Source organism: Tiliqua scincoides, chromosome 1 (assembly GCF_035046505.1).
Source record: "Tiliqua scincoides isolate rTilSci1 chromosome 1, rTilSci1.hap2, whole genome shotgun sequence".
NCBI classification, from domain to species: domain Eukaryota; kingdom Metazoa; phylum Chordata; class Lepidosauria; order Squamata; family Scincidae; genus Tiliqua; species Tiliqua scincoides.
Window position 1 is genome coordinate 224,125,743 of NC_089821.1, and position 59,772 is coordinate 224,185,514.

General features: G+C 42.9%; 1 protein-coding gene and 2 pseudogenes across 1 annotated transcript; all 3 read left to right on the forward strand.

Moving 5' to 3' along the window:
- The first annotated feature begins 23,020 nt into the window (after positions 1-23,020).
- LOC136637390 (5S ribosomal RNA) lies at positions 23,021-23,140 on the forward strand (annotated as a pseudogene).
- Positions 23,141-23,443: 303 nt separating this feature from the next.
- Positions 23,444-56,073, forward strand: LOC136647389 (centromere protein J-like). The gene is made up of 16 exons (XM_066622909.1): positions 23,444-23,569; positions 25,036-25,132; positions 27,520-27,615; positions 28,649-28,790; positions 29,423-29,522; positions 31,451-32,861; positions 34,359-34,485; positions 35,010-35,166; positions 36,657-36,872; positions 37,231-37,371; positions 41,446-41,595; positions 42,882-42,983; positions 48,005-48,145; positions 50,994-51,078; positions 53,251-53,371; positions 55,884-56,073. The coding sequence occupies exons 1-16, from the start codon at positions 23,444-23,446 to the stop codon at positions 56,071-56,073; spliced, it is 3,402 nt and encodes a 1,133-aa protein (XP_066479006.1).
- LOC136637963 (5S ribosomal RNA) lies at positions 40,505-40,621 on the forward strand (annotated as a pseudogene).
- Positions 56,074-59,772: the final 3,699 nt, after the last annotated feature.

A 59,772-nucleotide genomic window follows, 5' to 3' on the forward strand; every position in this document is an offset into this window, starting at 1 on the left:
GGATGCCTTCTGCTGAAATTGCTTCTTGTGTTATTTACTGTTAAAAATACAGGAGCCCTCCCTTCCTGAACCTGGTCATTCCACTTCACAAACAAGTCCATTTTTGTGTTAATGTTTCATAAGGGCCCAATCCTATCTAACTTTCCAGTGCTGATGCAGCCATGCCACTGGGGTGTGCACTGCATCCTGAAGTGGAGGGGGCAGTCATGAAGCCCTCCTCAAGGTAAAAGGAACATTTGTTCCCTTACCTTGGGGCTGCTTAGGATTGAGTCCTAAGTAATATTGATTCAGAATTGTCCATATGATGCACAAGTAACTGTTGAGTGAGGGTGAAATTGCATTACAAAAAAAAAAAAAAAAAAAGAACAGAAGAGCCACCAAAATGACAAGTTTCTACTTCCCACTCTGTAAGGTCTAGTTCTGTGACACCATAACCAGATGCCATTCTGATTTAAATTTTTCTGCTAGAAGTAGTCAGTAATATGGAGCATAGCAGGAAAACATACATCATCATTCCATCAGGACATGGTGTAAGTTGACCAGATGTTATGGGGGGAGGGTGACCCTTGATTTGGGGCTATCCTGTGTTGTTTGTAATGTGAAGTACCACCCTAATAATTTCAGATAATGTGAAATTTTGAGCAAAGGTACTCATATATCTTGATCTGCACGAAATGTGAACCCCACGTCTTGTGCTGAGGATACTCATGTTCTCTGAGGGTATTATGAATAAATTACAAAAATTAAGCATTATGTTCCAATCAGTCCAAATCATCTTTACAATAGATGTAAAGCCTATCTTAAAGATTCCGCTATGCTGGAATTTCAGAAAATACATGAGGTATACAGTATTTTTGACTTTGATCTCTAATTTAAAATATTCCATTCATATGCTTCCTCATTTCTTATTTTGTCTCTGTGTACATTTAGAATACAAAATAAACAGTGAAGCTAAAATATTGTGTTGAAATTTTGTTGAAATATAGTGCTGTAACTATAGATGTAAAATTCAGTAAGCATTTCATAAGTAAGGTTTCATAAGAAACTTCCCTTTGGTTAATGTCAGGGGGTTGAGCATAGTCAGGCCGCCTGGGTCTTGCAGTAGTTTTAAACAGGGTGGCCTGGGTGTGATGGACTAGTTGCCCCTTCCTCCCAGACTCTTGAACAGACCCTCTATACAAGCAGTATGCTCTGTTATTAGCTTTGGGTAACTCTTTGGCCTTCCAATGCCATCTTTCTCCATGAATCATTCTGGTGTACTAAGCTGCATCCAGGAATGCACCTCAACTGCCTGGCCCCTTGCTAAAGCCCAGTATTTGCTTACACAAGGCTCCAGGTTTGTAGAGCCTGTTACAGTGGAAAAGCAGAATTGTCCCTGTCTCAGATGTATGTTTCCTGCCTCAGGGCCCTTCTTCCATTCCTCCACATATTGGATGAGGTGTTTGCATTGGGTGTGTGTTTGCATAGGGTCTGTGTATGTGAGGGTGTGCAGTTGTTATCCTAAAAATCACACAGATTATGTCTGTGCACATTGTCTGTATGCACTTGGAGCTGCATGTAGCTAGGGTTGAAGATACCTCTTTTCATATTTACTACATTCTGCTAGTGAATTAAAATCTGATAGCTATGACATGATTTCAATGGTAGCAATAATTGTTCTGTTTTCATTTTGTTTGTTAAAGACAGAGCTCATCCAAGTGTTGTTGACAACTTTCAGACATCACCACTAAAAGGTTTTATTGTAGATTTAAGTCTGTGGAAAGACAGGATCTTTGAGGTCTGGGTCTGTTCTCTTGGATTTGCAAAATTTGGATTCTTCATACCTTTTGTGCATATGGTAAGGATGTCATTTGTAGTATATTTTTGAGCATATTCTTTATAATTTGATTCCTATTTTCTGCAGTATTTTTAATGCAGTTTTTAACAGTTACAAGTTATTTAACTAAGGGTACAAACCTAATCAACTTTCCAGCACTGACATAGCTGTGCCAATGTGGCGTGTACTGCATCCTGCAGTGGGGAGGCAGTCAAGGGGGGGCCTGTTCAAGGTAAGGACATGCTTGTTACCTTACCTTGGGGGCTGCATTGTGGCTAAGTCAGTGCTGGAAAGTTGGTTAGGATTGCGCCCTAAATGATTTAAATACGCTGATAATGCCCAATTATAATTCTTCTTTGCCTGTGTTCCCAGTGAAATCCCTGGTTTCTGGAGGCAGTGATGGGCCAGAGGAGGGACAACTATCTGAAGCAGGCATTTCAAATAAGATTTGGTTGTTGATGGTGAACAACTACCTAGGGGTAGTTCCAGTCATGTTCTGGAATACATCCAGAGCCTTGTTCTGGTCACATCCAGAGCAGTTCTGAGGCCCATAGAGGCCACATGTGGCCTCCACAGAAAGCCCCCTGGAAGTGTCGGAAGAGCACTTCCATTTTATTGCAAAAAATGATAGTGCCCTTGAAACACCTGGGGGGGGGGGGTGCAGAAAGGCTCCCAGACATGACCAGAGAACACCTCCAATCGCATCCAGGAGCTCAGGTCTGTCACCATGGATTTGGAACCCTCAGTGAGTTAAATCCATGGGTCCCAAATCAGCAGATTAGGAGGCTGGACCAGGCCCATAGTCAGGCCTGTAGAGGTGGGGGGGCAACCATTTTTTCAGGGGGGGGGCCAATTATGTCAGGTATCTACACTGGTGTGCAAAATGAAGGATAAGTATGGAGAAACATCAAAGACCCATAACTAACCCAAATTTCATTAGGAGGAAATATTTTGGTTTTTTTTTTTTTGAAAGATGCATTCATTATCTGTAAAGCAATCTAACAATGATCTGCATAGAATAAATGCATCTCTGTATGCAATGTAAAATCTTTTTGTCTACATAGAAATAACATGCAACTTGTCCTTTCATTTTGGACACCAGTGCAATACACAGACTTGCAACACTGCAAAAGTAAAACATATCACTATGATACAGGTAGTATTTACTTGTATTGAAAGCCTTTCATTTGCTGATGACAAAAGTAAATTTACTTTACCTAAAAGCAAGAGGAACGATATTGAAGTAAAATATAGCAACGCCATGGAACATTAGTTTTTTACATTATTCATTACTTTTAAAAAGCAAGGTACAGAAGATTTGAAACTACCTAGTAGAGCTGTTCTCCTATCTTTCTGAGAATTGAATCTTCTTAGAACCTTTTCCACACTTAAATTCTTGGTTCTCTTTAGCTCAAAAACTAGGTATACTAAATTAGCCATTCTTGAGTGAGACATTGATAGTCTTTGAGGTCTGCTAATTCGTGTAAGCATCGAGAAGGTCAATTCACAAACTGCTGTGCTACATGCAAAAGTTCTTACTGCCGCTAACATACTGTAACAATCTTTAAAGGCACTCCGGTGTTTGTATATTTCACTGAAGAAATTTTGCTTTTCGATTTTGTTCTTCTCAAGGAAATGTTTTACTACTTTCATTTCTTCTTTACTTGGAATGGTAATATTGAAATTTTTTAGATAATTAAGCCTACCATTTTCATCGTCTAAATTTTCTGCTGCAATTATTGCCTGAAGAATCTCTTCATTGTCGTGGAATCTTCTTTTTATTTCGGCTAGCACTACATCCAGAATTTCAAAAAAGTCAGAAGCATGCTTACTGTGGGTGTCACTACATGATGCTCTGTTACCTGTTGTTTCAGACACCACATAATCATCAAGTAAGGAATTAAATTTCCTTTTCCTTGGCATTTTTACTTCTTCCTCTTTAGCCAGTTTTGATGTTTCCTGCAGAATTGATTTCAAAGTCTCACTGTTTCTTAAGTCTTCTAGTGAACTTTCTGTAGCTTGAATTAAGTTATAGGCCTACTCCAAGGAAATGTCATGACTTGGGAGTCCCTTATCTACTGGAGAAAGAATTTCTAAAATATGTTTCATTACCACTAGACAAAATCTAAACTCTTGCTTCTGCATTATAAGATGGAGACCAGTGCTGAGAACCACATCTTCCCCAGCAAATCTTTTTCCATTATTTATTGATATTAGTTCAAGAGTTTCTGATATATGTTTGTATTCTTCAAAAATTGTCCTACACACCTGAAGATGTCTTGACCATCTCTGTTCTAGCAGACGAGAAAGAGCTTTGCCTTCATATTCAGCAGCTACTACCCCACGGGACAAAAGATTGTATAATTCCACACATTGTTTAAAAAATTCCCTCACCATTGGCACAACTTCAACGGCTTTAACTACAACTAAATGCAGCCTGTGGTTAAAACAATGGACATATAGAATTTTTTTCTTCAGTTTTTTTTTAATTAATGCCTGGACACCACCTTTCTTGCCACTCATAACTGATGCTCCATTGTAACATTGGTTCAACAGATTGTTAGGATTTAAACCATACCTTCGGAACGTATCTAAAGTTGTGTTTGTAAAAGTCTCAGCATCCAAAGCAGTTGTTGTCTCTAAGGATAGCATGGATTCGTAAATTTCACCATCTTTAACATATCTAGTAGCAATTGCTATATTTTCTCTTTGATTTTTGTCTTTTGTTCCATCCTCCAAGACAGAAAAAAAATGGGACATCTGCATTCTTTATGTCACTGGAAACTTCCTCTTGAATGAGATCAGTCATTACTTTAACTATTCCATTATGAATTTCTGGGGATTGGTAAGTGGCATTCTTTGGAATAAATTTATAAGATTCAGCTAGTTTTGGGTCCATTTGAGGGTATATTTGAAAAGGTTTTTAAATAAACTTTCCTCCACATGTTCTTCAATGTTATATATTCCCCTCATTGGAAGCTCATTAGCTACAAGAAACTGAATGATTTCAGCAATGCTTGAAATGTAATACCTATGTTTTTCAAGCACATTGTCATTAATTCGAGTTGAAATAGATGTGTTTGAATCAGTTCTTTGTTTTCTTTCAGACGACATTAACATAGCCTGCACGTGGGTCTCATATGAAGCACGCTTGAAAAATCCTGATTTAGTTTTATCCAGTGTAGCCTTCCAATTACTAAATCCCCTTTTTATGTAAGCTTGCTCTTTAGTAAATGGAACAAATTGGAGACACGGATAGCAAAATGCAATATCTAGTTTTGAAGAATATTCCAACCACTTAAAATGTTGAAACCACTCTGATCTGAATGATCTGCCATCTTTGTTCTTTGGATATTTACCAAGTTTAATTTGTTTAATAGGCTCTCCTATTCGTGCTAAATCATCAGGAGTCTTCTCATTAATTGCCTTACTGGTGCTAGCAGAAGCAGTGATATCTCTATCTCCACCTGTTGTTTCCAAAGTTTCTTGATTACACGAGTTTGAAGCTCGGTTTGTTCTGAACAACAAAATGGTCCATGTTGGAAGATTTCAACACTAATTCTTTTGCACTCAGGTTCTTCAGAGTAAATGTCTGTTCATTTGGTGATGTATAGTCACAAATTCGCGCCTGTCAACAAACCATTGCAAAAAATCACACTTTTAATGAAAATATAACAGTTTGCAGGAGCAAAGAAGTCAAATGTTCAGTGGTCACCCAACTTATACACAGGAGGGCCACACCATATATCAGGCATGGAGTTTAGGGCCTAGATATATATCATTCCAATTTACACTAACTTTGAATTCCAATACCCATAAAAAAAAACAACTCTGAGATCTTTAGGAAAGATTCAAAATCTCAGAGGCCAGAGCCATGCTTTTCTCCCCCCCCCCCAGAGAAAGGCCCTACCAGACTCAAACAGCAGAAATGGTCCATCCAAAATCTCCTGCCTGCTCACCCCCAGATGATGCCAGAGTCACTCAGCAGCAGCCTCCAGGGTCCTGCAAAGTGCCTGCACAGCCACTCAGCTCCCAGGAAGGTGATTGAAGGCACTGAGCACGTTCCCTCCAGGCTTTTTCATGCCCGCCTCTCTGGTGTCCTGTGACTATCAGCAGGTCACTATGATTGGCCCCTAAGGTGAGTTACTAAGCATCAGCAGCCTGAGCTGATTGGAGGAGGCTGCCTGCAGGGAGGGGCTGAGCTCTCAAGGAACAGGAGCTAAATTGGAGGACATTCAACCACATTTACATGACAAGTGTGGAAAAAATGACGGGGCAAACTGCTGGCTCAGGGGGGCAAAACCCCCCCTGCCCCCCAGCTACGGCCCTGGACTGGACCTGTACCCCTTTCCCTCTTTATGTGTACACAACTCATTCCTGAAAACAGCCCTTATATTGAAAATCTGGATGAGTACAATTCAGTATTACATTAATTTCAAAGGCTTGTTCCAAAGCCATTCCAAGTTCCCTCAAAAATAACTCTAAATGCCTAATACAATGAGGAAAAGTTGCATTGCACAATAAAATATAATTTTTACTTGTTTTTCCCCATCATTTTTCTCATCTTCTATTCTTTAGGACCCATATTCACAGTTAACTGAATTGTAGAAACACAGCACTAAAACAGATACACTGTGAAAGGGAACATGTAATGCATGTGCCTTGAAAGCGTGGGAACTTTGCTACCCATCAGGCAGTGCATCTCACATGGAGAGTGCCTCTTTCCCAGCCATTTTTGGTTTTCTGGGTCCTGAAGAGTGCATCTTGTAAAGCCTGCAGGAGCGCATCAGAGAAAGACCTCTGTCCAACCAGAGGGAAAAATTCAAAATTGGACCTGACCTCCTAGAATTCCTTCTTGAACACATGAGGCAAATTTATCCCCTTTTGTGTCTCTGGGGCTCAAAGTGGAGGGGAGATGACCCATTGAGTATAACGGGAGGTAGACCTTGCCTCTGCGAGATACTTAATCCTTCCCCCCTATTCCAGACTTATATAAAAAATATCTTGGTATGGATAAAGAGGAATGGTCTTAATATGTACAGTATGGATAAGTGAAAATCTGTATAGTGAAAGTTATTATAAAGAGGGAAGAGTATACCTTATACTTAAAACAAAATAGTATACATCTTTGTTATATAAACTGAACTAAAACTACATGAATATATTTTAAAAAATCAGTATTAAATTGTATATTACTATAGATACTTATAATTTATATTCCAAATTAAAGCTGTCATCTTATGCCCACTTTCCTGAGAGTAAGTCCCATTGAACGCACAGACTTACTTCTGAGTAGATATGCACAGGATTGTGCTGTAAATGTGCTAAGTACAGGTGTGTGTCTCTTAATGACAGGGATATGTTCTCCAATCCCTATTGTTATGTGATTAGGTCATTAAGTGAACATTCAGTACAATCTATTGCCTTTGTTGTGTAATCAGACACTCCCTGCCAGACATTAGTTGACTGCACAGGCTACTGGAGATAGATTGTCTCATCTTTGCATTAAGAGCCTCTCTGTTGTGTAAACAGACACTCTGCTGCAGAATCTGGGCGATACTTACCTATGGGAGATGCGATTGCCTTATTAAGCACATCTTTATTGTGCTTTGACCACCATCATATATGTGGTCCATCACTGCGAACTGTAGTTAAGCGGCAGACACCTGTACTTTATTACATTTGCTCTTACAACATGCTTGTTCCCTTGTACAGTACAGTGCAATTGGACAGTTGGACAAGCATGACTGAGAGAAAGTGACTTGCACAGGGGGTAGAAGAGAGCTGTGTCATTTTTGAAAGCTCATTTGGAAAATAAGAAACAGTGGTGATCAATAAGTCTATGAATAGCTCATATGTATTGCTCACATAAAAATATTATATTTTATTATTTTCACCTGAGTGGCATTTTAGGCTCTCATGGCAACACTGTGGTTATTATTGTAATCCTATTTCCTTTTCTAGTAAGACACTCCAGTATGGTTCAACCAATCTATATCAGTAAGTCATCATTGGAAGCCCTGGGTGTAAAACATATAGGCTTTGCTATTTAACAGAGTCATCCATGACTTTTAGGGTATGAAAATAAAGGTTTCCTGCTAGGGAATGGTTCTGGAAAGTCTTTAGTTAATTACATTAATTTATATATGCTGGCTGTGTAGTGACACCATGCTACTCACAAGGAATTATTGTGTTGTTCACTGCCTTTTTAACTTGGGCTGTAAAAACCTACACACACTTGATTGTGCTGTAAGTAGTAATTAATGCCATTTGATTAAAATACAAACTCTAGACTTGAAAAATGCAGACAAATGATTTTATAGTCCCTGACTTTTATTTTACAGATTAAACATGCAGGTGATTTGGGTATTCCAATGGAGAAAGCATCCTATATCATGGTGGGAATTGGGGTAAGCAGTATGGTTAGTTGTCTTCTGTTTGGAAGGATATGTGATATTGAAAAAATCAACCGACTTTATTTGAACCAGGCTTCCATATTGGCTGTTGGTAAGTACTATGGGTTTTCAGCATAAGCTTCTGCCACCCAATTGTGCCATTTTCATTTGCCAGAGTTTCTGCCCTTCCATACATATGGCGCTTTTTCTGTGTGTGCCTCCCACTATGCTCTGTCTCCTCCTCTCTCTACCCCCTCCTCACCACTGCAGTTGTTTTTGTTCTTTGTATGCCTAACATTTTGGAATTCATCCCGTATGTTACAATTCCATGAACACTTACCTGGGGGTAAGTCCATTGGGGCATAATCATTTCTGGAAATGTGTTCTTCCCTTCCTTTCCCCCCTTTAGCTGCTCATTTCTTTAACCTGACCACTTCCTCATTCTTTTTTATATGCTTTTGTTCTTGGAATTGTATCTTGGTACTATTGCATAATTATTGTTATGTCTTTAAAAAAAAGATTGAAAAACATTATAGTACTAATTACACAATTGATTTAAAAAACTTGCTGTGCTAAAATGGCACCTGATGGTAAACAAAAATGTATTATGAAGGTATGTGCAGGGGTAGAAATGCAGAGATAGGTCTCAGTCACCCAAAGTAGCACTGCACATATCTATCAGGATCCAGAGAGGGGCCACCAGCAACCGTATAATCATCCAGGACAGTAGCACCTAGTATAGCACACACTCACTTCCCTCCTCCTCTCTTCCCTGATTGGAGAGGCAACCTACTGGGGTAAAGCCTTGGTAGACTGAATCCGCTGTCACCAGCTCAGGATATCAGGCTGTCCAAAGGGGCTCCCTGGGCAGACCCTCTCTCCTAGGACAATACTGAACCTCAGGGGTCTCTGTGAACATCACTCTTACGGTAGTGCCTGCAGAGCAAGGAGATGTGAAAATCTACTGATTTTCCCTTAACAAGACAGACTCAGAATGGTGTGAAAGATTTGGCCAAATAAAAAATGAGATAAAATCAAATGAACAAAGAACAAAGGCAAGGAGCATTAAATGTGGAAAAGGTTTCCACTTGTAATCATAGAAATGGCTAGCAGATAGCATGGAGGTGCTGTGGAATCTCATGCATGAGTGGTATAAATCAGAGCGCTTGGGGAGTTCAATTTACAATGTGAGAGCACAGCATACAGAAGACAAAGATCAACACGAAATCCTTATGGTTTCTGACTAAATACTGTTCTTTAACTGTACCTGGGTGATAGGACTACCAGCCCTTGCCCTCACTTCCAAGAGGGTCGTATGCTGTCCCTGGCTCCCCTCTCAGTGGCCAGTGGAAAGTAGAAGAGAAAGAATTTCCAGTTGGTTGGGGCTCTAACTCCTTCGCTGAGCTGATGTCAGACTGTTCCCTGATCTCTACCTTCCCTACCTGTAGAGGAGACAGCAGTAACCTGAGGCATTCCTGTTTTCAGTAGGAAGAGTGATGCAAATGAAGTTTTAGCTGACAATCTCTGAAATGCTTTGCTAGCCCAAGTCTACCTGTCCATGGGGTATTGCAGCTAAATATAGCAATACAGAAAATTAAACACACTTAAGTCTCTCTAAAATCTTTGAAATATAGAAAATCATGCAGAAAATTAGCTCCATTGTATTTAGGCACACACTGGAATGGAAGGTGTCCTGGGGGTACTGAAACTTACTTCTACAGCAGCCGTAGTCCCGCTGAGCTGTGTATCCCATACACTCCATGGTAAGTGGACCCACAAGCCAAAGAGCTACTGAGACAGGCCCATTTCCTCTCAGATTTGTCACTAAGGAGTGTCATGTATGCATTCCTCTGCCCCATGCATATGTCTTTCGGCTGCAGTCACTGCCACATGCTTGCAGTAGCGCCCCTAGCTCCCACAAGGGCAGCGAGTGTGGGTGAGATCAGAAAATGTCAGCTCTCAGGGCCCTCCTTTGGCTCCTGACCCCTCTTTTGACTCCGGGTCCAGGTACAAATTATCCACTTTATCCCCCTCTCATGGGCCCTAGTTTTCTGTATCTCACAGTTGCCCAGCAGATGTCTCAGGGAGCACATAAGACAACAAGACACCTGCATCCTGGTGCCACTCCTTTACACCTGGCACTCTGAGGTTATTTGATAGATGAGATTTTAGAGAAATACGTAATTGTCATATGTTGTCATAACAATAGCATATTCATTCATATACATATAAGCACACACTCTACATTTCAGTGCTTTGTTTTGTTTTTCAGGTGTGGTGTACTTTATTATTCCTTTCTGTACAAACTTTCCTGCACTGGTTGCAATTTGTTCAGTTCTGGGATTTTTTGATGCAGGAAATTATGTTCTCTTACCTGTCCTTACATTTGATTTGATGGGGGCAGAGAAAATGACTGTTGCTTGGGGATTTTTGATGGCTGTCAATTCAATCAGTTGTTTTGGTCCACCCTTTGCAGGTAAAACAACCAGTGCAATTCTATTCTTTTTCTTTGCAGTTATAACTTACCATATGATAGTCCCAATATTTTGTATTCTTGTTCAGGTGGTGTAATGCTCTTGTAATGCTTAGAATGACTGAAAATAGCTATTTTTAGAAGTTCTTTCCAGCATTATATGTGTCCACTATATATTGGTACGTAAATATGGGTGTGTGTGTTTGCTTGTGCACTGTGATGTTTTAATTACTTATGAAATTATTTTATATTTGGTCACATTGGATACCCATGTGGGAGAAAAACTGGGAACAAATTGAAAAAAAATACTATGTATGTCCAGTGATAAATAACTATATGAATAAATATTTATCTTTAGATAAGTAATTTGTATGTCTAAAGGTAATTAATTTTTTAAAAGGCTGCACTTAAAAAAAAATTCTTGTGCATGTGTTGCTATAGCATAAGATATCAAAGGAAATGTGCAATAAAATTATTTTGGTTGGCAACCTTCAGTCTCGAAAGACTATGGTATAAGCCTACAGCACCCAGTATTCCCATGCTGTCTCCCATCCAAGTCCTAACCAGGCCTGACCCTGCTTAGCTTCCGAGATCAGATGAGATCAGGTATGTGCAAGGTAACAGTTGCTGCAAAAATAAAATAAAAATAAAATAAAAAAAATAAAAAATAAAAAAAAATTATTTTATTGAGGGGAAAAAAGAATGTAAACTCTTTTTGTTTCAGGTTGGATGCATGACATGCTTGGCAATTACAATATTGGCTTTATAGTGACTGGAATTTGCAATGTTACAGCAGCTAGTATTCTTGGTTGTATTCCGTGGCTGCAAAGAACATCAACACAACCAAAGAAAAATTATCTTAATGCATCTGTGTGTGAAATGTCAAATACTATAGTTTCTTGGCAGACACCATCTCCTTCTCTAGGGGTAAATAGCATTCTTCTATCCTTTCACCTATGCAGACAGACCTATGACTTTTCTCATAGAATTTTATACTGTCTGTGTTCATCTGTATAGCACTGATTAGTAGATGATTCTGGTTATGGAGTTAGTCTTGATGTTAGTTTGATATTTCTTTATCACTGATTAAAATTTCAGAAATTAATACTGGTTATAGTTTCAATTATTGGTTTTTTTCTGTGCTTTTTCTATGTTAAGGTTCTGTGAATTTTGCTATTTTGGGGTCATAAATGTTTAGTTTTTAGCTTACTGTAGTGTAGTTTTCTTCATTTCTGAGAATGGTACAATGTTTAGGCAGGGTATTTAGTGGGGAGAGGGAGAGGGAGTTCTTAAGTTCAGTCATTTGTAAATTGCAGTATATTTGCACCAGTTATTTAATGATATCTTTCCCTTGTCAGTATTTCTTTGTTTTCTTACAGAGTTTATCATCATCATATGTGGATTTAACTGCATCTCCTGAAGAAAGTATATCAGATTCCAAGAAAATTAGTATTAAAAGCATATTAAAGGCAGAAACTGTATCTTCTAAAAGTGTGAGTGGGAGTATTACTCCCCACAAAAAAGAAGATGGTGTGGCTTTTTTAGCTGTTGAAAGTCTCTACACTGATCTTGATAGGCCAATGGATGAGCTGACTAAATCTGAAGCAGCATCCTACAGAAGTGAAACTTCAGTGTCTGAAAGACTAGTAGAATCTATGACTACTCCCCATAGAAAAGAAGATGGCGTGACTTTTTTAGACGTTGACAGTCGTCTGCTTGAGCAAGTTGAGAGTACAACTGATTTGAGGCCAGCAGATGAGCTGGCCAAATCTGAAACATCATCCTTTAAAAGCGAAACACCAGTGCCTGTAAAACAAACAGAATATGTGGCTTCTCACAGAAAAGAAGATGGCGTGGCTTTCGTGGGCATCAAAGACTCTGACAGTGAACAGGAAGAGCTCTTTGAAAGTGCAACTGATTTGACCCTGGCGGAAGATAAAGCCAAATCAGGAACAGCACCCTTAAAAAGAGAAACTTCTAGATCTAGAAAACAGAAGGTGCCAATTCGCCACCGAAAAGAAGATGGTGTGGCTTTCTTAGATGTTGAAGACTCTAGTGATCAGGAAGAGTGCTTTGAAAGTGCAACTGATTTGACCCTGATGGAAGATCAAGCCAAATCAGGCACAGCACTGTTTAAAAAGGAAACTTTTCGATCTACAAAACACACAGAACCCATTCCCCACAGAAAAGAAGATGGTGTGGCTTTTAATGTTGAAGATTCTCAGAGTGATCAGGAAGAGCTATCTGAAAGAGCAACCGATCTCAAGCCAGTGGAAGATCTTCCACCTGCAGAAAGTGAAACTTCAAAATCTGTAGAGACGGGGTTTGTTCTGCATAGAAGCAAAAGTAGCATGGCAATAGCGGATGAGGAAGATGACAAGGAACAATCAGCACATCAGAAATGATTGGTACAACATCAGTATTAATGGAATTTGATCAATTGTCGGTCTATATGGTCTGCCAACAGTAACCTTCTTCTGTTCACTGAATACTTGTTAGGTGTCCTGAGTAGCTTTGGATTTACCTGTTCTAGTTGCACTTTACTTTAAGAACTCATATTTACAATCAATTTGAAAATTGCTGCATTCCCAGTGGCCATGATAATTTTTTGGGGGGAAGACTACATTTAAAAAAAATAAAAAATCCCTGACATTCTTTTATCATTCTGTAGGTGGATTGGCCTGTGATTAACAGTCTGTGCTGAAACATGATATAGTTGATATAACTGACTGTTGATATTCTACAGCAGCAAGCAACACCAAATATTTAAAAGAAAATGTTTTATTCATCTTGTTACCCACAGATCCAGTTGTTTCTCTTTTATGCTGGGAGATTTTTTGATGGCCTAGTACTATGCTGGTTTTATGACCAAGGCAGCAGTGTGAAGGGAGTCAATAGGGAGGCAAATTATTGTCTAGTATATTTAAATAATATGAACGTCTGTTAAGTAAGAACAATGGTCAGTGTGATAATAAACGTAGCATTTAAGTGAGGTGGTGTGACATGTTTTGGCTACTGTCATTTCTTACTGAAAAGGGAAAAGGATCTTCTCTGCCATCCTCTTCCAGGGGAAGGTCTGCATGAAGCACATGACGGGACAACTTTAATGAAAGTAAGCAAGCCTGGGTCCACTCAGAGCCTGGAGAAGAGACTGCTGCAGGACCCCATGTCTTCAATTCCATGGAAGAAAGTTACGAAACAAATACATAAATAGTATTTCTGCTTAATATAATCTAGACTGCTATCCTCAGTTCTTTAGGAATGCTTAGAGCAGGGGAGTCTTTTCATAATGGGCCAAAGAGCATCGATGGCCATTGCTGAGGGCCAGAAGTGACATCATTAAGCAGATGATGGCCAGAAATAAACACTTTTTTCTTGCATAGAAACTCATTCGCTCCTAATGACAGAAGAAAAAAATGTGCAAATCTTGTTCATAATTTCAAAATATGAGAGCCCAATTATCATATGAGAAAGAGACCATAACCAGTCAATAACCAAACCAGTCAATAACACCTACCTCTGTGAAAATCTCAGAATAATAATGATAATGGTGGGAGAGTCCAATTATAACAGGAGCAGAATAAATTGCTTCCAGGGGCTGCATCTGGCCTGTCAGCCTTATGTTTGACACCCCTGGTATAGAGTATCCCAATAGGGTAGTAGGGGTCTTTTTGTTTTGTTTTTTAAGCTGAAGAACAACTGCTAAACAAAAGTTTTGGAACCAAATAAAGGATTGAGGTGGTATGGATTTGATTCTTGAAATAGACTCGAGTTCAGGGGGTGGAAAGAATAGTATTTATTTTTCACATTTTTATACCGCCCTTCCTCCAAGGAGCTCAGGGCAGTGTATACAGTTGTTCCCCTCCTTTTGTCCTCACAACAACCCTGTGAGGTAGGTGAGGCTGAGAGAAAGTGACTGGCCCAAGGTCACCCAGGAAACTTCATGGCTGAGGTGGGATTTGAACCTGGACCTTCAGGTCTAAGTCCACGTCCCAAACCACAACACCACTCTGGAATAGTAGAGAGTAGCACTCTCTACTTGGTGGGTGTAGAGGGGAGACAGCATTTGGCACTGCACCTTAGGTGCTGGGAGGCGTGGGCCAGCCTTGCTGGAAAGGTACTATCACCATAGTGTATCTTCAGTCTTGATTCAATTTATGTGTGTGCTGTAATGACTGCATACATCCCTTTACATGACCTCCCTCACCCCACTGCACCCAGTGGACACACAATCAAAGTAGTCAGAATATTTTATCTACCTTTCCAATTTATGACTGTACTGTTTGAACCAGGGAATCTCATCTGGGTTTGTAACTCAAGAACCATGTACAGCATTAGGGCCCAATCCTATATATGTCTAGGGGAGACATGATTGAAACATACAAAATTATGCAGGGGGTGGATAGAGAGACGCCCTTTTCCCTCTCACATAACACCAGAACCAGGGGACATCTGCTAAAACTGAGTGTTGGGAGCAGTGGCGTAGCTAAGGCGGTGCAGGGGGTAGTAGTCTTACCAGGCAACAAGCTTTAGGGGGCAACAAGCTGAGCTTGACATTGGTGGCCAAAATTGTGAAAAAAATTGGTATGTATGAATAATGCCATCATGTTATATATCATTGGAAAGGTAATTTAATGGAGAATGCAGTGAAACAAAGCCCATTGGAATATCTGTATTCTATCAAAAGTTGTGGCCAATTAACCAAAGAAAAACGCAACTGCCTTATGGAACAAAAGGTGGATTTTCTTAAAACTGATCCATGAGACTGATTGTTCTGAGAGTCAATGAGATGTTGTGATACAGCATGGAACCAATAAGGTGTTAATATGAGTCTCATTTCCATATATCATAATACAGCTACTGCTGCTAACTGGAAAAGTGGCACTTTTTCTAGTTGTGCTCTTCTTATATTTAGCAGGGGAGGAGGCTGGTCAAATGAGGTTGAAAGAGAAGGTAAAAAGAGTCCAATCTCTCCAGAGTGCATGGAGGCTGCTTAAAACAACAGTAATAGAGGCCCAGCGGAAGTGTATGCCGCAAAGGAAGACGGGCTCGACTAAGTCCAGAAGGATCTCTCCAAACTGACAGAATGGGCAGCAAAATGGCAGATGCGTGTCAATGTCAGTAAGTGTAAGGTCATGCACATTGGGGCAAAAAATCAAAACTTCACATATAGGCCAATGGGTTCTGAGTTGTCTGTGACAGATCAGGAGAGAGATCTTGGGGTGGTGGTGGACAGGTGGATGGAAGTGTCGACCCAATGTGCAGCGGCAGTGAAGAAGGCCAATTCTATGCTTGGGATCATTAGGAAAGGTATTGAGAACAAAACGGCTAATATTATAATGCCATTGTACAAATCTATGGTAAGGCCACACCTGGAGTATTGTGTCCAGTTCTGGTCTCAAGAATCTCAAGAAGGACATAGTGGAAATGGAAAAGGTGCAAAAGAGAGCGACTAAGATGATTACGGGGCTGGGGCACCTTCCTTATGAGGAAAGGCTACGGCGTTTGGGCCTCTTCAGCCTAGAAAAGAGACACCTGAGGGGGGACATGATTGAGACATACAAAATTATGCATGGGAAGGATAAAGTGGATAGAAAGATGCTCTTTACACTCTCACATAACACCAGAACCAGGGGACATCCACTCAAATTGAGTGTTGGGGGGGGGGGTTAGGACAGACAAAAGAAAATACGTATTTCTTTACTCAGTGTGTGGTCGGTCTGTGGAACTCCTTGCTGCAGGATGTGGTGACGGCATCTGGCCTGGATGCCTTTAAAAGGGGATTGGACAAGTTTCTGGAGGAAAAATCCATTATGAGTTACAAGCCATGATGTGCATGTGCAACCTCCTGATTTTAGAAATGGGTTATGTCAGAATGCCAGATGCAAGGGAGGGCACCAGCATGAGGTCTCTTGTTATCTGGTGTGCTCCCTGGGGCATTTGGTGGGCCGCTGTGAGATACAGGAAGCTCGACTTAGATGGGCCTATGGTCTGATCCAGTGGGGCTGTTCTCATGTTCTTAGGGGAGAATAACCATCCCTCTGCACTCCAGCACAGTGTCTCTAACCAATAAGGGACACACTTTTTATTTATTAATTAAATTTGATGTTGATTAAATCAAATGGGGGGGGGGCTACAAAATCTTCTTTGATCCCAGGTAGCAGATACATGCCTTAGCTATGCCACTGGCTGGGAGGAGGTAGCAGATCAAGTGGGTGATGAACTGCTGGCGGGAGGAGGCAGGTTTCCCCCCAATTTTCACTTTTTTAAAAAGCCTGGGTGTGATGTCGCTTTCGGTTGTGACATCATTTTGGGGGCATTATCTTGAGCTCTGCACTAGGCTACATGTTCATTAGCTATGCCGCTGGTTGGGAGAGTTAGGACAGACAAATGAAAATATTTTTTTTGCATATAATCATTCTGTGGAACTCCTTGTCACAGGAAGTGGTGATGGCATCTCACCTAGATGTCTTTAAGAGGGGATTGGACAAATTTCTGGAGGAAAAGTCCATCATAGGTTACAAGCCATGATGGGTATGTGCAAGCTGATTTTAGAAGTAGGCTATCTCAGAATACCAAATGTAGGGGAGGGCACCAGGATGCAGGTTGTGTCTTGTTGTCTTTTGTGCTCCCTGGGGCATTTGGTGGGCCACTGTGAGACACAGGAAGGTGGACAAGATGGGCCTTTGACCTGATCCAGTGGGGCTCTTCTTATGTTCTTACATTAAAAGGGCCCAATCCTATCCAATTCTGTGCCCGTGCAGCCATGCCAATGGGGCGTGTGCAGTAACCTGTGGTGGAGGGACAGTCACAGAGGCTTCCTCAAGGTATGAAAACATTTGTTCCCTTACCTTGGGGCTCCCTTGCGGCTGCACTGGTGCTGGGAAGTTGGACAGGATTGGGCCCTGACTCAGAATGTAGTCCCATCAAAGCCAATGGGGCTTAGGGCACAATCCTAACCAGGTCTACTCAAAAGTAAGTCCTATTTTGTCCAATGGGGCTTACTCTCAGGAAAATGCGGTTAGGATTGCAGCCTTACTCCCATGCAAGTGCGGAGAGGATGTACATCAGGGATGGGGATCTTGCTGAGGAAGCCCTTCTCTGGTCTTTCCCCCGCTGCGCACGGGGTGCAGCTGTCCTGTCTTGTCCCTGCTGCAGGCTGAAGTGGCGGCGGCGGCAGGCCGGTCTTGGCCTGGGGGGCCGAGCCCTGCGCCACGTGGGTCGGGGAAGGCTGCTGGACGCCTGTCGTTGGCTAAGCAGGCAGCCCCAGGAGTAGGAGGAGGCTCGCAGCCTGCCTGCCCGTCGTCCTGCGCCGATCCCCCCTCCTGGCCGGATGGCTGCGGTGGAAGGCAGCGCTTGTTAGCGAGCGAGGGAGCGAGCAGCCGCGGGGAGCCCCCGACCCGCCTCTGCAAAGCCAGAAGCAGGTGAAGTAAGTTGGGTCCCTGGCCGCGCACCGCCCCCGCCCCGCACCAGCAGGCGAGGCTGCAGCCGGGACTGTTTACTGTTACTGTAGCTACAGCCGCAGCCCAGCGCCTTCCTCCTTCCTTTCAAGCCCAGAGCCGTTCCAGGCGCCCAATGGCTCGATCCAGGCACTAAGAGGTCCCTCGCAAGCCAGAGTCCTTGCAGGGATTGTTCACCCCCCCCGCCTGTGTGCAGGCAAAGGCCCCCCCCCCGGAACTGGGTGACTGCCCCATGTGCAATGCGTGGGACAGGGGTGGTTCTGGCCACAGTTTGCTCTCCTCTGTCAACCTGGAGGTAAACCAGAATGAACCCAGTAGTAGTATCCAAACTCCGGCTCACACCGACTCGTTTTTGACCCTGAAGCCTCACTGAAATTCTGCCACCACCACCCCATTGTTTCTGCCACCCCTAAGAACATAAGCCCAGCAGAATCAGGCCAAAGGCCATCTAGTCCATCTCACAGCAGCCCACCAAATGCCCCAGGGAGCACACAAGATGACAAGACACAACCTGTGCCCTGGTACCCTCCCCTGCATCTGGCATTCTGAGGTAGCCTACCTCTAAAACCAGGAACCTGCACATACCTGTCATGACTTGTAACCCCTGGTGGACTTTTCCTCCAGAAATCCGTCCAATTCCCTTTTAAAGGCATCTAGGCCAGATACCATCACCATATGCTGTGGCAGGGAGTTCCACAGACTAATTAAACTCTGAGTAAAGAAAAAAAAATTTTGTCTGCTCTAACTCTCCCAACACTCAATTTCACTGGATATCCCCTGGTTCTGGTATTGTGTGTGAGATTAAAGAACATCCCTTTATCTGTGCCTTGCATAATTTTGTATGTCTCAGTCATGTCTCCCCTCAGGCACCTTTTTTCTAGACCAGTGGTTCCCGCACATTTAGCACTGGGACCCACTTTTTAGAATGAGAATCTGTCAGGACTCACTGGAAGTGATATTATCTCCAGAAGTGACATCATCAAGCCGGAATAATTTTAAACAATCCTAGGCTGCAGTCCTACCCACACTTACCCAGGAGTAAGTCCCATTTACTATCATTGTTAAAAGAGTATACACATTCGCTTGTTAAAAGTACAGGTCTGTAACATTTTCCAAAATGCAGTCACATACCATGGAAGCATCAAGTCTAATATATTAAAAATAAAATATTAAAATGAATGGGAACCCACCTGACGTTGGCTCATGACCCACTTAGTGGGTCCCAACCCACAGTTTGAGAAACTGTTCTAGACATACATGTGGGTGCTCCGGCCTAGTAATCATTTCAGTCTCTCTCTTCTGCACCTTTTCCATTTCACTATATCCTTTTTTGAGATGTGGTGACCAAAACTTGACCACCCAGATGTATGTGCACCTGCTGCCCCTGGAAAAGGTACAACAGAGGAAGTGACATTAGTGGCTACTGCCATCTTTTTCTCCTCCAGAAGTGCTGCTACAAAGTGGCACTTGAGGCAGGTCTCTCCTTAACCTATCCAGCTCACTTGTTTCCTCCTCCTTGCTCGGCCCCTGTCATGTCTTGACTAAAGAAGCTGGGAGAAGCAGTGGTGGGTTGGTGCTTCTCCCTGCTTTCTTGTTCAGCCCTGCTCTACCTCCATTTCAAAACAGACCAGAGGAGTGAGGACAAAGAGGTGTGCGTGGGGGGGGGGGGGAATGGGGGTTAGGTGGAGGCAATCACAGTGGCACCACCTACACTAATCACTACATGAGGCTCACCTTACCTCCCAGCTGGGCTAGCCTTCTCTGTTATTCACTCAGAAATCCCACACTAGTTTCGGAGAATCGATATAGTGTTGTGGCAAAACAGTGGCTCTGAATCAGGGTCAAGACTTGCCTGGTTTGGATCTCACCTCTGCCATGAACATACTAGGTGACATACTAGGGTTCTCATCACCCGGTGCAGGATACCAGCGCGTCACCCCCATGCAGTGGGTGGGGCAACACCCCAGGTGATGGGCATGGTGATGTAACATCACTCCGCCCCCACTGGTTTTTTGGCTGTACCTTTTGATAGAACAAAGATAGAACACATTCTGCATGAAATTACGCATTGATTGATATATAGCATGCTGGTATTATTCCTCCAAACTGTGATTTTAGTGATTTTGGTCACTAGAGGTGTCACACACCCCTGCCAGGGTGTCAACTTACTAACATCTTGTTGCAGCAGTTCTCAAACCCAAAAGCACTGGGACCCACTTTTTAGAATGACAATCTGTCCAAGAACCACCAGTAGTGATGTCATGGTGGAAGTGACATCATCAGGCAAATTAAAATAAATAAGTATTAATAATTAAAGTAAAACAAATAATTAAATAAGCAGAAGCCAGCCCTGTTCCACCAAGTGAATTTCCTCTGTAGCCTGCCTGCAATAACACACCCCCTCCAAAATCAGTAAGGTTTTCAGCCCTACCCAGTGCCTAGTTCCATTTAAGAACTTCTGTTTAAATCAGATCACTGTCAGGCTCCACCTGGCTTTGCAAGTCTCAAAAAAGTTCACCTTATCAGCTGAAGCGTCTGTTTTGATCCTTTTTAGTGGGGGGAACTGCCTTCTGGAGCATTTGTTGAGTTCCAGTTCCATCAGATCAGGACCATTCTGGTGGCTTCACATTCCCCTTTGCCTGGCCTGACCTGACCACCAGCCATGGCATGTTTGCTTACTCGTGAGTAAATACGATCTTCTGGCTTAGTTTCACTTTCCATAGGGCTCAATACATTTGTCTGCTTTTGGGGACTGCATTCATTGGATCAGGACCATTCTGGTGTCGTTGGATTCCTCTCAGCCTGCCCTTTCCAACGGACTAAGGCAGGTTCACATACTTGTGAGTAAATGTGTGATATGGCTCAGTTTCACTTTCTAAGGGGTTCCATGCATTTTTTGTTCTCCGGTTTTTTGGCTACAACTTTTGATAGAAAGGAAATATTTCACTCTGGTTTTTTGCATTGCATTCTGCTGGAAATTCCGCACCCAACAGTATATACCATGATGGCATTACTGCTAACCACCACTATTTTGGCGTGTCACCCCTTCAGTGCACGTCACCCCCCCCGTGCGTGTCACCCGGTGTGGCCCGCCCCCCCCATAGCGACACCACTGTAGGTGACCTTAGGTGAACCATACCTTCTCATACTTAGCTGCAATGTGGGGATCAGGAATGTCTCAGCCACAGGAATGTCTCAGCCACAAACCTGCCTCCCCCTTTTGTGCATGTACATTCTACCCAGATTTCTTGACTCTTGAATGAGGACTAAATGACTAAAATGTGACTCTAATTTGATCACAGAGAAGTCATTATTCTAAGGTGGAGGCTAAGGTGGAGGGATTTTGCTCAGAGGCTGATTCTCAAAACATGATTCTTATAACACATGATTTCTTGCTGCAATGTGTCAAGCATTTGACCATTTTTGGCTGTAGTTATACGGGAGTGCTGTGCTTCCACGGACTATATTTTTTTTAAAAGGAAGTGGTTAATTATTTTTCATCCTATTCGCAAAATTAGTAATGGAAGGAAGGCATAGGTTAAATATCAAGAAAGGCTTCCTAGGGTGCAATCCTAACCCCCTATGTCAGTGCTTTCCAGCACTGGCATAGTGGTGCCAGTGGGACATGTGCTGCATCCTGCAGTTGGGTGTCAGTCACGGAGGCCTCCTCAAAGTAAGGGAATGTTTGTTCCCTTACCTCAGAGCTGCATTACCCTTAAGTCAGTGCTGGAAAGCACCCCTAGTTGTATAAATACTGTGATGGAATGGACTTATCAGAACACTTGTGAATTTTAAGCTTTCAACAAGAGATAGAGCAGGCATTTTTCCCCCCTCCCTTTCCAAACCCCTCCAGGTGTGCTGCTAACAAACTCAGGGCAAAATTCTAACCAGGTCTACTCAGAAGTAAGTCCTATTTTGTTCAATGGGGCTTACTCTCAGGTAAGTGTGGTTAGGATTGCAGCCTCAGAGTGCTGTCAGCTGTTTTTTGGTTTCTAGTGTATAATTATAACACCTTCATCCCCATTTTGGGGGTAACTGAGGTGAGGTGTTGTAATGGGGAGCCGTGGTCAATGGCCACAAGGATCAGGGGAGGCTTGAACTGGGAAAGTTTGAGAACCACTGGCTAAGACCAATGCTTCATGTTTCTGGGATTTTAGTCCCCTCTTCTAACACTTGTTCTTTCGTCCCCACCACCACTTTCATTGAAGCTAAGAGATACAGATGGAACAAGTTCAAATCACAAGACACCAATGTCTCTGTTGTCCAGTTGTGGAAAGTCATAGTGGTCCAGTGGGTTGAGTCAGGGCAAACTCGCAGCCCAAGCCCTCCAATGCAGCCATGCCAATGAAGGAAGCACTGCATCTGTGGTGGAAGGGGGTAGTTGGAATAGTTTCCTCAGGGTAAATGAACTTTTGTTCCTTTATCCCAGGGAAAGCCGCCACCACCACTGTGCAACTCCTTGGATCTATGCCTGTTGTTTAGCAGGTGTAAGTCAAAGGCATGTAATGGTGGTGGTAAGAGAGAATGGATGGGGTTAGTGCATGTGAGTGCTGCCGATACCTCCTCACTCCCTGTCCACTGCCCCCCATTTCTCCCCCCATCACATCTACCTCTGTGGGTCCAGTGGTAGACCTTCTGTGCTGTTGCCTGTTGCGGCAGCTGGAAACCATTTTAGAACAGCAGAACTCTGTTCTACTGTTGTAAACCCTTGTGCTCAGCAGCTCAATCCTATCTAGGATTAGGCTATTAGACCTGGAGAAACTTGACTTCAAGTTCTATATCATCTCTTCCATTCCTGTTAAAAGTGTTTACCTCTTAGCCTCAGTTTCCTGTCTGAAATGATTTCTCATACACCTTTTGTGCGGATGATAAAGATGTTAGCAGCAACTGTTACCCTGCACATGCCCAATCTCATCTGCTCTTGGAAGCTAAGCAGGGTCAGGCCTGGTTAGTACTTGGATGGGAGACTGCCTGGGAATACTGGGTGCTGTAGGCTTATACCAGAGTCTTTCGAGACTGAAGGTTACCAACCATGTAAAGATGTTAAAGCATTTAGTGCATCAAGCGTGGAATATGAATTTATATGTTATCTAGTCTTTGCTGTTTGATGTCTCGTAGCCAAACTGTTGCATAATATTTTTTCCAGTTCTTGCGGAAGAAAAAACTTCAACTTCAGTGCCTCATAAGTGGTTTTCCTGTTGAATCAAAATGGAGAAGCTTAGAATAAGTTGCAAAGTCAATTCCTTGTTTTTGGCTGCATTTATGATACATTATTAACAAGGAGTTTGAAAAGCAGGACATGGAAACAGACACTTTGAACAGGAAGAACTGTGCATCTCAGGGGCTTGCAGAAGATTCAACTGGAGAGGCATCATCTCATAGCACAGCTTATGAGAAAGTGGAGCTTTCCTTAGGTCCAGCATGGGTAAGCAGCACAAATGACACCTTTGCTGAACAGGCCACACCCTTGCACACTTTGGCAAATAGTTCCATGCAGGGAAGAGATGGTGCCCTACCAGATGACATGGGCCACTCTCAAGCCTTTCAGAATGCAAAACCGCTCAGTGACTTGGCCAGATCTATTTGTTTTCCCCATTTATTAATGCCAGCTCAGACCAGAATGTTCCACGCCAATCAAAATGATAACTCTGTTGGAATCCCACATTTTTCTGCTGCTGCTTTTCCTCAGGAAGTCATATTCTATCAAAACAGGGAATAGGTGAGTTTGAATTCTGTGTTGAATGAAGTACATTTATAATGGTCCTGTAGTTACTGGGTCCGTTAATTACTGTATAATCTGCTGGACAGTGTCCCAGCTGATAAGGCAGTGTCTGTTTACAGAGGTTTTAATGGTATTATTATTATTGTTTAATACCACAAAATGAAACAAAACACTTTCCCTGAGGCTATAGCAGCAGGTTGCAGGTTTTCCATACAGCTGGCAAGACCCATTTGCCATAAGCAGAAATTGGCAATGGGTTGAGAACAAAATGGCCAGTAGGAGTGGGATAGCCATTTATGTTGGGACCAATCCTGCGATTCTGAAGCTGGAATGAGAACCTGTGAGCTGTAGAATAAAATGGTGAGGTTCAGATCTCTGCTCCACTATAACACTTATTTGGGTGATCTTTACAGTCTCTCAATCTAACCTACCTCAAGGAGACTTTTATGAGGGTAAATGGGACTACACCACTTCAAATTTCTTGTAAGGAAAGTCAGAATACAAATGTGAAACATATATATAAATACTTATCTTGGTTTGAATGACTTTGGATGTTATCAATTACCATCCTTTGCTTCTCTAATTTTTGTTGCTCTTAGACCCCATTTACCTTTGCATCTGACTCTTCATCCTTTTCAGATGGGGCTTATGCCTCATCTTTGTTTTGCATAGGACCTAATGCTGTTGTATTATCAAATAGTAGCAGTTATCCAAAGCAGAAACTACAATTGTATATAAAATATTACTGAGAGCCCAATCCACCTTCATACCTGGTGATACAGTGGCACCATTGTAGTGCCCGCTGCATCATGTGGGGAAGTTTTAGCCTCCTGAGGTCTCCTCAGGGCGAGGGAAGATTTGTTCCCTTGCCCCAGAGTAAGCCCCTCCCAGGCTGGTTGATCTACTCAAACCTGTGTCAGTGATATTGCTAGTGCAAGTCTGCATAGACCTGGGAAGGGGATTAGGCTTCAGCATGTGCTGAGGTTTCTGATTGTAACTATATATTTGGCCACTCAACTAAAGGTAGTCACAACTGAGCCCACTGAAGTCAGTGACTGAAATTTAGTCATTCCATCATATCTATCTTAAGTCCTTTTACTTTACAGTGGGTGTTAGTCTTTTCTTGCTTTTCCTAGATTGTGCTTGTTAATTTTTGCTTTTGTTTTCAGGGTTCAGGACAGCAGGAGCAGCTAATGATACACCAGATGGAGCAGCTGCAAAGGGTAGTAAGTGAACAGCAGAAAATCATCACATTATATAATCCAGGTATTCTGTCCTGCAGGCTTAATGTTGCATTTACCAGCTAGTCACATTCTTTTAGCACAGTGCTGTATTTCTCAGGGTACTTTGAGAAGGCCATAAAAATAACCATGCAGTTTCCCAGAGGATTGTCATCTTGAGTGAGATTTTTTAGAACATCAAGAAGTATTCTGACTGATACAAAAAATTAAGATGGATTTCATGAGAGATTGGATAGGTGGGTGATTTTTCTTCTAATAGTATTTGGCTTACTCTAAAAAGTAATTCTAATGTTTATTGAAATATCACATGCCAAAAATATTTGTGGCTTGCTGATAGATGGAATTGTTTCACCATTCCATCCAGCAGGTGCTTCTGCTAAATTCCCTGATTGCCTTTGAACTTGTGGAGTGCAGCTTTGGGGTTCTCTAGAAGCAGCTGCCAAGGGAAAATATCTCAGAAACTTCTTGCACACTAATGTGTTCGCCACTCTAGAGTGTGCCTTAGGCTGATAAGAGTATTTGTTGTAAACAGTGTCGGTTTAATAAATACAGTAGATATTTTATGCCCAATGTGGAATTGTTATTCATGGCTTCTAATTATTGTGACTTGGTTTATTCTTCCAGGCTTTTCTGTTCCTCCTGGTATTCCACCCCACCTACTGCCTACGATGTCATCTCCTCCAAGGATCCCAGCTGCTTTATTTCCTGTCCAACTCCCTTTGGAGAATTCTTTGCAAGTGCAGACTAATGAATGTTCACAAACCACTCCTCTGATAGTAGGACCTAACTTGCAGCAATGTGCCACAGGAACCCCAGGAAACAGCAGATGCTTAAAGATTTCAAGGGATCATCCTGAGCCTCAGGAAACGGGTAATAACTTGAGCATTGGTCATTGTGCAGGCTGGATGGATGAATGATATGGCCCTCACTGCACTTATTATAATTTTTTGTTTCAATAGTTTAAAAATGTTGAATGGCAATTTGTTTTTGTCAGAGACTCAACCCCACCATTCCTCTCTACACTTCCTCTTCCAGTCTATCCCCTTTCTGAACTATTCCAATCTATCCCCTTTCTGAAGTGTCTGAACTCTGTTTTATTTAAAGGGACTATACAAACAAAGGAGTGTAAATAAATAAAACCCTGTAAATAAAACCAGAATCCCACGTCTGGGTTTAAGGAAACCAGGCAAGTAGCATGGTAAGTGAGTGAGTGGGGAGTTCCTGAGTAAGCGAGAAGCTGATCCATGTGGCTTTCCTCTGTGGCAGAATAGAGGGAGTCAGTGGCAGACTCAGGGTGCAGGGCATCCCAAATCTGCCACCGCTCCCCACACAATCCACCACTGATGCAAGCCACATCAGGTTGCCTCATGGCTGTGATGATGAGACATACTCTTATGAATATATGATATCACAGAGCAGAAGAGATTGTCATCGAGAAGCATGGAGCCGCCACTGCTCTGTATCTCTTTCCCGTCACTCCTTGGCTGTGTAGCCCAGTGTATGCTGTGACATTATAATGTGGTGTGTTGCCGCACCACTGACAGCCAATTAGGTGAAACAGAGGTGGAGAAACACACAAGGTTGTGTGTTAGCATATTTGAAAACATTCACAGTTTGTCAGTAAATACACACAGGAAACTCAGCCTGCACATGAATCTCCTTCTCCAGTCTCTCCCACTCTCTTGTTTCCCACTCTGGTTGGGAAATGGCACTAGGCAGTTTCTTTATTTCGTCTTAGATTCCAGTGTTGAGTGCCCCAAATGAATATATGTGAGCTCTCCCTGCTCATTCTGCTGAGAAACTCTCCATAAAATAGAATGGAGCTTTGCCAGGCCAGCTGCATTTAGGACATACACCATAGCCTTTATCAGTGATGTAGCTAAGAGGGTGCAGAGGGTAGCAGTCATACCAGGCAACAAGCTTTAGGGGGGCAACAAGCCGAGCTTGACACTAGTGGCCAAAATTGTGAAAAACTTGGTATGTACAAATAAGACGATCATGTTATATATAATTGGAAAGGTAATTTAATGCAGAATGCAATTAAACAAACTGCATTGGAATGTCTGTATTCTATCAAAAGTTATAGTGAATTAACCAGAAAATGAAAACACAACTGCCTTAAGGAACAAAAAGTGGATTTCTTTAACTCCAAACTGACCTATGAGAGTGATTGTTCTGAGAGCCAATGAGATGCTATTATGATACAGCATGGAACCAATAAGGTGTTAATATGGAGGAAGCAGGTATCCCCCCCAATTTGCACTTTTTAAGAAGCCTGGGTGTGATGTCACTTCCCGTTGTGACATCACTTCTGTGGCATCATTTTGAGCTCTGCACTGGGCTACACATTCATTAGCTATGCCACTGGCCTTTATTCAAATCTTTCATTGTACTGTATTGTTGTGCCTGTAGGAAAAAACATGGAACCATTACCTCCACATCATGAGACGTCCACGAAAAGTCTTCCCAGACAAGACACTGAGGAAGTGAAACATGTTGCAGGAGATGGTAATGATGGGCACAGTTCTAGGGACTGTCTCTCTTGTAACAGAAAGGCTGTTTTTGATTTCTGGAGAAAGAGGAGATGAGAGATATGATAGGTCAGGGGTGTCAAATTCATTTCATTCAGAGGGCTGAAGTTAGCATTCATGATGCCTGCTGAGGGCCGAAAGTGACATCATTAAGCAGAAAATGATATCATTAAGCAGATAATGGTGAGAAATAAGCACTTTGTTCTCACATAGAAACTTATTAACTGCAAATGACACAAGAGAAAATGTGAAAATCTTGTTCATATTTTCAAGATATGAGAGAGCCCAATTATCACGCTGGGAGAGCCAAATTATAATGAGGGCATATAAATTGCTTCCAGGGGCTGCATTTGGCCCATGGGCCTTATGTTTGACACCTTTGTGCTAGATAGATAAGTGCTTCTCTTCTCAAACTTTAACATATTGGTTTAGAGCAGGGGTGCACAAACCCTGGGCTGGGGGCCACTTGTGGCCCTCATGGACTCCCCATCCAGCCTGCAGGGAGCCCCTAGTCTCCAGTGAGCCTCTGGCCCTCCTGAGACTTGCTGGAGCCTGCACTGGCCTGTCGCAACTGCTCTGAGTGTGAGGGCGATTGTTCAGCCTCTTGCGTAAGCTGTGGGCTCCCTCTGCTGCTTGCTGTTTCACGTTTGTGATGTAGCAGTGGCAGCAAAGGAAAGGCCGACCTTGCTTTATGCAAGGCCTTTTATAGGCCTTGAGTTATTGCAAGACCTTCATTCATTCATATCAGTTCCATCTCTAATATATTCATTTATGTAAATTTATTCAAATTTGAAATGTAAATGAATTCTTTTTTCCCAGCCCCCAACACAGTGTGAGAGAGAAGATGTGGCCCTCCTGCCAAAAAGTTTGGACACCCCTGGTTTAGAGAAAGCATTTGAGGGGGGGGGGGGATATTTTTCACTGGAACATTATTACAAATCCCCCACCCCTTTAAAACTCAAACATATGTAGGAAAAGTCTTTCTATTTTGCTTCCTCACTGATATATAGAAGTAAGCCTTCTACATGAAGAATCTTGGCTTAAAACCTTGTCGCCTATTGAAGAAGAAAATGGGGAGCAACAAATTGATGAACATCTTCTTTCCTCCCTTGGAAGAAGAATGTACATGATGTCGGGAATTGTGGAGGATGGGTGAGAGCAAATGCAAATATTTTCTGCAGCTGTCAGAATACAAGTGCTGAGACACTAGAACTGATTGAAAATTTGGTGGAAAATTTCTTATTGAGAAAAAAAGAGCATATTATATTTATTCCCTTTTTGGATTTCTGTGAATTTATTACATATATAATCCTGTCTTTCCCTCCAGAAGGTCAGTCAAGGGAGTGTCCTTGACAGAGACTACATTTTATCCACACACACAAACCTGGGAAATAGGTTTTGCTAAGACATGTAGTGGGTAAAAACAATCTGATAAGGTTCAAGCCTGGTTCAGGATTTGAACCGAAGGCTCTCCAGTCCAAATTGAATAAGACCAAGAGATAGGCATGTTTTTATATGCACAGTATTGTTTCAGGCTCAAAATTATGAGAATACTACAAACAGTCTCATATGAGGGTGTTGAGAATTATGAGGACATTAGAATTGATACAATTAGGGAATGCACTACAGCTTGAAGAAGCAAGGGCTGGATGATTGTCCATTACCATTGGTTTTTCTCAGTGCCCTACCTCAGTGTCTGAGCCTGAGGGTAGCCACTGAAGCTGCAGTTAATTGTAGAAGCAGATGACTCCAATATTTCTACTTAAAGCTGCTTATTTACCTAGACCAATCGGAGATGGAATTAGTATGAGACAGAAAACATTTGAAGAATCTGTCAAGGAGCAGCTGAAAGTAGAATCTCAACCAACAGAGAAACAGCAGCAGGTACTATACCATGATGGGAATGGGAACGTATGCTCACCTTTACTTCCCCCCCCCAGAAGTAGTAATATCTGTGATTTATATCAGTAGTAACTATTCTGCTCCTCTTCTATCTTACAGTAAAATTTTATAGAACCCCCACTGTAGAAGACTTTGTATATGCATTCCCTTTCATGCAAGAATGGAGTTAGTTATCCCCAAATTATACAGGGAAAAATCCCTTCCATTCAACTTTGTGCCAAAGAAGCCACTCTCTGTGGTTGTCTACACTGCAAGGAGTGCCAAGTGTTGGGGGAACATCAAGCAAGATATCTTAATACCCCTCCATCAGTGGGCCTGTCTCCTCCTTGTTGCCATTGCTTGTTGTCTGCTGCTATTGTTCCCCTTGCCTGGCAAGCTGAGAGCAAGCAGATGGGCAAGCAGGTGGCAGCAGCTCCTCCTCCATCACCACCACTTCCTTATTGCCATCATCTATTGTGCTCATCTTCCTGGGGCCAAAAGGCAGGCAGGCAAGCAAGCAGGTGGCAATGGTAACCAGCAGTGCTCTGGGCACCTTTGGTGGTGGGCCCCTCCAAGGCTGGACCTCAGCAGGCTCTAGGGTCATGCCAACCCTGACAGTAGTCCTGACTGCAAGTTGAATCAGGTGCTGAAGTAATTCTTGCTGGGTGGCTCAACATAAATTAAAGCTTACTGGAGGTTTAATTGGCACTGGGAAGTGCAGGCATTAGAATAGTAGCATTAGTTCCTGTGGTAACTGCACCATGTAACTGTGCTACAGTTATAAAGCAGATACACCTTTAAACTAGACTTTGTTAACTCCCAATTTTATCTGATTCCTTCTTCATCCTTCAGCACTTTCTGTCCACAAACCTGAAGCATGGCAAATACAGAAATGAATTATTAAACTCCCTGTAGGGCATTTGCTTTGAGACACACAGCCCCTACACCCTCCCATCAGCTCAAGTTTAAATCAAGCTTTACTTTACTGGTAGTGGATCATAGCCCCATACATAGCCCCATACATATGTATGCTTTGAATGCATACATTCAAAGCAAAGGAACTTTCTTCTGCGTGCTGGCTGTGATCCACTGCCGTGTCTTGCGTGATCTCCTCTCATTTTGAAGCACATGGAGTATGATTCATACAAAGACATTCCTCTCTTCTATAAACAAGGACATGCTTGGTATCTGCAACATTGAATCCCCATATGAGGGATTTTCCCAGGAGGCATTTTTCCATTATGGAGGAGAAGGGCAAACTACTATGACACAGCTCTGGATTATATCCTGTGTATAGAAGTAAGATATAATGACCCAGTCCTATTCCCTACTGGTGCATCTGATGCAGGTTGCAGGCATAATATCTGCTGCATCTTGCACACCAACCAGGGAGCAGACTGGCTGGGAGGGGTAAGAAAAGAAAAAACTTCACTTACCTTCTGGCCTACATATAGTTCCTGATGGGACACCTCAGATCTACTACAGTTATAAAGAGAGTCTGCTGGGGATGTGTCAATATCTGGACGGGGGTTCCAGATATGGTGGATGCCAGTGCTGCTGAGATCTGTTCCCTGTCCACCCCAATTCCCAACCTTCTGCCAGCAGAACTCTGTTGGTGGCCACTCTATGCTGTGCTGCTGGGGTGTATAGCCTTCCAATCCCTGTATAGTATTGGCAGCAGCACTTTACAGACTTACAGAGCAACTGCCACAATGGCAGACCTTATGGTACACTATTGTACCATGAGAATCGGATTGGGCCATCAGTTCCTTAGGATAAAATTCCCCTTGAAATAAAAGGGAGTTTAGCTATTGACTAATCAGAATGGAAAGTTTGGAAATTTATGTCTGTGTTTTGTAAAGCTGCATAGTCTTAACAGTGCTCATTGTTTAAAAAAAATGTCCTATTGTATATCTCTGAGTTGCTTGCAGAACTCCTGTGAGACTAAAGTGACTGCTCGGAAGTCATTTCTGAAGCATAGAGAAGGCACAGTAAGGCTTGAAGGAAAGAGAGAGACTCTTGGCCAAGAGCCAACCAAACTTCTCCGGAAAGTCAGCTTTGAATGCCAGGATCACTTGTCTTGGCCTGCTGAATGGGATACAAGAAAACTCTTGGGAGAACCCTCACAATTGAAAGAACAAGTCAGTGACTCCGCTGGACTGTCCATGGATGATAAAGATACAAATAGTATCAGCCCCAGCAGCTATGTAGAATGCCAGGTTAATAATTGTGAGCAAAAGTTAGAAGAAAGAAAAGGCAGCAGGGACACTTCAAGTCAGGATGATGAAGAGCTGGTAAATGAGAAAGGCCCTGCACCATCTCAGATTAGCTGGTCCAAATGTTTACAGGCATGTCATAGACAGACAAAGGAAATTATGGCCAAGGTGACTGAAAAAACAGAAGGCTTATGCCCTAGTTCTCAAGAATATTTAGGGGGAACTGATAGCAGATTCATGGATTCCAAGGCTCCAGTGTGGCTTGTGGAAGGCAGTATATCACAACTACCAGGAAGGTCCCTGAATGCTTCACCAGATGTCTCTGAGCTTCCAAATTTAGAAATCAGAAAGCAAATCAGTCATGTAGGTCAGTGCTCCAGACTCCAGGTTACTCAACATGCAAATGGGATTAGACAGTGCGAAAACAAGTATTGTGTTGCTGTGGGCAAAAGCCCAGAGATCCAAGGAGAAATTGGCCCTGGGTTTAAGAAACTCAATGACCGAATAGTAAAAATAGGACATAAACCTGTTAGAAAACAGGAGACCACAATTGCTAATGCCCAAAGAGAGCACCACAACAGTGCAGGCCACTGTAATAGATGGAAGGGACATGTCTTGAGTGATCCCAACTGTACATCTACTGATAGTGAAGATGAACCCAAATCTCATTGCTCTCTGTACTCCATAAGGCCCAGTAGCCATAGAGCAACGAACACAGACAGGAACTTGGATCTTTCTGATGCTGACTATGCTACCGATGAAGCCAGTGGAGCTGAAGATTTGTCCTGGAAAGGCCAAGGGATATTGCCTGTCAAGAAGTATGGAGCTCAGAAGTCATCAGGTCAACAAGAAACTTCCCTCACTGCAAGCAGCAGCAGTGAGTCTAGTGCTGGATTTGGCAGGTTGAACAGTAGAAGAAAGGCTCTCTCTCCTCGTCGAAAATCTCCCTGCCATCCTTCAAAAATTACAGGAAGAGGAAGAAAGCCTAAAACAAAGAACAATGATAATGCCAGAAACAGCACAGAATTCAGTTTACAGCCTTCTTCCCTGACGAGTGACCTTGTGACCAGCCTCTTCCCAATTTTCAAGACGAGAGCAAATCTAGAAGATGAAAGCATTACACTAGGTAAGGCCAGTTAAAAGGCCGGTGACTTTATTTTATACCAGTGAGTGCAACTTATATTCTGTGCAAGCTCCAAAAAATGTTGTTGGCTTTGAGTCCCAAGGCTCAGTTTATGTGTACGGAATTTCCATAGTCCAACATTGCATTCCATGCTGGCTTCCAGGTAGTCGCTTGCTTCTTATCCTGCTCAGTGGCATAGCTAGATCATTTGACACCCAGGGCCCATATATTTTTGACACCCTCCGCCCCCCCCCCCCCTACAACAAAATTCTTTAATCTGGGCTTCAGGTCCTGGTGGGAGCCCAGGTTTACTTGCCCAGAAATGCTCAGTCACAGAAGCCAAAGTTCAACCAGGAGCGCAGGTCTACCCACCAGGAAGAGATGGCTCCAGAGGGCAGTCAGAATGGGAGTCAAGGTCTACTCAGCGGGGAGCTTGGTAGACCTGGTGGGAGCCCAGATCTACCCACCCAATAGATCTCAGCCAAAGAGGAGCTTGGCTGACGCAAGGGTCTGGGGTGGGTGGAGAGGAGGCGGGAGGGAGGAATCCTGGGGTGGGGGGAGGGTGAGGGAAGGGTGGTCCCAGGGATGGATGGGTAGGGAGTGGGAGACGGGGTTGGGCCCTGGCAGTTATGCAAGATCCCAACTCCATTCCCTGAGAAGTGTGGAGTGGCTTCAAGCTGCTCTACACTTCTCTGACTTATACCACCTCCTGAGGTGGTGCAAGTCCAAGCAGACCCATGGGGCTGCGGTGTCTTACCTGGGGGTAAGGGGAAGAGTTTCCCCTTGCCTCTGACTGAGCTACTTTGGACCTCTATCTTGCACTGGATACAGCGCAGGCCTCCTGCGCTGTCAGGCTCATTGGTCACTTTTGAGTTAAGAAAATTCACTTTTTGTTACATAAGTCAGTTGTATTTTTGTGTTCTGGTTTTTTTGGCCATAACCTTTGATAGAATTGAGATATTTCACTCTGGTTTGTTTCACTGCATTCTGCTGTAAATTACACATTGAATGGTTTATAGCATGATGGTATTATTCCTAATAACTTTGATTTTAGCGATTTTGGCCACTAGTGGTGTCACTCCCCTGCAGCTTGGCACCTGGGGCCCTCCTGGCCCCCCATTTGTACCCTACTGCTCCTGCTCACCTTAAAGTTGCTTGAAAGGTGTTGATGGGTACTTTTTTTGCCTGCCTCTGCCAATTCTTCCTCTCTTCTTGAAGCTATCTCCTTGACCCAGCAGATCTGCCTTTATATTGGATGAAATTAATTCTCCTATAAAATGAATTTTTAAATAATTTTTATCCCACACAGTTGTTTCTCCACCTGAAAGCTCTTGTGTAATATTTGTTAGTACTGGTACTCCACAAACTCATTCACGCTCATTCATATACTTATTTCATTACTTGAGTTCTGGGCAACGGTGTTGATATTTAATTTACTGTCTGCGCACACAGTGGCTATGAGTGACTAACCACAAGGTATTAACATTGATGTCTTTCTAGAGCAATTTCAAAAAAGGCCTGCTGACAAGTTAGACAAATGGGAAGGCGGGGTTCAGGTACATCACAGAGAAAACTCTCTACTTGCTCAGATGAAAGCAGAACAAACAAAAGCAATGGATTCTCTCAGGTAAGGAAATAATCTCTTTGAATCTGGCATTGTAACAACAATACAAATCATTCTGATTGGAGGAGCACTGCCTCATTTTGCTCAGCTGCCCACTGGCTGTATTCCCTTCTGGGCAGTTCACAGTAGATCTGACCCTTTCTGACAGGTGAGTTATTTGAGGCAGTTGCCTCTGTTCCTTGCATCCAACACTCCTTTGGCCCCATCCCTATCATCCTCTGTACAACAGTGGGACAGCATCCTGCTGTTGTAAAGAGGCCTTCAACAATGTGTGGAGCTTGCCACTGGCAGCCATTTTTGAGCTGCAAAGCAGCGCCCACTGTTGTGGCCAGTGACCTGCTCTGGTGCGGGTAAGCCAATGTGGCGAGGGGGAGGAATTTGTGGACAGGGAGGGGAAGTAATGAGGCACGTTAGGGGAGGAACCGGGGTCACGTTGGGGGGAGCAGGGGATGGATTCAGCAGCAATGGTACATTCTTGTACATGTGGCATTCCAGCTCTTTTATCAGCACATTTTCTTTTTCAACAGAAGACAAATAAACCAGTCTGAGGCCATTAGGCCTCTAAAGTTGCATCAACGGGAAGAGTGCAAGAATGAGGAAGTTCTTAAACTCCTGAATGAAAAGGCAGAATTTGAGAAGTGCACAACAGCTATTAAAGTGGAAGGAAGATCTGGAGAAATACAAGTAAGTGGAATTCTGTGTAGTGATGCTATCAAACTTCTTATCTTCTGAATGGCAGGTAGGGTTGGCAGCCAAACAGAGACCAATTTATTAGAGTGGATATGTTGCTTACTTGAAAACAATGGTACTTACTACCATGTACTGATTGGCATTAAGAGCATGGAATTGGTGGGTGCTAATGATTCCACATGAGTTAAACTTGGGTCTATGCCCATTGTGTATGTTTCATACTGTCATTCTTGCTGTACTGGTATCTTTGTATACGTGTATGTGTGTATGCATATGCAATGAAAAGGGTAAGGAGGAATGACCAAGTAACTTCCATAAAGATTCATTTAGGAGAACTCCCAAAAGTTGGCTCCTTTAGATTCATTTTTCCCCCCACTCACCCATTGCTGTTCCCAATCTTGTCAGTTTTTAGATCTGGTTCTGTTTACCACAACCTGATCTTGATCTTTCCAAGGCTTACTGTACCTCCTAGGGCTCTGAGAACATTCTTCTCATATTCTCTCATATTCTTCTCATATTCCCTTGGAACACAGTTCTGTCACTCTCTCCCCCTGGTTACATATTCATTCATTCATATTCAACCATATACTCAAGGGCTTGCCTTCAGAAGGCAATTTATAGAATAGAGCAGGAGAACATTGTCTGTCCTTCACCCCCAAGGAGGCAGTTCTCCTTCTGGGAACTTTGCTTGTCATATTCCCTTAGAACATGCTGGTCATGTTCCCTTAGAAGGCCCAACCTTAGCAGAAATGGCTCATAATAATAATAATAATAATAATAATAATAATAATAATAATAATAATAATAATATAGGTATTTATATATTGCCTTTCTGGTCATCAGATTACTCCTCTGACTTTATTCAAGGTGGTTCACATAGGCAGGCAATCTCTAAACCCCCAAGGGGATTTTCACAATAACAGAAAGGTTCTGTCTTTCAAGTACCACACAACATTTCAGATGGCTCTTTCACGGTCTGGTATCACTTCTGGCCCCCAGTTGCCTCCCACGCTGGGTGACAAGCAGCTCCTTCATCTCTCACTTGAAGGACAGCCAAGATGCTTCTTCGCTCCCACCAAAGAGCAGGTGAAATAACTCAGCTCAGCTTGTCAGCTGCTTCAAGGTCTCACCATTCACGGAGCTGCCGGTGGCCTCAAAGTGGCAACCTTCAGATGTTATCTTCAGGCTAACAGAGGCTCTACCCTCTGGACCAGACCTCCTGCCCCAACTCATAGACATGGAATTGGTCATAGGCTAAATGCAGGTTAGCTTCACAGTGTTGGGCTGCAATCCTAACCACACTTTCCTGAGAGTAAGCCCCATTGAACCAAATGGGATACTTCTGAGTAGACCTGGTTAGGATTGTGCTCTTAGAGTTTTACTAGCAATGGGGCAAAGACCTAAGGTTGTTCAATCCTGGTTTACCCTGAAATGGCAAATTTCTTTAATAACGTTTTTCCTTGAAAATCTATCTTTGATAACAGATATTAAAGCAACAAATAGCTGGGCTACAGGAGGAGTTTAGGAGAAATGAGTCCTACTGGCATGTTGCCCATGGAAAATTAAGAAGTCAGGTTGAAGCATTGACCAAACAGAATCAGGAACTTCAGGATGAGCTCAGAGCTTCTGAATATCAGAGAATGGAAACAGAAAGAAAACACGGAGCTGCGGATTTTATCGGCCAGAAAGCAGAAATACCGGTACTATAAGTAGGCCAGTTGTTTCTGTCCAACTTCTTGACCACCCTCCCCCATGCCTGCTTCTTTGATGCAGCACCCTCCTTGTTGAAAGATCCACCAGTGGGGAAAGATCTACAGCTCCAGCCCCTTGGTTCTAGAGCAGGTTTCAGAATTTTCCCACAAATGAATGGAATAGAGCTGATCCCTTTATCTGCTCTGCCTTCCCTGTCGCTAGTGAGTACACTTGTAGGAAGTCACTGAAATTTGATTTGAGAAACAACAAGCTGAAGCCCTTTCATACTATTGTTGGAACCAGAACCTAGAGGGATGAACACTATCAAGACTCACTGTTGTTGATGCATCATAATTTTATCATCAGGTTGTGGCAGCTTTTTCGAGAGGGACATCTGCTCAAGAGACACTGGAAGACAGACCTACACGAAGCAGTCATAAGAGTGATAGCAACATGCACGTAGGAAGAAAAATGTCACTGGGTGAACTGGTTTCTAATAATACACAGGTAAAACATTAGACCATGATGCACAACCTCCTCCCCTGCTCTAATAAGGCTTCTAGTGACATATTGCTTCTGAAGCTAGCGTGGTATAGTACACAGAGATTTGGTTCACATTTGCAGATGATGTACAGCTGATGGGGGGATAGTTAGCAAATTAGAATTCAAAATGACCTTGACAAGCACTGCCAGTGGACCCATTCCAGCAAGATGAAGTTCTGTGGAGACAAATCTTGCATGTAGAAACAAAAAATCAGAAGCATGAACACCTTATGTTTGGGGGAAAACCTGGCTTGGCAGCAATGTGTGTAAAAAAAGATCCTGGAGTCTTAAGTCCCACTCCTGTGATTAGCACCAGTGCTGATTTCCAGTGCCAGTGCTAGGTGTTGTAAATGTCCCGTAAAGCACATTTACTGCACTGTGGGAAGAGGGAGCGCCAGAAGGATGTTGCCTGGAAGTGATTGAGACCACTAGGCAGCGGTGCAAGCTTTCAGGGTGGAGGGGCATTCTAGAGCGGAGGAAAGAACTGGCCAGGGTGGGGTGTGGGATGTATGTCCCCTTCCCCCAAGGAGACCTCTGGCTGCTTCCCAGCATCTGCAGGATACAGCAGCCACCGTTTTGGCATTGCTGTACCTCCAGGCACTGGAAAGCTTAGAGTTGGGCTGTTAGTGGACCATTAGTTAAACACGATCCAGCATTGTAATGCAGCTGCCAAAAAAGCAAGTGTATTGCTGGGCTTCATCAGCACCGGTATAAGAGTCCAGATTATGAGAAGTAGTAGTCTCACTCTATCATGCATCAGGTATAATTTGGAATACTGTGTCCAGATTTGGGCATCACATTTTAAGAAGGACATTGGCAAGCTAGAGCAGGTTCAGAGAAGAGCAACTAAAATGGTATGGGTTCTGCAAACTAAGTCTTACGAGGAACAGTTAAAAGTATGTTTGGTATGTAAAACTTGGTGTGTTTAGCCTGAAGAACACTAAGGGGAGATACAACAATCATCTTCAAGTATCACACAGAAAACTTTCATACAGGGGAAAGGCCTGCTTTTGGTGTTTCCTGAAGGCAAGATTAGAACCAATGGGTTTAAATTACGGGGAAGAAGGTTCAGGTTAGATAAGTGATTTCCTAACTCCAACCAGGGAGTTGGGAGCCACGTAGGTAGTTGTGGAGACAGGGGGATGGCAGTATTGTGATCCTCAGGATCATGCCACTGCTGGAAATGGGGGGGGGGGTTCCACTCATCTTAGCTAGCACCATCCTGAGGGGTGCTGGAAGCCCCATGGACGCCTCCGCAGGGCTTCTCAAGGCTCTGGTAATCTGAAAATCATGATCAGAAACCACGTCCAATTTTTGATCGCAGAAGTGGTTTCCAATCATGATTTTCAGTTCACCAGAGGCTTGGGGAGCTCTGAGGAGGCATCTGCAGGGCTCCCTGTGACCCACCAGTTTGGGAACCACTGGATTAGACACCAGGAAACATTTTCTAACTGCGAGAGCTGTCTGGCGGTGGAAGAGTCTGCCTTGTGAAGTTGTGGGCAATGAAGAAGACCAGAGGCTAGGTGGCCATCTCTCAGGGATGTTATAGTTGCCTGCATTGAGCAGGTGGCTGGACTAGATGACTTCTAGTATTCTATAATTCTGTCCCAGTGTGAGATTGAAATAACATTGACAAATGTTGGAGATTTCTGGTGTTTATGTCTTGGTCACCTTTCCTCTAATTTGATTGCAATAGCCGACATTATGCAAATGCTTTCAATTTTTTTCTAGGCAAGAAGTACCCTGAAAAGATCTGAGTCACTGAAATATACATCAGGAGAGCACAGAGCAAAGAGCCCATCGAAAACCCTTCATCACAGAAGTGCAACACCCACAGGTCGGAGGACACCCCATCCAACATCATCTGAAGAACTACCAAAAGTAATTCATAGCCTTTCTTCTTTAACATTTATATTTATCCGTCTTTCCATTATGCCTTTACCATTATGTACACTGCAGAATAGGACCTGCTTCTAGAAGCTTGCATACTTTGGAAAAGATGGGATAGGAAGATAGAAAAAAATTAGCATGCCTGAACAGAACATGATGAGTGTCTGAGAGATTATTATGGCAAGAGCCAACAAGGCACAGTGACTTCCACTGTAATATCCCACAGATACTGGAGATCTGTGCGTGTCCATGCAAGTTGTCCATTAGTAATATAGACAGCAGTTCAGAGAATAAAAATGTGTCACTAGCACATTTACTTGTTAGCATCCCATATAATTCAAAGCTACTCTGAGAATGCTGAGCACGTTCCTCTCCTTTTATCATAGTGCAATGGGAATTGGGCAGCCTAGAGCAAATACTTAAAATTGCCACTGTGGCCTGTGGGCTGCACAACAGGCCCACCAACTCATTTTCACCAGTCTGCTGAGTCCAGTGGCATTATAATTATGTGCACCATTTCATCTAGGCTTTTTGAGAGCTGGAAATTTTAAAAGAGCTGTCAAATACCCATGTTTTCTTTAATATAGAAATAGCTATTTTTGGAGTCCTGAAAAACTTCTGAGAATTCAAAAGGAGAAGGATGTTTATGAAGACTGTTATTCTGATTACCGTCTTCTCCTCTGCAAGCCATGATTAGTCTCCTTTCACCTTTCTCCTTTTTATAGAAAGAGACCTTCACACAGTGTACCATTTGGAGCCAAGTGGCATAGACATGTGAAATGTTGATATATAATCAGTTGTCTAGTAACGCCACACAATACACAGTATCTCAAAAAAGAGCAATACATTTTCCTATATTTTTGGCTTTCTCCTTAGCGTGTGGAAAGCCATTTTGCTTGGTCTTTTATACACCCACGCTTTTCATGGGATGGACTGTGGAAGAGCAGTGTGTATTCATTTTAATGTCTTCATTGTAGACTTCACAGTTGACTCACACTCAGCAACAAAATTATAGAGGAAAGTCTCCAGCATATACATCTGATCGGAATGTATTTAAAGACTGCAGTTCATCTTCAAACCTGAAAGGTAAAATATGTCGTGATAGCAAGTAACTAGTGCCAGGAGAATGAATTTTTCTTACTGCTTAAGCATGGCGCATTTGTTCCTGGTCAGTGATGAACAATACATTGGATCTTGAGTAATCTGTGCTTTCATCTGTTACCCTGCACATGCCTGATCTCATCTGATCTTGGAAGCTAAGCAGGGTCAGGCCTGGTTAGTACTTGGATGGGAGACCGCCTGGGAATACCAGGTGCTGTAGGCTTATACCATAGTCTTTCGAGACTGAAGGTTGCCAATCTAACCTAACCTAACCATGTGTGGTCACTGACAGTTTTTAATAAATAAATATTTTACTCTTTGTAGGCACATACTCTTCTACCTCGGGCAGTTCAGAAGATGCACTTTTTTTAAACAGACAAAACGTTTTGAACTCTGCATCCTTGAGTAATGAGGAAATGCAGGTATGTTTATCTGTAAGCCTTAAATATCTCGTATAACAACAACACCAACAACTAGGTATTTATATACCTCCTTTCTGGTAATTGGATTACTTCTCTGACTTTATTCAAGGCGGTTTACATAGGCAGGCATTTCTAAATCCCTCAAGAGGATTTTTACAAACATAGAGGTTCTCTCTTTCAAAAACCAACAACATTTCAGAATGGATCTTCCTGGTCCATCTCTCACATGGAGGGCAGCCAAGATGCTTCTTGCTCACACCAAGAGCTGGTGGCATTACTCAGCTCAGCTTGTCAGCTGCTTCAAGGTCTCGCCATTCTCAGCCATTCAGGGAGCTGCCGGTGTCCTCAAACTGGCGACCTTCTGATGTTATCTTCAGGCTAACGGAGGCTCTACCCTCTAGACCAGACCTCCTACCCCTCTATACCAGACCTCCTGCCCATCCTGTATAGAGAGGACGCCTAAAATGTTAGTCCTATATGAGTCTCTGGGGAAAAGGGGGTTACACGCAAAACTCAGTTTGTTTAATTATTTTTTCCAGTAAAAGCAGTATGGATTTAAATATAATAGACTCCTTTAAATATATTGCTTAAGAAATTTCCAGCTTGTATTTAATATTTGCCACAGGGAAAAGAGAAGTGTAAGAAGTTCCAGAGATCTCTGCAATCCTCTGAGCAGATATCCTCTGCTACCACCTCCAAGAGAAACAGTATCATTTCAAGTGGCAGGAAAACACCTGTAGCTCATCTTGTTACTTCTGTGGATGCTGAAGCAAAGGTATGATCTCTTTACTGATTGACTTTCTGTGTACAGCCCCCCATCCCTTCTCCTGTGGAGGATCTCCTTTGAAGGAGAAGGAACAGGAGGTGCGAAGCTGCCAGTGCCTCCTTCATAACTAAGGTGGAGTCTGAGGAGCACCTGCCCCAGATGCTATGCCAAGGGGAGGCACACAACTGCCCCAAGCTCCACCCTAGTTACGGAGAAGGCGCTGGCAACTTCACGCCTCCCATTCCTTCTTTTTCAAAGGGGGAGCCTCCACAGAAGGAGGAATGGGGAGGCATGAAGCTATCATAATGAACTCCCCTCCTCTGGGGAGAACCTGGAAGTGATGTCACAATGTTGCTACCCCCGGGTGCCGGGGCAGTGCGTTACACCTCTGCATTCACCTATATATCAGTAGTATTTCTGCTGTTGGCATGTTTATGAGCCAGAGTTATCCTTACTTCTAGGGACATATGCAGAGCTAACTACAGTTAAACGCTTAGCCATAGATAAGAGACATGTGCTTTGTGTTCATGTGCCCCTCTCTGGCATGAATCTCCCCCCTCTTCCCTTGTTTGTTTTAGACATGATTTAGACTGAGTTATGTCCATGCTAGTGCTAAACTATTGATAAGAAAGGTTTCCCCTTACTCAGAGTTCCTGGTTTGATTTGTGAACCTACTTCACATCTTGGTTACAAACCATGCATGTAAATTTATAAGTGCCTAAAAAGGCATGGCTTGATGTAAAACAAAAAATTAATGATAAGAACCTTGAAGAAATAACACCTTCCTGAGCCGTCTTTTAGAATAATGGCCCAATCCTGCATAAGGTTGGGCTGGCGCAAGGGGCATTATACAACAGTGGAACAGTGTTCCTGTGTTCCATTGTTGTAAAGTGGCTGTCAATGGTGTGTGCAGTCAATAAGGCAGAGATGGGGGCAGGGAGGAGGGTGGATTGAGGCTGGGAAGAGGCTGGTATCAGCAGCAGTGGTGCCACCAATATCCTGTTCCCCTTACTGGACTTGATCCGTCTTTCCAGTCCACTTGGACTTGTGCCAGCTGGTGCAGATTTGAGTAGACCCAGGGTGGTGGCAAAGGCTTGCCTTGAGCAAGACCCCCTTACATTGAGGAGGTCTTCACAGCCTGTTGGCATAGCTTCATTGCCACGTGGTGAGGTAGGTAGGATTGGGTTGCCCATAACCTAATAATGATTACTGTTCCCTCTGGGGCTTTCGTAACAAGTGCCCCTGTTTTGCAGAAACGTAAATGCACATATTTGATTATTGGTATGTATCTCTAGATTTCTCCTCCAAAATCAATACTGTCCAGAAGAACATCACTATACGTGGAAAGTAAGAAGGATGAGGAAGTGAAAGAAAGAATAGAATATCCAGATGGAAAGGTAAAATATTTTAGATAAGTGTTACAACAGTACTGTGTGGATATAGGTACCATGCTACACTGTGTGACAAATGGACAGAATGTGGAAAGCAGCATATGTACTTTGTCTTTGGATTGGCACAGACATGATGCTTGGATTCGCTAAGCATAGTTACGAAACTGAGAACAGGCTACAGGATTGTATATTTCCTTTCTTCTCTGGCATAAATTTCACTTAAGCTCCCCCTGCCAGTTTTAGTTGTTATATTGGCATTGACATGGTTAACAGTCTTCAGATTTCTGTCACAAAAATTTGAAACAAGGGTGTGGTTTCTTAACCTCATTAGCAAACTCTGGCTATGAGGGAACTTGACTGGTGTGAACTATGGTTGATATTGGTATAGGTGTAATACTTAACTGTGTTTAAGGCTGGCAGAAGAAGTGTGGGAGGAGAGAATTTGTACTGGGAAGGAGCTGACCAGAAGGAGCATTAAACTGGAAATAATGAGAAATCAAATATCAGTGTAAACATGTTACAAGCAATTGGCATTTCAAACCAGCAGTGGTATACAGGTTGAGACTAATTATTTGCGTGGATTCCGTTCCAAGCACTCACGTGGATAAAAAAAATGCACTATAGCAAATCAATTTAAAAAACAAAGTTTCTTTGCTCCAGTGATTGAAAAACAGCCTTGCTGACCTTTTGACTCTAAGTCATTAAGAAGACAATCCACCAGCACTTCACTCAGCCCCTCCCTTCACCAATACAAAATGATCAGGGAGAAGGATTGATGAATTGTTAGCCTGCTGCCCTCTCTCTTTCATTAAGGAGGTTGTTGTTAAAGGACTGTTTTTAAAACAGATTTTAATGGGATGCATTTTTCCCCTTCTCCAGGGATCAGCACATTCCTTCTCATTTGCAGGGGCCATTCGTGTTGAGTCAAATCCGTGTATAAAAAATCCGTGCATAAATAGGCTGAACCTGTAGTTGGTGGACTTTCTGCCTGAGCATATGTAAAGTATCAGTTTATCTGTACTTTACACTTTTTGATAAAATGTTAATTTCAGTGAGAATACTGTCTAGCTATAATATTTGCCCTCTTTTGTAAATTGCTTTGAAACTGACAGATGGGGAACTAGTATTCATTACTCTTAACAGCAGGATGTCGCTGAGTAGTGCATCTGTTTGAGGGGGCAGGGAGCCCCATCCTCCACCCCACTCCCTTGGTAGCATTATCCCGTGGCCTTGATTATGGCTAAATCTATTCTGCAACAAAATTAAGCTTAATTATGTAATTGAAGTCTTTTTGCACCTGTTTAAGGTTTTTCTCAATGACTAAGGCAGCAGAATGGTATGCAGAGAGAGAAGTATAAAAATTGGGCTTAGATGGTCAATTGGAATAGTAAGTAGGAACCAAAGGAGATGGAAAGAAAGCTGTGCAGGACACTAAAACCCATTGTCAATTACTAAAAGTCCTACCTATTGTCCCCCTGGTTCCCAAGATTTTGCAGATTAGACATAGTTTTTAGTCCTTTTCATGTAACCAGGAGGACTGGATACTTGCTTTTTAAAAAAGCTGAGAGCCTTTTGCCGTATTCTGTGTATCATGCTTACCATGAGCCAACAGATGTTTGGTCACTGGAAATAAAAACCACTACTACTATCTAGTTATCTGTGTTACAGAACATATATTTTATTTAAATAAACATCCCCAGATAGCATCTTATAAGAAGTTTATTTTCACTGAAAAAGTACTGCACTGATTCACATCAGCAAGCATTGTTGACCATTTTTAAATTTCATCTAAGTTGTTCATGGATTTTAGAATTAAAACTCTTGATGCCAGTGGCAGATCCCCTGTGATGTTGCAGTGGTCTCAGATGACCAATCCGCTCTTGCATCCAGCTGTCTGTCCGAATGCTACCCAGGAAGGTCTTCTGTGACATCAGAATACCTAATCTAATGGCAGGCAGAGAGACCGTGACACCTCTGTCTGCAAAGATCCATTGGAATATCGCAACAGATCAGCCAAGATCAAGAGAAGCAGATTGGACTGATACTGATCAAAACTTCACATATAGGCTGATGGGTTCTGAGCTGTCTGTGACAGATCAGGAGAGAGATCTTGGGGTGGTGGTGGACAGGTCGATGAAAGTGTCGACCCAGTGTGCGGTGGCAGTGAAGAAGGCCAATTCTATGCTTGGGATCATTAGAAAATGTATTGAGAACAAAATGGCTAATATTATACAAATATTGTATAAATCTATGGTAAAGCCACACCTGGAGTATTGTGTCCAGTTCTGGTTTCCACATCTCAAAAAAGACATAGTGGAAATGGAAAAGGTTCAAAATAGAGCAATTAAAATGATTACTGGCCTGGGGCGCCTTCCTTTTGAGGAAAGGCTATGGCATTTGGGCCTCTTCAGCCTAGAAAGAGGTACATGAGGGCGGACATGATTGAGACATATAAAATTATGCAGGGGATGGACAGAGTGGATAGAGACATGCTCTTTAGACTCTCACACAACACCAGAACCAGGGGACATCCACTAAAATGGAGTGTTGGGAGAGTTAGGACAGACAAAAGAAAATATTTATTTACTCAGCGTGTGGTTGGTCTGTGGAACTCCTTGCCACAGGATGTGATGATGGCATCTGGCGTAGATGCTTTTAAAAGGAGACTGGACAAATTTCTGGAGGAAAAATCCATTACAGGTTACAAGCCATAATGGGTATGTGCAACCTCCTGATTTCAGAAATGCGCTATGTCAGAATGCCAGATGCAAGGGAGGGCACCAGGATGCAGGTCTCTTGTTATCTGGTGTGCTCCCTGAAGCATTTGGTGGGCCACTGTGAGATACAGGAAGCTGGACTGGATGGGTCTATAGCCCAATCCAGCGGGGCTCTTCTTATGTTCCTACTGAGGAGAAGACTTCCAGAATGTCAGAAGGTCAGCAGATAAGGAGGATTATAAGGGAGAAAATCATACAGACTGGTTGTCTGATACATCCATAAGCATGTACAGCATGAGCCTCCCTGAGGCTCATGTATACAAAGGATAAAATGAAGATTCCCTTCTGTTTGCCTCACTTTTATATACCGTCCTTTTTGTGAAAAACAAGTGAGAAGGAATGTAATTTCCCATAAGTATAATAATTATATGCAGTCAGGTTAAAACCAGTTCTAGCTCATCTAACACCATTCTCCACTAGGATAGATGAGATTGAATTTTGTTGTATGTAATGGTGGAAACCTTAAAGCAGCTGCTGCATGATAAACTAGTGAAAACCATTGGACTGGTGGTATTAATGACATGATGACGCAAGCTCATATGTTAGAATAATGGTATTTTCTAATACCATTTTTAAAGCAGTTTGTGTTTTCCTTGCCCACAGCAGCTTCTCTGTATCAAATCATGCTCCTCCCAGCAGGTTTTCCACCAGTAAGGTTCCCACCGTATATTTATCTGGGCAGACATGCCATCTGAGCCCTATGTGGAAGGATTTAGAGCAGGAGAGTTGCAAGCAGGGAAAGAGTTAATTCCGTCTTCCCAAAGATGTTAAAAAATTAGCATCAGGTCCCTAATATGTCTGTGCTAACCTGAGAAGATTGCCAAATCAATATGCTTGATAGCTGCAAGCCACACAAAGAAGCTCCCATTTGGATATAGTTTTAAGCAGAAGCCACATTGGAGTGTCAGACAGCTGGTTTCATGCACAGCCTGCATCAGCTGCAAAATTGCTCGTCAAGGATATGCTCCCCATCTGCTCATTGAGAGGTCTTGGATGATTTCCCAGGAGTTCTCTGTGCAAAATAAAGCTAACTTCTTGTAGAGCTGGAATGCATGCACTGGGGTCACATAATGTGAACATCAGACTGCTGCAAACATATGTCCCTGCCATACGGTAATTCATCAAAGCACAATTTGGAATGCTCCATGCAGAATTGGAAGGTCTCTGGGGAGGGACGCAGATTATGCTGACTCATTGTAGAATAGGATATAATGCTATTAGTGCCAGTCACAGATCTTAAATCAGCATAAGTGAGTAGCAGTAGGATATTGCCCCCCCCCCATTCCTCAAAGTCTTTTCAAGAAGCCATGTGGCTACTTTTTGCATGTTCTGAAGACAAGGCCCTTTTTTTAACCTCTTAATGCTTGTCCTAAATATACCTAGAAATGGAAAATTATCATTCTTCCCAAAATATAAAGGCTTGCATGGTGATCTTGGCTTTTTAATCCATTTATAGTAGAATGTCATTCTCTTACGAAGGAGCTAGAATACCTACTTTTTTTATTTATTTACAAGTAGGTAATCTTGCCTGCCATTTCAGATGGCAGGCTGGAGCATCTACCTTCAGGCAAATGTGCAGAGAGCAACAAACGAACAAAGACTCATGATAAAGTGACAATGAGGGCAAGCCGAAGAGAAACTGAAATGTAACCATGAGAGTTGGTGTGTATGCAGTCTTTGTGTTAACAGTAGTAGTCTTAAATGGAGTTGCATCCTTGGGCATATACTACAATACAGACTGATACTGGCTTGTGATAGCAGCTTAACTAGCTCTCTTCATAGAACTACAGTGCCCAGGCTGGAAAAGTAAAGCCTATCAAACCAGTTTACATCTGGGGTAGGTAGATGTGACCTTTTAGACGGAGTTTTTTAATGTTTTAAAACTGATGTGCTGAATTTAAATTGTTCTAAACTCCAAGCTGAAATATTTGCAATGCTACATTACTTATATGACACTACTAAGAAGAAATGTCAATCTAACATAATGCATTGTGGTGGTGATGCATTAAGAAAATGCTTAGTAGTCTCTCCCCCCCTTCCTAGGTATTTAACCACTTTGCTTTGCCCATAGCAAAGAAGAGCAAAGAGATTAATGGTTTGTTCCTTTAGAAGAAACAGAATTAGAATGTTTCAAATAAAGTACTCCAGTTTAATTGCAGGCTATGGAGTGTCTGTATGTGTGTGCACGCATGTGCGTGAAAGAGAATGTGTGTGAGACACATCCACCCACATCTTGTCTTTGTTTTAAAGGTGGAACAGTTGTTCAGTGATGGATGCAGAGTTATTAGATTCCGCAATGGCACAAAAAAAGAGATTAGTGCTGATAAAAGGACCACTGTTGTTACTTTTTTCAATGGAGATATTAAAAGGATCTTGCCAGATCAGAGAGTGGTTTGTATACAGTATTTATTTTCTTTTCCTTTAAAGAAAGACTGTAGGAAATACTGACCAATTGAATATCTTAACTGTGTAAAAAGAATTGTGTAAAAAGAAGAAATAAATATTAAGTATTAAAATGCACCATTTTTTCTGTGCATATTAGCAGGGCTCTATATATACTGTCTGTGCATTTAAATGGTCTCCAATGCATTTAAATGATCTCCAGCAGCTCATGGATCGTTTTAGCAAGGCCTGCCAAGATTTTGGACTGACGATCAGCCTGAAGAAAACACAGGTCATGGTTCAGGATGTGGACTCACCTCCCTGCATTACAATCTCTGCGCATGAACTGGAGGTTGTCCATGACTTTGTGTACCTTGGCTCAACGATCTCTGACACTCTTTCTCTCGATATCGAACTAAACAAACGCATCGGTAAAGCAGCTACCACGTTTTCCAGACTCACAAAGAGAGTCTGGTCCAACAAGAAGCTGACGGAACATACCAAGATCCAGGACTACAGAGCTTGCGTCCTGAGTACAGTTCTGTACTGCAGCGAGTCATGGACTCTTCGCTCACAACAGGAGAGGAAACTGAACGCTTTCCACATGTGCTGCCTCCGACGCATTCTCGGCATCACCTGGGAGGACAAAGTTCCTAACAACACAGTCCTGGAACATGCTGGAATCCCTAGCATGTATGCACTGCTGAAACAGAGGCGCCTGCGTTGGCTCGGTCATGTCGTGAGAATGGATGATGGGCGGATCCCGAAGGATCTCCTCTATGGAGAACTCGTGCAAGGAAAGCGCCCTACAGGTAGACCACAGCTGCGATACAAGGACATCTGCAAGAGGGATCTGAAGGCCTTAGGAGTGGACCTCAACAAGTGGGAAACCCTGGCCTCTGAGCGGCCTGCTTGGAGGCAGGCTGTGCAGCATGGCCTTTCCCAGTTTGAAGAGACACTTGGCCAACAGTCTGAGGCTAAGAGGCAAAGAAGGAAGGCCCATAGCCAGGGAGACAGACCAGGGACAGACTGCACTTGCTCCCGTTGTGGAAGGGATTGTCACTCCCAAAATGGCCTTTTCAGCCACACTAGACTATGTTCCAAAACCACCTTTCAGAGCGCGATACCATAGTCTTTCGAGACTGAAGGTTGCCAACATAAGACATATACTGTACTAGGAGAAACTTGTGTCTGCTCAAATTTGGGGCTCAAAATGGTTGAATTCTGCCGTCTGTTTTAATTATGTAAATTTTGCAAATTCATACACAGGCATCCCCCTGTATCCTTGATCTGGCATCTGCAGTTTAACTTAACAGTGGATTCAGCCCTCCCACCCCCCACACCCATTAACGTTGTTTATTTGCTTACTGGTGCAAAAATGTTTCTTCCTTTTACAGGTCGATATAAGCTTGATACGTGGTAGCTGCTTTACCGATGCGTTTGTTTAGTTCGGTATAGCATTACATATATATATGTATATATATAGCTTATATATATAGCATTACATATTTAACTTCCTGTTTCCTGCTTTCTGTTAACATTCACTCTCCCTTCTAGACTGTCTGCTTGCTTGTCTTTTAAAGCAAGAGGTTACATGCTTGCTTGCTTGGTTAAAGCAAGAGTCATTCCATGTGCCTATTATGAACATAAACAAAGGTAATGTGCATGGGGGGAGCCTGTGGGGGACTGCAGATAAGTGGATCCATATATACTGGGGAAAGCTTGTACATAAATACCAGAGTAGAACCATTATGGAACTGAACTTACAGTATTTTGGTACAATTTACAGTCTTCAAGATCAAACTCAGGGGAAACGGATTCCACCAAATTGTAGTACAAACTGGCTATACATAGCACTGATTGGCAGGCTTCTGTGATATCCTGTGAAATCTCCCCTATGTGACTGAAGCAGTTGCTTTATTCCCCACCCCCCGAAAAAAAAAAACATGCCAAGTGAACTTTTAAAAGTACATAAGTGTACATGCTGCAGTACAAACTATGAGAAAGGCAGCTCATTTGAAACATGGTAGGAAGGGCTAAACTGAAGGGTAAATCAGAATTGGAATCAAAAGTAGGTCTATTGTTTGCTGTGCAAAGGCAAAGACAAACCGAGCTTACCCCACAAGAGGAAAAGCGTGGCTTCACTGACTTCTGTTTTGAGGCATGTTTGTATGCATCCTGAGTTTTCACCTGTAATTTCTCATCTGCCTGACTGTGCAGTGATAAGGGCTGAAAGCTTGGGGTTTTTTTTTTTTAATGAAGGAAAGCCAGTTTCCTTACAAAAGTGAATTTTACATCCAGGAACAAATTCCATGCTCGTGCTGTGAATTTGTGAACTATACAGAGTGCTGCATATGATGAGGAGACAGAAGCCAAGAAAACATTAATGCATGCTAATGAGAACTGGAGCTAAAATCTCAAGTGTTTAAATGCACATACCAGTTGAAGTTCTTGAGAACGGGAACCTGCCCTGAGATGAAGAAGATAAAACCAGAACTGCTGTTTTATAAGCCAAAAGCAGTTATATTAGCAGGTGCATTTTGACTGAATTTTTGAATAAGCTAGAGAAGTAAAGTCCATTGCTATCACCTCCTGTGTCCAGTACATGCATATGTGTGCTGAATACTTGGACTGAAAAATATTGTGGGGTTGTTCCCCCCCCCGCCCCCCGAAAGCATGTAGGTTTTGAGAGTGTGAGTGTAACAGGGTGCTGATATTGCTGTTTACCTCCATATCTTGTGTGGACTGCTCCATGGGAATTGTACCCAGGGCCACCACCCAACTGTACAATCTACTCTGTATACTTACTATTTTTGAAAAATGGAAAGCACTCAAGGATGTTTCATTCTTCTTCCAGATTTACTATTATGCAGATGCACAGACTACCCATACCATTTTCCCAGGTGGCTTGGAGGTGCTGCAGTTTCCTAACAATCAGATTGGTATGTGATTAGTACCATAGATGGAAGCTAATTTTTCAGGCATATCTTTAGTAAATGAGTGCAGCATGTCAGATAATGAAGCTTGCAAAGTTCTTTTCTTCCCTGAGTTTTGAGTGTTGTGGCAAAACATATAATTTTAAATAAAGGAACTTGCATGTTCCTGATCCATTTATTTTATATATACTTTAAGTTTAATTTTCATTTTTGTAAGGGAAAAGTCACTTTACTCATTGCCCATTAAGGCAGTATGGTGAATTGGTTTAGACCAGGAAAACTGGTTCAAATATTACTGAGGGGACAATCCTAACTATGCCCTAGCCCAGCGCAAGTCTCTTTCACCGGCCCAGGAGGATCACAAACATGCCGTAAAGCACGTTTGTGCTTCCTCAGGAGTTGGCTGGGCTGTCACAGGGATGCATGCCGGCCTATGGAGGCTGCATCCAGCCTCCACGCGAACGTGGGGAGGGTGAGTTGCATCGGCCGAGCTCGACTGACACAGGGGTCTGGGGAGGGCAGAGAGGAGGTGGGAGAGATGCATTCTGGGGTGGGTGGAGGGCTGTTATGCCGAATCCCAACCCTGTTCCCCGAGCAGTGTGGAGTGACTTGAAGCTGCTCTGTTTTCCTTGGACTTGTGCCACCTCCTGAGGTGGTGCAAGTCTGAGGAGACCCATTAGGGTTGTGGTATCTTAGCCGGGGGTTGGGGGAAGAGTTGCCCTTGCCTCCAGCTGAGCCACTTCTGGCCCCAATCTTGTGCTGGATACAGCACAGGCCTGCCTGTTGCAGTGCAAGATAGCATTACGCTGCACATCACTTACTGCTCTGTCTCCCATATGTGCTGCAGGAACTGACAGGCCACCTAGCAATGTGTTGGGGTGGCAGATGGTAGTTATCAGTGGCAAAAGCACTACCAATATCCTATCCACCCCACCCAGCTTTGTCATACCCCAGTGGTTCTCAAACTGGAGTGTCGTGGCACCCCAGGCAGAGCGCTCTGGGGTGTGGAGAGGGGAAGACAGCAATGTGACCCACTGGATTGCTCTACTTTGGAGGGGCGCAGGATCTTGCTGCCACTTACCAGAGCCTGCGGCAGCCTCCTGAGGGTGAGGATAGCCCCTGCGCCAGCCTCTGCAGGGCTCCCCAACATGCGGAGACCCTCAAAATCATGATTGCGACCACTTCCGGTTTTGTGAACTTTGTGACTCGAGTCTTGAGTCTTTTCATATTTTACAGTAAACCCCCCTTTTTAAAAGACTTGCAGGTATGGGGAGCCCTGTGGAGGGTTCCCTGGACCCCCCAGGAGCCGCACCTGCTGCAGGTAAGTAAAAAATTCCCCTCCTGTTCTCCGCAGCAACAGGATCCTAGGGATCACGTTGCTGCCTCCCCGCCTCTTAAAGGAGCAGGGAGAAATGCTTCCCTGGCTGTTGGATCACAACTCACCAGTTTGGAAATCAGTGCACTAAGGCATGTGTCACTTGTGGCTATATGTGACTGAAAGTGGAATATCTAGTTGGTGTTTCAAGAAGCACATCTGGAAGTGACCATATACAGGTGTCCGCCGCTTAACAACCTTCTGCTTAACAACAGACCACATATATGACAGTGGTCAAAGCACGACAAAGAGGCTCTTAATGAGGCAGTCAGGACTCCCATAGCCTGCAGCAGATTGTCTGTTTACACAACAAAGAAGCCCTTAATGCAAAGAAGAGGCAATCTCCAGTAGCCTGTGCAGCCAGCTAGTTTCTGGCAGGGAGTGTCTGTTTACATAACAAAGGCACTAGATTGGACTGAATGTTCGCTTAACAACCTAATCGCATAACAACGGGGATCGGAGAACGTATCTCCATCGTTAAGTGTCGCACACCTGTACAGTTTCTTCCTTTTATTTTAACAAATATTTTGTTGCATCTTCAGCTCCGTCTTCTTTGAGAAAACATGTAACCAAAACATATATCCTGAACTAGGACATTTAAGGACTAGTTAGCATGCTTCATTCAGTGTCAAACATGCCAGCAATACATACGGAAGGCACTACCATGTAAGAAATGGCATGCAATTTCTGTAGCTCATTACATATGACAGTCTCACATGAGTGTATTTTATTGTGCTTACACATGTTATAGACACAGATAAGCCGTGTTGATAGGGAGACTTCAGAAATGTTCTTTTCTACAGAAAAACACCATCCTGATGGAACCAAAGAAATTGTGTTTCCAGACCAGACAGTGAAACGACTCTATGATGGAGGCCTTGAGGAAACTGTTTTCCCAGATGGCACAGTTGTCAAAGTAGAAAAGTAAGTTGGAAGAGGTGAATGAATCATGCACTGAAAGGGCAGCACTCTGGGTAGCATCCAGCATAACTCTTCCTCTGAAGACAGGTTTCTTTTTCCAGCGCACCTAATTCGAGAGACTACCCCATCGTGAGTCACTGACCAGGTTGGTGAAGCTCACCCCAGGCAAGGTTGTTGCAATTAGTGTTTTCAGCCATTTGCTCTGGATTTTCCTTTGCTAAGATTCAAATGCTAAGCTTCCATACACACGAGGAGAACCAAAGATGAGTGTGAATATAACAGGAGGGAGGGGAAGGAATGTGGGCAAGAAAGCTGTGGGTGGAGATGGTGGTGATAGTGCACTCCAGACCTTATCCCCTCTGTCAACAGCCTCCCCCCTTTTCTCTGCTCGGACTTGCACCAGCTAAAGAGTAGATGCATATCCAAGGAGACCAGTTGCAGAGTGGGAAACTTACAGAGGGCTAAGGGAATCAATCCCCTTTTCCCCTTAAAAACGTCCCAAACCCCCCCCCCCGATAAAACACGCACTTTTTGGTGGGGCTGCACCAGCAAGGGGGGGGGGAAGGATAGGATTGGACTGTTAATCTGTTGCAGCTAAAATAATGAGTCTTAAAACCTAGCAAATGTATTTCAGTATAAGCTTTGGAGAACTTTCATCCCTCTAGCCAAGATTTTTCATCAGATGCCTGAAGCAGATTCTAATCCAAAGGTTCCCAAACCATAGTCATGGCACCCTTCTTTCTCAGTGGCCTCTTTTTCCCAGCTCTCCAGGACAATGCCATCTAGGATTGCATGAGATACCATGCAATTCTCATGAGATCTTGTGTGATCCAAGATGGCTGCTCTCAGGAGAGCCAGCAGAAAGTAGAGGCCTCTGTGACACACAGTTTAGGACGCACAGTTCTAGTCCATGGAAGCTTATGCTGAAGTGTGATTAAGATTTCCCAATTTCAACAAAGATTTCCCTGTAATTGTTCTCTTTCTGGGGGAGATTTTTGTTTTTGTTGAGCACAGTATTTTAAATTTCTGAGTTTAAGCTTTTCTCCTCCCTGCCTACGTCTCTCTTTGTGGTTCCATTTCTTATAGCGCTTTAATATTTAACATTTGCAATAGAATTGCAAGGCAGTGAACTGCTCTGGTCAAAGCATACAGTAAAAACCTAAAAATAAATAAATGAGGTGCCTTGAGAAATTCTGCCAAGATGTTGGCCATTCACAACTAAAAAAAAAATGGTGGCAGAAGAGGGAGGAGGGTAAAAACTGGAACATATAATATTATAAAGTATGTAGTAGGAGATGTACATAATTATTTTTCCTTTTAGACAGTTGTAGAAAAAGAGGATGTCCCTTAAAGCTAATATTCAACATACATAAAACAATCAAAATGTGGATGGTGGTTTTGTGGTGCGTGTGTGTGTGTGACTAGAATGAATGAGGTGACTGCTCCCCAGGAGCCACTAAAGCAGGGCAGTTTGCTGAATTTGCCCTGATTGCAACTTCATTGGTGAATCCCTTCTCCAAACTTTAAGTTGCTCTAGACCTGCAGGCTTGTGCAGCAGATGCCTTGTGCTGTTGTATACTACTTTGAAGCCTGCAGATCCAGTTACAGTCAATTCATGGGGCTGAATGCATCAGTGGCAATCCTGGCCCCTGTGCTGCCCAGGGCCAGGACTGCAGAATGCCGCCTCTCGGTTGAGTGGCCCCTTGGGGGACGGAATGAGACTGCACACAGCCTCCTCCAGCCCTCCAAAGACCTTCTGAGACCTCTGGAGGGCCTTGAACTTCACTTCCGGTTTTTGTGAAACTTCCCCAGCCTTCAAAAAGCCTTCTAAGGGTTTTAAATGACACTTCCAGTTTCCGGTGAATGTGAATGTTAAAGGCGTGGCAAAGGCTCCCGAAAGGCTCTGGAGGGCTGCAGAGGCCACACATGGCCTTCCTGGCCCCCTGAATAGGGCTGGGAAGGCAGTGGCAGTGGTGGCTTGGGGGCAGCAGGAGGGTTGAAGCTGCTGCCCCTGCAGGTGTGGTGCCTGGGGCATTTGACCCCCTAGCCCCGCTAGGTATGTCAATGGAATGGACAACTGGCCTGTCTTAATACAGTTGTTCTAACACATCATGTGTGTGTTGTTGAGAATGCCATTGACTTGAATGTGTTGGAAAAGAGGAATTCTAATAAACAGAGCAATCAGCAGAAGGACTCCTTTCCTATAGAAAATTCTGCCACCCAACTAGTTTGATGCTATCAATAAAAACACAGGAGCAGAAACTTTCTGTTAAGTTTCAAAAGAAAATGCTCACAATCTTATGCATTTTCTGAGGTATCAGAAGTTTTTACAACTTAGGGAATACAGAATCCTGAACACTGTCTTTGTGTGGAAATACGGCACACTTCACAGGAATAGCTCCTAACCACACTTTCTTGAGAGTAAGCCCCATTGAACAAAATAGGACTTACTTCTGAGTAGACCTGGTTAGGATTGTGCCCTAAGTGCATTAAGATTTAATCTATTGCTTTACAGAAATGGAGCTAAAACTGTCCTGTTCAATAATGGACAAAAGGAGATTCACACTGCACAGTTCAAGAGAAGGGAGTACCCTGATGGTACTGTGAAGACCGTGTATGCTAATGGCCGACAGGAAACCAAGTATTCTTCTGGGCGTGTTCGAGTCAAGGACGAGAAGGGGAGCTTTATTGTTGATCAGAAGTGACTTGTGTCTTCTGGGTGGAGGCCTTAGACCCCAATCCTAGGCATATCTATGCAGAAGTAAGTTACATTACAGTCAATGGAGCTTACTTTGCCCAAAATCTAATATAGTAAAAATGGTTTCCCCATAGGATCTTGTGTTATAATTTCTGATTGGTTCCTGAGCCCAAAATTCACCCTCCTAATCCAAAAATTGATCCAAAAAGAGTGCAGACGGTAACCTATGAAAGTACAATTCCTACTCAAGTATTTGTGCAATCACCTTAAACTACCTTAGTAAAATCATGTAATTACTAGTTGACACTCACCAAATTGTCAATCCCTTGGTTATCTATGAAGGTGTGGTGGCAAGTATTGATTTTAGGGGGCACAAGATGCCATGCAAGACCATGTATGCACTAAACAGTATGATATGCAGTTCCCACCTGCTACAAGAGAAAGAGGCTAGGAACTCTCAGTAGTGCTTGAGAAGATATGAGAAATGTGCTTCTTATGTTTTCATCTTGAGTGTGACTTCCCAGCATGCTTCTCTCATAGCACGTGGGAACTGCATGTTGTACTGTTTAATGCATGTAAAAGAGCGCCTTACAAGGCTGCAATCCTATACTGACTTACCTGGGAATAAGCTTCATTGAACACAGTAGGACTTATCTCTGAGTAGACATGCATAGGATTGTGCTAGAAATCTCGTATAATCAGAATTGTACTTGTATAGTGAATTTATAGTTACTATACACCTCATCATAGCAAAATCTTATTAAGTGCTTACTTGTACAAAATGGGTTACTGTGTTGATAGAAAGGCTAAGCATATTTTTAATGTACTGGCCATTGTTCTATTAAATAAACTCTCTTCCAGTGTAGCTACCCTCTCCTCAGTCCCTTGGACCCTATATAGTACTGTCATGCAGAAGTGCCTCTAGGGTTTGTGTTCGAGAGCTCATAGTGTCATCCCTGTGATGGACCTCTCTTCCTGTACCAATAACTATGTAGAATAAATTGCAATATCATATGCACAACCCAAATGCAGTGTCATCACTAGCATTGGTGTAACTCCCATTAACTTTTTTATATATTTAAATATATAACAATACAGGTCACTCAACAAATCAGTCCTACTAACAAAAAGCCAGTGGCCAACTTGATGACACTCACACAACTGAATAAGAGTTTTACTATTAGCTCTGATCCATGGAAATGAGAGCTGACTCATATTAACACCTGATTGGTTCCCTGCTGTGTCATAATAACACCTAATTGGCTCTCAGAATAAACTGTCTCATTGGTTAGTTTAGAGTTAAGAAAACATACTTTTTTTTTTTTTTTACATAAGGCAGTTGTGTTTTTCTTTTCTGGTTATTTGGCCAAAGCTTTTGAAAGAACACAGACATTTAACTGTGATTTGTTTCATTGCATTCTGCATGCATTTCCACATCAAATGATATATAACACGATGATATTATTCAAAAATAACAAAATTTTGGCCAGTAGTGATGTCACACCCCAAGTACATTATCCAGTACACCCAGTACGTTACCCAGTACAGTCCACATCCCTCATACTCCCCTAGTGATGTCACGACAAGAGGAAGGGTATGTAAGATCTTCAGATCTACCTAGATTTGTAGTGTCAAACCTCAAATTACATTAGCACAAGAGCTTGCTTATGAAAGAGGCAAGAGTTTCTAAGCTTTGATGTGGTCCTGATCTGACAGTCTTCTGTTACTATTCTTGTAATTTCCAGCACAATTCAGGCATGTCTACTCAGAAGTAAGTCCCATTGAGTTCAATGGAGCTTACTCCCAGGAAAGTGTGCATATGATTGCATCCTTAGATGGTAACCCTAAATTTAAACCAGTTTAAAATGTCAGAGTGTGTAAAATGAGTTTTCTTTTCTCCTGTTAATACTGATAACAGTCTAAATTTTGTATATAAATGTCATTACTTGTCTCTGCATTCTGGAATTTAAGCACTTTTTTTAATGTCAAGTTTTTTATTTCCAAAAATAAAGCTGGTTATTGTTACAATAGAAATATACAGAAAGAGGCTCTACATCATCCTCAGAACTATCATTCCAGCAGATAATAAAGACCATCTTTCAATACATGTGTTAGAGGAAAATTTGATCTGTTGCATGCATTCATATAAATAAATTGGATGTGATTTTGCTATTATTTCATTGGATTAAAAAATTAATCTTTTAGGGTTGCAAGCTTTTAAATTATTGCAGTCTTGCTATTACACCAAGAATAGAATTGTTTCATAAGCTCAAAAAATGTTTTCCCCAGCCAATTCTATTTTAGTTGCTTCATTACATAATGAATGTCATACAGAAAGATGAACACATGACTGATTTTGTCCTACATAAATTGTGACTGCAGCAACTGTTACCCTTATCTGATCTCGGAAGCTAAGCAGGGTCAGGCCTGGTTAGTACTTGGATGGGAGACCGCCTGGGAATACCGGGTGCTGTAGGCTTATACCATAGTCTTTCGAGACTGAAGGTTGCCAACCAACCAAATTGTGACTGTGTGAGTGTAGCTAAGAAACTGCTTACAGTTCTTAAGCACTACAATTCTAGTGGAACAAGTGTCCCACCAGTGGTGCCTACTTTATGGCAGTTGCAAAAGGGCCTCTGGCAGTGCATGAAACTGCATGTTGCTGAAGCACCAGCAGGGAGGCCGTAGCAGCCATGGGCATGGTGGCAGCTCTGGACAAGACAGCCGACCCAGGTAAGTTAGCTGGGAGCTGGAGGAAGGCAGATGTGGTCCAGTGGCAGCCGCTGAATCCTGGACCTGATCCCACAGCCCTAGTTCACGCAGACCTGCACCAGCAATTTTGCACAGGTCTAAGTAGACCCCCTGTGCCATGTAGGCTTACACTGGGTAAGGGAACTAATGTTCCCTTACTTAGAGGAGACCTCTGGGACTGCCTTCCTCCCACCACAGGATGCTTTGTGAGCCATTTTGGAACAGCTGCATGGGAGGGGGGGGGAGAGCACAGAATTTGGATGTTGGCTGTAGGACAGGCAGACACTGGCCGCAATCCAGAAATCAATGCGTGGAGCAGCATATGGTGCTGCACATGAAGGACTCCAGTCCTATACAGGAATCTTGATATGGTCATGTTTCAGCTATTGACAAAGTCTCTCAGCATCTCCATTTCATATGATAATTGTGAGCACTGGTAAGCACTTAATAGAACATCTATTATTGACAGTGAAATTTAATACATTATCATTATAAATAATTTCAGGTTTTTGGGGGTGCACCTTTTCAAGTGGCAGGTTGTTCCTCAAGTTTGAATGGGCCACCTTACTGAAGAGTCTGTCCAATTCATGGGACTGGGTCTTAAAAGAGTATGAAGCAGTACAACAGCAGTTTTTCCCCAAATAATATTTAATGAATATTAGCGGCTATTTGAAATAAATAAATGAAACAGGAGTCTTTATATTCTCCACCATAAGAGCTAGGTAATGGAAAAGAATGAGAGGACAAAACATGTCATGTCGCTTCTATTGCTTTTTTAAAATTATGATTCCTCACATATCAGCTTTATAAGCTCTGTAAAATGCATAACCACTTGCAAGGTTGTACAGATTGGAATAGAAAGTCTAAGAGGAGAGGGGAAAATGAGATAAAGAAACACAGGTGGGGCTGTCATATTTGCAGATTCTGCATCTGCGGATCTGGCTCGATGTGGGTC

Excerpts from the sequence above, each read along its gene's own strand:
- LOC136647389 (XM_066622909.1), top strand. The coding sequence starts at position 23,444 with ATGGAAACAGACACTTTGAACAGGAAGAACTGTGCATCTCAGGGGCTT. Across the intron at positions 25,133-27,519 it reads CATCACATTATATAATCCAG|GAAAAAACATGGAACCATTA; the intron begins GTATTCTGTCCT and ends TTGTGCCTGTAG. Across the intron at positions 32,862-34,358 it reads AGATGAAAGCATTACACTAG|AGCAATTTCAAAAAAGGCCT; the intron begins GTAAGGCCAGTT and ends ATGTCTTTCTAG.